A 72,089-nucleotide genomic window follows, 5' to 3' on the forward strand; every position below is an offset into this window, starting at 1 on the left:
CTGATCTGCCAGATAAAACTCCAGAAAATGAACGCTTTATCGTGATTGAAGCGTGGAAGCATTCTGATTTTTTATGCAAGAATTATATTCTTAGCGGACTGGATGATAATCTGTACGTATACAGTGGCGTGGAGACGTCAAAAGAATTATGGAATGCGCTTGAAAAGAAATATAAAACTGAAGATGCCGGGATGAAGAAATTCATTGCCGCAAAATTTTTGGACTACAAAATGGTAGATAGCAAGTCTGTTATTACCCAAGTTTAGGAATTGCAAGTGATTATTCATGATCTACTTGCTGAAGGTCTTGTCATCAATGAAGCATTCCAAGTAGCAGCAATAATTGAGAAGATGCCTCCGTTGTGGAAGGACTTCAAAAATTATTTGAAACACAAATCTACGGAGTGTCGTGCTCCGAAGAAAGACAAGAAAAGTGGTCAGTAAACATGGTAGTAAAGCATGATGATGTTGATAACTTGTTTGCCATGCTTTCTGAATGTAATTTGGTGGGAAATCCTAAACTGTGGTGGTTTGATTCAGGAGCCACTCGCCATGTTTGTGCAGTTAGAGAAGCTTTTGCTTCTTATGCTCCTGCTGGACCCGGAGAGACAGTTTATATGGGAAATGCTTCAACAGCAAAAGTTGAAGGATATGGGAAGATATTCCTAAAAATGACTTCTGGCAAGGTCATGACTTTGAACAATTTCCTTCATGAGAAAGAATTTAGTCTCTACTGGACTTCTTGTTAAGCACGGTTTTAAGTGCGTTTTTGTGTCCAACAAGGTTGTCATAAGTAAGAATGAAATATTTGTAGGAAAAGGTTACCTCACCGAGGGCCTTTTCAATCTAAATGTAATAGTTGTGGAAAACAATAATAATATTTCAGCTTCTTCTTACTTACTTGAGTCAAATGATTTATGGAATGTACGTTTGGGTCATGTCAATTATAAAACCTTGCGAAAAATGATTAACTTGGAAGTACTGCCTAAGTTTGAATGCGAAAAATCAAAATGTCAAACATGTGTGGAATCTAAGTATGTTAAAAATCCTTATAAGTCAGTTGAAAGGAATTCAAATCCTTTAGACTTAATTCACACAGATATTTGTGACATGAAGTCAATACCATCTCGCGGTGGAAAGAAGTATTTCATAACTTTTATTGACGATGGTACTCGATATTGCTATGTTTACTTACTGAATAGTAAAGATGAAGCAATAGACGCATTCAGGCAATACAAAAATGAAGTTGAAACGCAACTTAACAAGAAAGTAAAAATGATAAGAAGTGATAGGGGTGGTGAATATGAATCTCCTTTTGAAGAAATATGTTTAGAATATGGAATTATTCATCAAACAACAGCCCCTTACACGCCCCAATCTAATGGGATTGCGGAAAGAAAGAATCGCACATTAAAGGAGATGATGAATGCGTTGTTGATAAGTTCTGGTTTGCCACAGAACTTGTGGGGGGAAGCCATTCTTACGGCTAATCGAATATTAAATCGAGTGCCCCATAGCAAAACACAATCCATTCTATACGAAAAATGGAAAGGAAGGAAGCCCAACTTGAATTATTTTAAAGTGCGGGGATGTTTGGCAAAAGTGCAAGTTCCTAAACCCAAAAGGGTAAAGATAGGATCGAAAACATTGATTGTGTTTTCATAGGATATGCGACAAATAGTAAAGCATATCGATTTCTGGTTCATAAATCAGAAAATCCCGACATTCATAATAATACGGTTATAGAATCAGATAATGCTGAGTTCTTTGAAAATATATATCCGTATAAAAAAGGAATGTGAGTCGTTTGGTGAAGGATCTAAACGACCTCGGGAAGAAACAAAAGAAAGTATATGTAATCAGGAGGATCCAAGACGTAGTAAACGTCAAAGAACGTCTACTTCATTTGGACCAAATTTTGTTACTTTCTTATTGGAGAATGAGCCTCAAACATTTGAAGAAGATATGACTTCTTCCGAATCATTGTTTTGGAAAGAGGCAGTCAATAGTAAAATAGAATCCATATTGAACAACCATACATAGCAATTGGTTGATCTTCCTCCTGGAAATAAACCTTTGGGTTCTAAATGGATTTTTAAGAGAAAAATCAAAGATGACGGCACTATTGATAAATTCAAGGCAAGACTTGTAGTCAAAGGGTATAGAAAACGAGAAGGTCTAGACTACTTTGATACATACTCTCCAGTTACAAGAATTACGTCCATACGGATGTTAGTAGCATTAGCTGCAGTGTATGGTCTTGAAATTCATCAAATGGATGTTAAGACGGCCTTCTTAAATGGAGAGTTGGAGGAAGAAATTTACATGGAACAACCTGAAGGGTTTGTGGTTCCAGGTAAAGAAAAGAAGGTATGTAGACTTGTTAAGTCTCTTTACGGACTAAAACAAGCACCCAAACAATGGCATGCGAAATTTGACCAAACAATGTTGTCAAATGGTTTTAAGATAAATGAATGTGATAAATGTGTGTACATTAAAAATGTTCCAAATCACATAGTCATTGTTTGCCTATATGTGGATGATATGCTGATAATGAGTAATGACATTGCCAACATAAATGCTACTAAGCGTATGCTCAATAGCAAGTTTGATATGAAAGACTTGGGAGTTGCTGATTTAATTCTGGGAATTAAGATCCATAAGACTCCTCAAGGTCTGGCATTGTCACAATCTCATTATATTAAGACAGTACTTGAAAAATTCAAGCACTTGGGCTTTAAAGTTGCAAAGACTCCAATTGACGTGAATCTTGCATTAGCAAAGAATAAAGGCCAAAGCATATCACAATTGGATTATGCTCGTGTGTTGGGATGCTTAATGTATATCATGAATTGTACACGACCAGATATAGCTTGTGCTATAAGTAAACTGAGTCGATATACGAGCAATCCAGGCCAATCTCATTGGATGGCAATGAAACGAGTTTTGGGATATTTAGAACATACCCAGAACTTTGACTTGCACTACAGTAAATTCCCTGCGGTGATTGAGGGATACTGTGATGCATATTGAATCACCGGTTCAACTGATTCTAAGTCCACGAGTGGATATATATTCACTATTGGTGGAGGAGCGGTATCTTGGAAGTCATCCAAACAAACATGTATTGCCCGCTCTACAATGGAGGCTGAATTCATAGCCTTAGATAAAGCCGATGAAGAAGCTGAATGACTCCGAAATTTCTTGGAAGACATTCCATTTTGGCCCAAACCGTTGGCACCAATGTGCATACATTGTGATAGTCAAGCGGCAATTAGAAGGGCTGGGAGCGTTATATATAACGGTAAATCTCGTCATATACGACGAAGACATAAAACCGTTAGGCAATTACTCTCTAGAGAAATTATCACGATTGACTATGTAAAGTCAAGTGATAATGTGTCGGATCCACTTACAAAAGGCCTAACTAGAGAGGTAGTTGAGAAATCATTAAGGGGAATTGGGCTATGGCCGAGAACAAGTCATTGTGGCGGTAACTCTACCTAGAAGACTGGAGATCCCAAGATCTAGGTTCAAGGAGATAAAATAAAGTCATTAATGACGGTTCAACGTTGTCAAATAAAATTTTAGTCCGTTCTCGTGATGAGATAATGTTCAGTACCAAGGATAAATTATTAAGGCTTTTTAATGATTTTTAAATTTGATACAGGGTATATCAAATAGTGTATCTATAGGATGATACGTTTAGGAATCACCTATGTAAGTGTGAAGTGTTAGCCGCTTCAAGGAGAACTTTTTAAGGCCAGTTCTCTACGCACTTATGAAACCAGGCGGTGTTTATGGCTGAAACGAACACAACAATGAGAGCCAAAGACGGTTAAGGGTCGGTTGTGTGACTTATGGTTGTCTAGGTATAAAGTTCGACGGTTCAAAGATATCAAATCTACCGATTGACCGAGTATATCCAACATAAGTTCACTACGGAAAGTTCAAAGGGAAACCTACTTATCCAGATGCGATTAATCCTTGCTTGCAAATTACACAGTTTTTCCATGCATACTTCCGTGATATAGCCATTCCCCATTCATGTGGGGGATTGTTGAGGTTTTTGTTATTTAAGATGAAATAGTCTTAAAATGAGGGTGAATGGGAAATCGAGGGAAAATAAAAAATTTTGAGTAAAATTTTACGTTTCCCCCTCTTGACAATGAGACATTGTCCCATATTGAAAGAGGAAAAGATTTTTGGTGGGTATATATATAATTGCTCTTTTTGTAGCTCTTAAAGTGTTAAGAAGAAAGCAAGCCTCGCGCCGTCGTCGTCGTCGCTCGCTCGGCTCGGCTTCGGCTATGGATTTGGATTTGGATTTGGTCAAATGATCGATTGATTGATTAATTTTTTGGACCAAATTTATTTGTAATAGTAAATATTAACGTAAGATTATCCGCATTTGTAACAAATATTTTCCAATCCGGGTACGGATCCACCAGCTGCAATAGCAGCCGCCTAATGCTCTTCCCACCATGGCCAAGTGCTTGCTCCACAAACAAGCTAGTGCATGCTCCACCATGGAGGATGGAGGGTCGTTCATCTTCAAAGCTGGCTACTATATATATATATATGCAACAGCTATTGAAGAAAGACACGAACGAAAAACGAAAAACACCAACAAAACTGAAAAATGCTCTACTTTGGCTATACATTGCACTCCTTCCTCTTAGCATTTCCATACGATTTTTTGAGTTTCTACTCCTTTATTCTGCATTGTTTTAACTTCAAACAAAGCAACTGTAAGTGTGATTTGCTACAGAACTTTGTGTTCGCTGAAACACTGGGGTTTGAAGTACCGCTACACCAGTGTGTGATTCGTTCTATCCTGGGAGGAAATAATCCATTACCTTGGGTACTAGGAGGGGATTAAATTCCTTAAGGAAACACTGTGAATTCAGTGGGCTCGAATTAATTACTGTTTCATTACGATAACTTATATTTTGCAGAATTATTATTTACAAATACAACAATATTGGCGGGACTAACAAGAACCAAGATTAAGCACACCAAACAACCATTATCATCAACACCACACCAGGTGTTATTGCATATCACATTTTAATACACAATATAATATTAAAATGAAAAATAGTCAAAAGTTGAAAATTCTCTGTGAGCTATCAGTATCTTCAAATGAACTGGCTCGATCAAGAAGCCTTTGAATTCCATCAACCCTTTTCAATTTTGGCTTTTGTTCTTAGACTTGAACTCCACAAAGCCCTGAGCAATTTTTACCCCAAGATACATATATAGGCTTTCAACTCTTTTTTGGACAGCTATGCCTCGCTTTCATCACATACCTATTGACCCACAGAAGCCATGCCCTCGGTAACACCTGTTGTTAACTGCCATAAAATTATAGGGATAGAGCTAACCACTTCAAATCCAGTTTAGCTCCAGAAAAGAAAGCAAAGGCGATTCTTCTCCATTCTCATAATCTCAAGAATTTTCTAAGAAATGGCGCTATTAATTTCATGTATAACACATAATTGAAAAAGACAGAAAATCAAGAAATTTTCACACAATTATAAAGCTGCAGCGTATTGCCCATGATTCTAAACGTTGAGACTTCCCTCTTTTGCTCCTACCTATGTTTCTTTTCTCGTACTATTTCTTTTTAATGAATTAATAAGAAACCAAGTAAAGGTACATCTTATAATTGTATAGGGTAAAATATGTTCATATTTAATGCTCGCATAATAAGGCGTTACGTGGAGTCGAAGGCAGAATGCAATCAGGTCCGAAGGCAACAGTCTCGTTTGTCCCCGAAGGGAATGATGTTCATGAAAACGAGATAAATACCTTCCACCCGATAACATTTAATTGAGAATATTCTATAGCATTAAGTATGTAGTCTGTTACAAAGAATATGACATTCACTGCCTTCCGTTACATATTCTCCAATGCCCCCATAATTGTCATTTAAGAGGGGCTTGATCCTAGAACCTTGTTCCCTAGGTGCAACTATAAATAGTGAGCTGAATAACCATTGTAAAGGGAGAATTTTTTTGACAAACTTATAATATACACTCTTCAAAGCTCAATAATATTTTGTGTTTTTTCTTATTAATATTGTTATTGCTGCCTCCGGAAGCTCTGCTCCCGCGGAAATAGGATTTCAGCTATCTTACCTTGATTTCAACGTTAAGTGTTACATTCTTGTTTAATTTATTGATCATTTTTGGGATAAAATCGATTTACTTTTCTATAAACCACGTATAAATTTAACTATATCGTTTTACGGGTACAATAATAACCCTAAAAAAAATACATGCATACTATGAGTATTTGTTCCCACAAACAATGAAACAACAAACACTTATATCTCCACGGAAAAGTAAACAAAGGATATCAAAAGGTTGTATTTTAAGATTTCACACGATTAAGTGTTCCAAAGACATATCCATGTCTACAAATTTTTTTATCAATGATTATTTTTTCTATAAACCACGTATAAATTAATGATTATTTTTTAAATAGCTATATTATTTACCCGTAAAACGGTACAGTTAAATTTATACGTGATTTCTAGACAAGTGAATTAATTTGATCCTCAAAATAATAAAATAATCGAAACATTATGCAATACTTAGCCTTAGGATATAGATGAAACATCAGAAGTAACAATTCTGAGAACAGGTTTTTCGAGCACAACAACAATAAAATCCAAAAGTAAGAAGATAAGACTGTATTGAGTTTTGTATAGAATATAGCGTAAGTTTGCCAGAAAAATCATGTCCTCTACAATGACAATTGAGCTCACTATTTATAGCTATGAAGGAGGTCCTAAGATCGTGCCCTTCTTTAATGTCAATTATGAGGGGCATTGATGAAGATGTAACGATGAACATAAATGTCAAATTCCCTGTAACGGGTAATTGGTCCTAATGCCATTGAATATTCTCTATTAAATGCTACCAGGCGAAGAGCATTTATCACATCTTTATGAGCGTTATTCTTTCCGGTGACAAACGAAACAGTTGCCTTTGGTCATTGGCCATCCCCGGTCTTGGGTTACAGGTGTCCCTTTTTTGGACGGCCACGTGTCATAGCAAATTTTACCCTATACATATAGTCCCCCTGCTTTCCGGTGACATAACTTTATTTTACCGGGAAGTTGGTAGAAATACTATTTTGGCGGGAATTACTATAATTCCCTCTGAAGGCTTCTGACGGTTGATTAGATGCACGTCTCTCCGCATTTAATGCCCCGAACACGCATCATCCCATGATGCAGCACAACGTTTATCGATTATCGAGATAATCATGGCCATGAATTTAGCCGTCAAAACCTTTACTTATACGTATCAACTTTCTCCCTTATACTTCATAATTTTTCAAGCTTCCCTTATCTAACTTATATCTTGCTCTTCATCTTTTCTCTAATTCTCTTCAAACGAAAAACCTTCTCCTTCTTCCATACAATGGCTTTATCCTCAAAGCGTACTTATTTTTCAAAAGGCAAGAACATGGCCGAGGACTCTGCTCCTCCAACAGTGGACCCCATCATCCCTAGAATTCTTATTACCATAAAAGACTTCGAAGAGAAATTCCTTACTACTAATTCTCGTACATGGGCCGTCAATAGTTATCCTTCTTCCATATGTCTTTCTAGCATTCCTGCTGTGAAGGTAGACTGCCGCTGCCATGACTTGAAAATTTTTGCTTATGATCTACCGGAGTGAGTCACCCTACCCAATGTGGATTTTACATATTTTTACACGTATACCTTTACTCTGGGTGCGTTCTCTTTGAGCGGGGAGCTTGACTCCGCGATTGCGGAGTTTTGCCTTCGCTGCCAAGTGTGTTTGGCATAAGTAAGTCCTTCTGTGTGGAGGACGGTTGATTGCCTTCGGCGTTTGTGCCAGGAATATGGAGAGGAGCTAACCTTTGCTTATATGATGAATTTCTATTCTCCCAAAATCTTCCGCGGGGGAATGATAAACCTATGCAAGCGTGGCCACCATGCTCTATTGTCTAGCATAGATGATGACAACAACCGTGGGTGGATGGAACAGTTCGTTGCAGCTGCCACCAATGACATCATTCCGACAACGGTTCCATCCTTTTCGACCGCTTGGAACTATACTCGTAAGCTCTTTGTTTAGTATTTCCTTTTACTAAATATTTTTCTATAGTCGTACTGATCCTTTATCCTTCGTTTGTTTCAGTAACTCGTTGGATCCCACCGGTGATTGAAGGTTTGGACCGGTAGATACAAAAGATCTTGGACGTTACGACGTCCTAGACTCGCTTGTGGAAAGAACTGGCCCCTAAATACGGGTGGAAGGCGAAGAAAGATGGTAATTCAAGCTCACCTTGTTTTAATTTTTCATGTGAAGAACTTGATTGATCCCTTTTAACCTGTCTATGAAATTAGGTCTACCTGTGGGCTCTATTGCTGTTCCCGAGGAGGATGTCTTGGTTGATCCTGCTGATATAGCAAGGCTTCTTCATGAGGCGCTTACTCGAAGAGGTAACTCCGGGCTTGCTTCGGGAGCAAATGGATTCCCGGTCAGAAGAAAAACAACCAAAGAGAAAACGCTCCTCTGTAGCCGGGAAAAAGAATAAGAGGGAGAGGACTGATTCTCCTGAGCCATCTTAGGTAGTAATGGTGACTGACCCTGCTTCCGGGCCTTTCATAGACACCGTGACGATCGACGATGATGAAGAAGCTAGTGATGAGGGATCTTCTCTACATAGAAGACGACGATCCCCATCATCTCAACAGGATGCTTGACCTGTTGAGAGAGTTACACCAACTGAGGACGATGCCTCGTCACTTTGGGGAGAGTTTGATTTGGTATATAATGTCAACTCCCATTTTCGGGCCCCAATTACCGTGCCCGGTACTGCGGGGCTGAGTACCGGGTCCCTGCCGTCTTTGGTTGGCGAGCATCCAACAACTGGCACTACATTTGATGCGGTTTCTTCTCACTCTTTAACTTCATCAGCTTCATCTCCGTCTTCGCCACCACCACCAACTGCTACATCACTTCCATCTTCATCCACTCTTTTACCAGCAATTGCTACATCATCTCCACCAGCCGCACCTGAACATGAAGAAGGTGTTCCTCTTCCATAGTCCCCAATTCATGGGAATATGGGGCATAATTATGCTGCCCCTTTTGAAGATCCACAAAGGAGAAGGAATGTTACTCTTTCGGTCTCTACCGGATGCAATTTGCTATCCCGCCGGTGGAGCTTGCTAATTATCTAAAGACTTTGGCTTCAGAGAAAAACTGGGAAATGATTCAGGCACTCTCGGAAGAGTGTTTGTTGAACAACGCCATGCACAACGCCGAAGCGGTACATTCCTTTCTTCCTTTATTACTTTTTCTGTTTTTGGATGTGAACATATCCTGAATTTTACCCTTCTTACTTTGCAGGTCAACTTTCTTGCTTCCGAGGGCCTTCAGAGGTTGATTTGTGAAAATGAAGAGATTACCTTTGCACGGGATCAGCTTTTGGCAGAGCATGAGCAATATGTCGCTCGCTTTTCGAAACTGGAAGCCAAAGCTGCTGAGGCTTTTGTATTGGAAGCTCGTTTGCGGCAAAGTGAGTAAGAAGTGGTAACCCTTAGCCAAGAAATTGGCCTTCTGAGGGTTAGATTTGACGAAGCCAAGGCCAAATGGTTTGAAGTCCATAATGCCATTCTTGCTGCAACTGAACGTGAGGTTGCCTCCGTTGAAAGAGTGATCAATTTAGAGGCAGCCTTGAACTCCAAAATTGAAGAGCTTGCTGCTACTGGGGCGAAACACGCCTAGATGGAAGAGAAGTACAGGAAAACTATCGAGCATAATACGCTTTTTAGTTCAACTGTCCGCTTCCTTGATGTTAGCCTCAAATCTTGTGATGACCCAAAATGTCATCTTTAAATTTAATAATTAATTCTGTGTTCTAAGACCTCGAAAAGCACTATTTATCATTCCTTGACTTGCATGCGCAGTCCGTAAAATTTTTCAAAAAGTTTTTATGTGAAAATGGATTAAAATGTAAATTAGAGCTTTAAAACTCAACTGAGTTGACTTTGGTCAACATTTTGAGCAAACATATTTTGACAGTTCCGGTAGGTCCGTATCGTGATTTGGGACTTGGGCATATGCCCGGAATCAAATTCCTAGGTCCCTAGCCTGAGATATGGAATTTTGATGAAAAATTAAAAGTTTTAAAAACTTAAGTTTAAATAATGATCGGATGTCGAATTATGTGCAAACGACCCCGGAATAGAATTTTGATGATTCCAACAGCTCTGTATGGTGATTTTGGACTTAGGAGCGTGATCGAAATTTTATTTGGAAGTCCGTAGTGAAATTAGGCTTGAAATGGCTAAAATATGAATTTAAGTTTGGAAGTTTGACCGGGGAGTTGACTTTTTGATATCGGGGTCGGAATCCAGTTCCAAAACTTTTCATAGCTCCGTTATATCATTTATGACTTGTGTACAAAATTTGAGGTCAATCGGACTTGATTTGATAGGTTTCGACATCGAATGTAGAAATTGGAAATTCTTAAGTTTCATTAAGCTTGAATTGGGGTGTGTTTTGTGATTTTAATGTTGTTTGATGTGATTTGAGATTTCAAATAAGTTCGTATGATGTTTTAGGACTTGTTGGTGTATTTGGTTGAGGTCCCGATGGCATCGGGTGAGTTTCGGATAGTTAACGGATCAAGAATTGAAGCTGGGAGACTGCTGAAGTGAGTTTGCTGGTTTTTGGCTAATCTGGTTTTTTCCTTTATCTGTCAAAATCGGGGTCCATGACCGAGGGACATGATCGAGTCCCAGGATCGAGGGCCATGATCGATGTCCATAATCGAGTTCCATGATCGAGGTCCAGGATCGAGGTCCAGGATCGAGGTCAGGGATCGAAGGTAGCCTGGACAGATCTCTAAGTTATAAAACAGGGGACTTCGTCCCATTTGCCATTTTTGACGAATTGGAGCTTGAGGAGAGGCCATTTTGTTATATTTTGAAGAAAAAATATTAGGGGTAAGTGATTCTAACTCGGATTTGGTCAATATACACGAATATATCATTGTTTTCACCATTTAATTAGAGCTTTGAGATTGAAAGTTTGGGAAACTTTTAGAAATCTAATAGAAACAATTTTTTGAGATTTCGGTGTCGATTCGGAGTCGGATTTGAGTGAAACTATTATGGTTGGACTCGTAATTGTATGGGTTATCGGATATTGTGAGTTTCGCCGAATTTCGAGACGTGGGTCCTACGAGCAATTTTTGAGCTAATTTCGGATTTTATTGAAAAATATAGTATTTCCTTATGAAATTGATTCCTATAATTTTTGTTGACTGTATCGAATTAATTATGAATAGATTTGATCAATCAGAGTCGGAAAATCGAGGAAAAAGCATACTACTTGGTTAAATTGGAGTAAGTCGAGGTAAGTGACTTGTCTAACCTTGTGTGGGGGAAAATTCCCCTAGGATTGGTATTGAAGTGATAATTGTAATGTGTTGAAAGTCTTGTACACGAGGTGATGAGTGTGTACACGGGCTAAATGTGAAAGATTATGTTTTAAAATTGTGTAGATCATTGTTGCGCATTAATTAAATTATCTTATCTCGTTATATTCTTCATCATTTATCTGAGTTATATACTTTAAATTTGCTTGACATTTTTCTGCTAATTGTTTTACCTGTTTAGTTGGAACTTGATTTCTTTTATTCTGTGCATTATTTGAAGGTTGATTTTCTTTAAATTAAATATTATTAATATGAAGTATTTGACATTTTTAAATTTGGTATTGAAGTGACGTATTAAAGATTTTGAAATATTATTTTGCTGAATTATTTATTCCTGAATATTTTTGTAAGATTTTCGTACTCATTGTGATGGAGCCGTGAACTCTTTATTGTAAAAAAAATATTATTGACGATTTATTTTGGCATGAGCCGTGAGCTCTATATTGTGAAAAAATATTATTGTTGAATTATTTTTGAAAATTAAATTATTTGAGCACTTGAGGTGCAAACTATGATATATTATGATATTGATATGCATGCGGTGGTATAAGGTCTGGGTATTGAAACGCATGCGGTGAGATAAGGGTGGCTTGATACGCGTGGCTAGTAGGGGGAACTACTAGAAGTCATGTGGTGTGATAAGGATGACTAAAACGTGGGATGCTATTTCGGGAAAAATATTTTCTTTAAAATAAATTGTGAAGGATCCCTCGGTGAGATAAGAAAATGAGATATTTTGAATTTATTTATAACCTGGGACTACGAGGCGGTACCTCGGGAGTGCCCTTGTTGATAATGATTTATGGCCGTAGTTGCCTTTGATTTTGTTGTGATTTTTCTTAAAGTTGAAAATAAATTCTGTTTTGTTCCACGAGGTATTATTTGCCATTATTTGTGTAATTAAATAGTGACCTACTACTTGATTCATTTCCATTATCATTTTATTTTATTATATTGTGAAACATTTTACCATGCCATTTATTATTATTTTCCAGTAGGGTCTGACCTGATCTCGTCACTACTCTACCGAGGTTAGGCTTGGCACTTACTGGGTACCGCTGTGCTGTACTCATACTACGCTTCTGCACATCTTTTTGTGCAGATCCAGGTACTTCTTACCAGCCCAGACATCAGTGAGTACCTGTGCACGGAGACTTCGAGGTATATCTGCCAGCGTCCGCAGACTCCGGAGTCCCCTTCTATTATTGTTATGTTGCTTCCTTATTTTCTTAATCTCTGTTATATAGAGACATTGAGGATAAATTCTTAGAAGCTTGTGACTTATTTCTATCAGGTTTTGGGAGTTGTAATTAGGTAAAGTTTTAGATTTCTATTTTTATTCCGTATTAATAGGCTTACCTAGTCTTAGAGACTAGGTGCCATCACGACATCCTACAGAGGGAATTTGGGGCCGTGACAAGGTGTTATGAGTCACAAGCATGTTTAGTAGAGTCTTGCGGATCGGTACAGAGACCTCTGTACTTATCTTCAGGCGGCTATGAAACTGTTAGGAAAATATTTACTTCTTTGATTCCTTTTTGTGCGCAATTGTTGAACTCAAAGTTCTAAACCATTATCTTTCTATTCTCTCACAGATGGTGATGACACGCACAACTGGATCCAATGATCAGACACCCGCGCCCCCTGTTGGAGCCACAAGAGGCTGGGGTCGGGGCAGAGGCCGAGCTAGAGGCCGAGGAAGACCACGTGGTGGAGCCAGAGCACTTGTAAGAGCTGCTGCACCAGAGCCACTAGTAGCTCCAATTGGAGAGCAGGCACCTGAGACGCCTGTTACTACTCCTGCATTTCAGAAGACTCTTGCCCAGTTTTTGAGCATGTTTGGCACTCTAGCTCAGGCAGGGTTAATTCCACTTGCTCCTGCTACATCTCAGGCCGGGGGAGGAGCACAGACTCCTGCCGCCCGTACTCTAGAGCCACGGGCCTAAGTTGACCATGCCCCATAGGTTATACCAGTTGTCCCAGTTCGGCCTGAGATTAGGACAACAGTCTCAGACGGGGAGCAGGTCAGGCGCAAAAGGTACAAGAAGTGCCACCCTCCCACTTTCAGCGGTTTAGCTTCAGAAGATGCTCAGATTTTTCTAGAGGAATGTCACCTTATCCTTCATACTATGGGTATTGTGGATTCCAGTGGGGTTTCTTTCACGATATTCCAGTTTAGAGGAGCAGCCTACTAGTGGTGGCGGGCATATAAGTTGGATAGTCCCGCTGAGGCATCTTTACTCACTTGGATTCAATTTTCAGATATGTTCTTAAGGGAGTATGTTCCTCAGAGTCTTAGAGATGCATGGTGCTCAGAATTTGAGCAGTTGCACCAGGGTTCTATAACCGTTCCAGAATATGTGGTCCGATTCAGTGATTTGGCTAGGCATGCACCAACCTTAGTTGCTACTGTTCGAGAGCAGGTTCGCAGATTTATTGAGGGTCTCCACCCTAGTATCAGATACAGTATGGCCCGAGAGCTAGAGATGGACATCACATACCAATATGTGGTGTCAATTGCTAGGAGATTGGAAGGTGTGAGGCAGGAGAGGGAAGAGAGGGAAGCTAAGAGACCCCGAGATTCTGGCACGTATAATAATTCTCGTGCCCCAGTTGCAGCCTATCATGGTAGAGGTTATGTGAGTCGTCCTATTCATTCAGCACTTCTAGCTTCCAGTGGTATTCCGACTACTCCCAGACCTCAGGTTCCATATTATGCACCGCCAGTGTCTTCTATACCTCCTGTACGGGGTGCTTTCAGCGGGCAGTCTAGTCGATTAGGTCCGAGCCAGTCCCAGTAGCCACGTCCTCCGAGGGCTTATTTTGAGCGTGGTGACACTCGTCATATCATGAGGGATTTCCCCAGATTTAGGAGGGGTGCACCTCCACAGATTTCTAAGGCCTCACCCATTCCACAGGGCCCTCAGGTTTCTCAGGCCATGATTACTACACCAGTTGCCACTCCACCTGCATACCCAGCTAGAGGTGGAGGTTGGGCAGGTAGAGGTTTCCCTAGAGGGGGAGGCCAGGCCAGATATTATGCCATTCCTGCTATGACAGAGGCCGTTGCATCTGATTATGTTATCATAGGTATTATTCTGGTCTGTCAAGAGATGCATTAGTCTTATTTGATCCAAGCTCCACTTATTCTTATGTGTCATCTTATTTTGCCCCGTATTTGGGCGTATCACGTAATTTCTTGAGTTCTTCTGTTTATGTATCTACACCTGTGAGTGAATCTATTATTGCGGACCGTGTGTATCGGTCGTGTATTATTGTTTTCAGTGGGTTTGAGACCAGGGCTGATTTATTATTTCTCAGTATGGTGGATTTCGATATTATTTTGGGCATGGACTGGTTGTCGCCCTATCATGCTATTCTTGATTGTTACAACAAGACGGTGACGTTGGCTATGCCAGGTCTACCGCGACTAGAGTGGACAGGTACCTCGGATCATGTTCCTAGCAGGGTTTTTCATTTCTTAAAGCTCAACGAATGGTTGAGAAGGGGTGTGATGCGTATCTGGCCTATGTGAGAGATGTTAGTATTCATACTCGTACTGTGGAGTCAATTCCTGTAGTAAGAGGTTTCCTGATGTATTTCCAGCGGATCTTCTGGGTATGCCACCCAATAGGGATATTGACTTTGGCATTGATTTGTTACCAGGCACTCAGCCCATTTCTATTCCACCATATCGTATGGCCCCAGCAGAGTTGAAAGAATTAAAAGAACAGTTATAGGAATTACTTGATAAAGGCTTCATTCGGCCTAGTGTATCACCTTGGGGTGCTCCTGTCTTATTTGTGAAGAAGAAGGATGGCTCTATGCGGATGTGTATTGACTACCGCCAGCTGAACAAGGCTACAGTGAAGAATAGGTATCCATTGCCATGTATTGGTGACCTATTTGATCAGCTTCAGGGTGCCAGGGTGTTTTCTAAGATCGAATTGCGTTCAGGCTATCATCAGTTGAAGATTCGGGAGCCAGATATCCGAAAGACTGCTTTCAGTACTCGGTACGATCATTACGAGTTCCTTGTGATGTCTTTTGGGCTGACCAACGCCCCAGCAACATTTATGCACTTAATGAATAGTGTATTTTAGCCCTATCTTGATTCTTTCATCATTGTGGCTATTGACGACATTCTGGTGTATTCCCGGAGTCGGGCAGATCATGAACATCACCTAAGGACTGTGCCTCAAATTTTGAGAGAAAGGAAGTTATATGCCAAATTTTCAAAGTGTGAATTCTGACTTGATTCAGTGGGATTTTTGGGTCATATAGTTTTGTGCGAATGGATCAAGGTAGACCCGAAGAAGATTGAAGCAGTGCAGAGTTGGTCCAGACCATCCTCCGTTATGAAAATCCAGAGTTTCCTTGGTTTGGCAGGGTATTATCGCCTCTTTGTAGAGGGTTTCTATTCTATTGCTGCATCTATGACCAAATTGACCAAAAAGGGTGCTCCGTTCAGGTGGACCGAAGAATGTGAGGAGAGCTTCCAAAAGCTCAAGACAGCTCTGACTATAGCCCCAGTATTGGTATTACCTACAGGTTCAGTGTCTTATACTGTGTATTGTGACGCATCGTGTATTAGTCTCAGCGTAGTGTTGATGCAAGACGGTAGGGTGATTGCCTACGCGTACAGACCGTTAAAGGTACATGAGAAGAATTATCCCATCCACGACCTTAATTTAGCAGCTATTTTACATTCCTTGAAGATTTGGCGACATTATTTATACGGTGTCCATTGTGAGGTCTACGCCGATCACTGGACTCTACAACATCTATTTAAACAGAAGGATCTAAATTTGCGGCAGCGGAGATGGTTGGAGTTGCTTAAGGATTATGATATCACCATTCTCTATCATCCTGGGAAGGCCAATGTAGTGGCCGATGCCTTGAGTCATAAGGCGGAGAGTTTGGGCAGCTTAGCATATTTACCGGTAGCAGAGAGGCCTTTGGCCTTGGATATTCAGGCCTTGGCTAATCAGTTTGTCAGATTGGATATTTCCGAGCCGAGTCGAGTTTTGGATTATGTGGTTTCTCAGTCTTCTCTTTATTATTGTATCAAGGAGTGTCGGTATGATGACCCCCATCTGCTTGTCCTTAAGGACACAGTTCCGCACAGTGATGCCAAGGAAGTTGCAATTGGAGATGATGGTGTATTACGGATGCAGGGCAGGCTATGTGTGCCTAATGTAGATGGCTTGCGTGAATTGATTCTCTAGGAGGCTCATATTTTGCGGTACTCCATTCATCCGGGTGCCGCAAAGATATATTAGGACTTGAGGTAACATTACTGGTGGAGAAGGATGAAGAAAGACATAGTGAAATATGTAGCTCGGTGCCTAAATTGTCAGCAGGTGAAGTATGAGCATCAGCGTCCAGGTGGGCTTCTTCAAAAGTTAGAGATTCTAGAATGTAAATGGGAGTGGATCACTATGGATTTCGTTGTTGGGCTCCCACGGACTCAGAGGATGTTCGATGCAGTTTGGGTGATTATGGATAGATTGACCAAGTTAGCTCATTTCATTCCTGTGATTACTACTTACTCTTCAGAGCAGATGGCTCAGGTATATATTCGCGAGATTGACAGACTTCACGGTGTACCGGTATCTATCATCTCTGACTGGGGTACACGGTTTACCTTACAATTTTGGAGGGCTGTATAGCGATAGTTGGGTACTCATGTGGAGTTGAGTACAACATTTCACCCTTAGAAAGACGGGCAGTCCGAACGCACTATTCAGATACTGGAGGATATGCTCCGTGCGTGTGTGATAGATTTTGGGGGGTTCTTGGGATCAGTTCTTAGGACTTGCGAAGTTTTTTTACAACAACAGTTACCGGTCAAGCATTCAGATGGCTCCATATGAGGCCTTGTATGGTAGACAGTTCCGGTCCCTAGTGGGTTGGTTCAAACCGGGCGAGGCTAGGCTATTGGGTACACACTTGGTTCAGGATGCCTTGGAAAAGGTTAAGTTGATTCAGGATTGACTTCGTACAGCCCAATCTAGACAGAAAAGTTATGCAAATTGGAAGGTTCGTGATGTTGCATTCATGGTTGGTGAGCGGGTATTGCTCCGGGTTTCGCCTATGAAGGGTGTGATGAGGTTCAGGAAGAAGGGCAAGTTGAGCCCTAGGTATATTGAGCCTTTTCAGATTCTTGAGAGAGTTGGAGAGATGGCTTACAGACTTGCACAACCACCTAGTCTCTCTGCGGTTCATCGGGTATTCCATGTTTCCATGATTCAAAAATATCTCCGCGATCCGTCTCATGTGTTAGACTTCAGTTCGGTTCAGTTGGACAAGGATCTATCTTATTTTGAGGAACCGGTGGCTATTTTAGATAGGCAGGTTCGAAAGCTGAGGTCAAAGAGCATTGCTTCCGTGAAGGTTCAATGGAGGGGTCATCCGGTCGAAGAGGCAACTTGGGAGACCGAGCATGATATGCGCAACTGGTATCCACACTTATTCACCAACTCAGGTACTTTTTCTAACTCCGTTCGAGGACGAACGTTTGTTTTGGAGGTGGAGAATGTGATGACCCAAAATGTCATCTTTAAATTTAATAATTAATTCTGTGTTCTAAGACATCAAAAAATACTATTTATCATTTCTCGACTTGCGTGCACAGTCCGTAAAATTTTTCGAAAAGTTTTTATATGAAAAATAGATTAAAATGTGAATTAGAGCTTTAAAACTCAATTGAGTTGACTTTGGTCAACATTTTGAGCAAACAGACTCGGATTAGTGTTTTGACAGTTCCGGTAGGTCCGTATCGTGATTTGGGACTTGGGCGTATGCCCGGAATCAAATTCCTAGGTCCCTAGCCCGAGATATGAAATTTTGATGAAAAATTAAAAGTTTTAAAAGCTTAAGTTCAAATAGTGATCAAATGTCTAATTATGTGCAAACGACCTCGGAATAGAATTTTGATGATTCCAATAGCTCTGTATGGTGATTTTGGACTTAGGAGCGTGATCGAAATTTTATTTGGAAATCCGTAGTGAAATTAGGCTTGAAATGGCTAAAATAGGAATTTAAATTTGGAAGTTTGACCTAGGAGTTGACTTTTTTATATCGGGGTCGGAATCTGGTTCCAAAACTTTTCATAGCTCCGTTATATTATTTAATGACTTGTGTGCAAAATTTGATGTCAATCGGACTTGATTTGATAGGTTTCGACACCGAATGTAGAAATTGGAAATTCTTAAATTTCATTAAGCTTGAATTGGGGTGTGATTTGTGATTTTAGTGTTGCTTGATGTGATTTGAGGTTTCACATAAGTTCGTATGATGTTTTAGGACTTGTTGGTGTATTTGGTTGAGGTCCCGATAGCATCGGGTGACTTTCGGATAGTTAACGGATCAAGAATTGAAGCTGGGAGACTGCTGAAGTGAGTTTGCTGGTTTTTGGCTGATCTGGTTTTTTCCTTTATCTGTCAAAGTCGTGGTCCATGACTGAGGGACATGATCGAGCCCCAGGATCGAGGGCCATGATCGAGGTCCATGATCAAAGGCAGCCTGGACAGATCTGTAAGTTATAAAACATGGGACTTCGTCCCATTTGCCATTTTGACGAATTAGAGCTTGAAGAGAGGCAATTGTGATATATTTTCAAGGTAAAACATTGGGGTAAGTGATTCTAACTCGGATTCGGTCAATATACACGAATATATATCATTATTTTCACCATTTAATTAGTGTTTTAAGATTGAAATTTTGAGAGACCTTTAGAAATCTCATATAAACGAATTTTTGAGATTTCAGTATCGATTCAAAGTCGTATTTGAGTGAAACTGGTATGATTGGACTCGTAATTTAATGGGTTGTCGGACTTTGTGAGTTTTGCCGGATTTCGAGTCATGGGCCCCACAGGCGATTTTTGAGCTAATTTCGAATTTTATTGAAAAATATAGTATTTCCTTATGAAATTGATTCCTATAATTTTTGTTGACTACATAAAATTAATTATAACTAGATTCCAGTGAATCGGAGTCGAAAAATTAAGGAAAAAGCATAGTACTTGGTTAAATTGGAGCAAGTCAAGGTAAGTGACTTGTCTAACCTTCTGTGGGAGAAATTTTTCCTAGGATTGGTATTGAAGTGATAATTGTGATGTGTTGAAAGTCTTGTACACGAGGTGATGAGTGTGTACACGGGCTAAATGTGAAAGATTATATTTTTAAATTGTGTATATCACTGTAGCGCATTAATTAAATTATTTTATCTCGTTATATTCTTCATCATAGATCTGCGTTATATACTTTAAATTTGCTTGACCTTTTCCTGCTAATTATTTTACCTGTTTAGTTGGAACTTGGTTTCTTTTATGCTGTGCATTATTTGAAGGTTGATTTTTTTAAAATTAAATATTATTAATATGAAGTATTTGACATTTTTAAATTTGGTATTGAAGCAACGTATTAAAGATTTTGAAATATTATTTTACTGAATTATTTATTCCTGAATATTTTTGTAAGATTTTCGTACTCATTGTGATGGAGCCGTGAGCTCTTTATTGTGAAAATATATTATTGATGATTTATTTTGGCATGAGCCGTGAGCTCTTTATTGTGAAAAAATATTATTGTTGAATTATTTTGGCAAGTTAACTTATTTGAGCACTTGAGGTGCAAATTGTGATATTGATTTGCATGTGGTGGTATAAGGTCTGGGTATTGAAATGCATGCGGGTGAGATAAGGGTGGCTTGATACGCGTGGATAGTAGGGGGAACTATTAGAAGTCATGCGGTGTGATAAGGATGGCTAAAACGCGGGATGCTTTTTCGGGAAAAATATTTTCTTTAAAATAAATTGTGAAGGCTCCCGCGGTGAGAAAAGGAAATGAGATATTATGAATTTATTTATAACTTCGGACTACGAGGCGGTACCTCGAGAGTGACCTTGTTGATATTGATTTATGTCCGTAGTTGCCTTTGATTTTGTTGTGATTTTTCTTAATGTTGAAAAGAAATTCTGTTTTGTTCCACGAGGTATTATTTGCCATTATTTGTGTAATTAAATGGTGACCTACTACTTGATTCATTTCCATTGTCATTTTATTTTATTATATTGTGAAACATTTTACCATGCTATTTATTATTATTTTCCAGTAGGGCCTGACCTGACCTCGTCACTACTCTACCGAGGTTAGGCTTGGCACTTATTGGGTACCGCTATGGTGTACTCATACTACGCTTCTGCACTTCTTTTTGTGCAGATCCAGGTACTTCTTACCAGCCTAGGCATCAGTGAGTACCTGTACACAAAGACTTCGAGGTATATCTGCCAGCGTCCTCAGACTCCGGAGTCCCCTTCTATTATTGGTATGTTGCTTCCTTATTTTCTTAGACTCTCTTTTATAGAGACATTGAGGATAAATTCTTAGAAGCTTATGACTTATTTCTACCAGGGTTTGGGAGTTGTAATTATGTAAAGTTTTAGATTTTTATTTTTATTCTGCATTGATAGGCTTACCTAGTCTTAGAGACTAGGTGCCATCATGACATCCTACGGAGGGAATTTGGGGTCGTGACAAATCTGCTAGGTCCGCCAGGGAAAATTTTTCTGTCGAGGTAACCCAACTCAAAGAAGAGCTCAAGCGCTAAGCGGCTTCCCTCGTTGTTGAGAAAACTTATGCCATATACAGCATGAGGATAAAAACCTTGGAAGAGGCCAAAGCTGGTGTCATTATTTTGATGCCGAAATTCCAAAGGCCCGTGAGCTTGAGTTAGCTGGTAAAAGTGGACTCCCAGCGAGGTCTGATGCACCTAGTCCTTCTAGTTCCGATTCTGAGTTCTCAGGAGCTAAAAAGAAATCAGAGGATGATGATGCTGAAGGCCAAACTAGTGAAAATGTTGAGCCATCGGTGGGTCCGTCTACTTCTCCTGGGGGCGCGAATACTTCTCATCCTCCTGGTTCTGGAGATATTGTAGTTTAGCTTTTCTTTTTTATTTTCGATTCTTGTACCTGTGCCATTTTGACATGTTTTTGTAAATAAAAACATCTTTTACTCAAATATTGTTTGAGTCTTCTTTTTGTTTGAATATTCATGCAAGGCTGTAGTATTTGCATTTTCTTCCTTTTAAGAATTTTGCGCAAGCTTTTTTGCGTCTTATTATGTGAAGATTTGGGTGTATTCTCCCCAAAAGCATTTTTGGCTCTGGGCATCTGCCCTTTTGCGTGAGGACTTTGATAAGTATTTGCGCAAGTATACTTTTTGCGTCCTTTCATATACGACTTCAGGTGTATCTTTCCCTGAAGTCATTTTTATTCCGGGCATAAATTCTTCCGGAACCAACCATTTAACATGAGGGTTTTTATAAGAGAGGACCCTCTTATGTTTATGGTGCTCTTGAAGAGGACGTCTCCTATTCATTACGGCACTAGCATTTGAAGTACTTGTTTAACTTTCAAATGACAAAGTTAATTAATCGTTCTAACAAGAAACAAGATAAAAATAAAAGAATTTCATTTTATTCCTTCTATTTTCAAAAAGTATATAAGCATTTGCAATGCTGAAAAGAAATTGCCATTACTTGCGTCTTACTTGTACAACTTGTTTCTACGGGGCTGGTGGTCACGACCCAAAATCCCACCACAGGCGTCGTGATGACACCTAGTGTCAAAGACTAGGTAAGCCGATTTCCATTACATTTTTGAAGCCATTTTTTAAGTAATCAAAACTAACAACGGAAATAATTACAATACACAACCTCCCAAGACTGGTAGTACTGAGTCACGAACTCTAACTGAATATATAGAATGATCACGAGGACCGAATATACAATACTATTTGATTATAAATTAACAGTACAGTGAAATAAAAAGACTCCAAGGGACTGCGACGACCAAGCAGCTCTACCTTGAAACCTTACGATCCCGCTTTAACTCTGCTCAAGTCCGATATTTACAATACCTGGCTCTGCACAAAAATGTGCAGAAGTGTAGTATGAGTACGCCATGGTCGGTACCCAGTAAGTATCAAGACTAACCTCAATGGAGTAGAAATAAGGTACAGTCAAGACACTCACTAGTCTAATAACCTGTGCAATATAATATACAAAATAATATGAAACAAGTAACAATAGAGCAACATGAAACAACCAGTGATATGCACAGTAGACAACAAGAATACCATTAATATCACCCAACAATTAATAAGTACAATTACACCGAATTAAATCAAGTCCTTCAAGTAAATGTCTTTCACATATAATTCTTCTAAATAATTCACTTTCAAATATAATTTCCTCAAATAAACATCTTTCGAATATAAATTTCTTTCAATAAATATCTTCAAATATAATTTCCTTAAATAAATATCTTTCATATAATTCTTTTGAATAAAAATCCTTCCAAATAAATATTTTGAATATAAATCTTTCAACTAAAAGTCGCCATGTGACACCTCATTTCAAAATCATAAAAATATGGGTCTCAGCCCAGTTTTATATTTTTCGTAAACACGAGTCTCATCCCATTTTTCATATTTTCACGGCACCTCGTGCCCATAATTAAATTATCCTATTTCCCCGGCACCTCGTGCCCTCAATTCATAACTCAACTGCACGGACAACTCACGTGCCAATATCCTCAATGTATATAAGATCCACATGATCAATTTATTTTTGAATAAAGTAAGGTTAAAATCTTTAAATCAAGTAAGAAATCAATAAATGAATGAATTTATTTCAGAATCATTTGGGTGGAGAAAATAACATTTCAAATAAAATGAAACATTAGATCAACTACTGATTTGGATATAAAAATTTATTAAATTAAAATATATTATAATATTTTCTTTATTTAAAACAACTCAATCATCAAAACAAATACAACCCAAAAATACAAATCCTCAAAGTCTCGTACGAAAAAGTCGAGGTCAACAGAATACCTCAAGAAATACAAAACACTTAATATTAGGTGAAATAATACATCACGGAAAACACAAAAATTTACAAATTTCAAAAAAATTTAAAGTAACCAAAGGCAAGTGCAGCCATAGAGAATATCAACAAAAGGGCACTCCCGAGGTACCGTCTCGTAATCCCAACTCATAGATAAATTCAAAATATCTCATTTCCTTATATCACCGCGGGAGCCTTCACATTTAAATTTTAAAGAAAATATTTTTCTCGAAATAGCATCCCGCATTTTTAAGCCACCCTTATCACACCGCATGACTTCTAGTAGTTCCCCTATTAGCCACGCGTTTCAAGCCACCCTTATCTCACCGCATGTGTTTCAACACCCTGACCTTATATCACCGCATGACTTCTAGTAGTTCCCCTACTAGCCACACGTTTCAAGCCACCCTTATCTCTCCGCATGCATATCAATATCACAATATTTCACAAATCGCACCTCAAGTGCCCAAATATCACAGCATAATACAACTTGCACCTCAAGCGACCAAATATTACAACATTTCATAAATTGCACATCAAGTGCTCAAATCTTACAACTTATCACAGATTGCACATCAAATGCTCAAATCTTACAACATATCACAAATTGCACATCAAATGCTCAAATCTTACAACATATCATAAATTGCACATCAAGTGCCCAAATATTACAACTTGCCACAAAAATCGACAATACATTATTTTCCACAATAAGGAGCCCATGGCTCGACCCTAATATGCACAAAATCTTAACAAAATATCCGGGAGTGAACAACTCAACAAAATAATATTTCACCTAAATTCAAGCTGGCAATCACACCAAATCATCATATAAAACCAATTTCAACAAACAAGGATCTAGGCATGACAAATAGAGGATTTAATAAGAGCCAATAATTTCCAACTTAATACATAAGGGCATATAAGGATTTTAAATCAATGAAATCTGCACATATAAACCAAGTACGTACTCGTCACCTCGCGTACATGGTTTTCAATTACACAATTTGCACATAATACTCAATGCCTAAGAGGTATTTCCCCCACTCGAGGTTAAGCAACACCGTTACCTTTTTGAAGTTAGGTCGATCTTCCAAAATAGCCTTCTTGCTTGAATTGACCTCCGGACAACTCAAATCTATCCAAAATAATTGTATAACTCCATTAAAATTCGTCAGAAATAATTCCGGATAATAATACGTCGACTTAAAAATTTATTCCAAAAAGTCAATAAAAGTCAACACGGGACTCGCCTCTTGGAACCCGACATAATTTTTATGAAATACGAACACCCATTCCGATACGAGTTCAACCATACCAATTTTATCGAATTTCAATAAAAACTCGACTTCCAAATCTTAAATTTTTGTTTTTTGAAGATTTTACAAAAATCATGATTTTTCCTCCATTAAATCCGAATTAAATGATGGATTTAAAGACATAATCATGGAAATTAATCAAAACTAGGTAAGAATCACTTATCCCAAACACTCACGCAAGAATCTCTCCGAAAAGCGCCTTCTACCAAGCTCCAAATTTGATTTTGAGTTATGAACTCAAACCCCCGTTTTTGGGACTTTTAATTCTGTCCAGATAGGCCTACTTCGCGTTCGCGAAGCAAAAAATTGTGCTATCCAGATTCTTTGCATTCGCGATCCTCATCTCCTTCTTTTCGTTCGCGTCTTCTTCATCGCGTTCACGATGGGCAAATCCCAGCCGTCCAAAATCCTTCTTCGCGAACGTGTGACACCCTTCGCGTTCGCGAAGAGCGATACCACATATGAGTTCTAGCAGTTGCAAAACAAGGAGAAATGGTCTGAAACCATCCCGGAACTCAACCGAGCTCCCCGGGACCTCAACCAAACATACCATCAAGTCCCAAAACATCATACGAACTTAATCGAACCTTCAAATCACCTCAAACAACTCGAAAACCATGAGTCATACCCCAATTCAAGCCTAATGAACTTTGAAATTTCAAATTCTATATCTTGTGCCGAAACACATCAAATCAATTCGGAATGACTTCAACTTTTACACACAAGTCACATTCGATATTATGGACCTACTCCTACTTCCGGAATCGGATTCCGACCCCGATATCAAAAAGTCAACCCCCCGGTCAAACTTTTCAAAATTTTGAGTTTCGTATTTCCAGCTTAATTCCACTACGGACCTCTAAATAATTTTTCCGGACACGCTCCTAAGTCCAAAATCATCATACGGAGCTAACGAAATTGACAGAACTCCATTCCGGAGTCGTCTTCATACGATTTCGACTACAGTTAAAATCCTAAGACTTAAGCTTCCTTTTTAGGGACCAAGTGTCCCAAATCACTTTGAATTATCCGGTAACTGAATTCAACCATGCACGCAAGTCAATACACATATTAAGAAGCTGCTCAAGGCCTTATGCCGCCAGACGAGGCTTAAATTCTTAAAACGACAAGTCGGGTCGTTACATTCTCCGCCTCTTAAACAAACGTTCGTCCTCGAACGTGCTAATAATTATTCTGAGGTTACCGAATTGATAATTTTTACTTTTACACATATTCTCGGGGTTGGCCCCACGTTACTGCATTGGAGATAAGTCCAGCAACACCATCTCATTTGAGATTATTTCTTTTATCCATATTTGTGAACCTTAAGAACCATTTCTTACACTCCAAACATTTTCAGAAAGTCTGATTTTTTATCAACGCACGGTATTAGTCTCAACTGGCTGTAGCAACTCGTGCCTACGCACACATCAACTTTCTTGATAATGTTGAAGTACTTCAAAAGTTTTCTGGGGTGTTACATTCTTCCCCGTAGGATCATTCGTCCTCAAACACATAACATAATTTATCTCTTCTTTCATACATATCAATCTCCCAAATTTTTCTAACTCCCAAATTTTTCAAAAAATTTCGGCAGTCTCCCCTGTAAATGGGCCTGTCCACCTGCCAAAGTAACACCAAAATGACTCCTAACAACACATCCACAAGGTATATATTAATAACGCTGAGCTTAGTATTATAAGCATTGCATTATCATTATGATATCAGGACATGAAGTACATCATATGTATGCTCATCACCACATCTCAGGTCTTAAAAGCTGTTCATAATTAATTCCAGCATCATCAATTAATCTCATATTAACCAGTACCTCATTTCAATTTATTCACAATACTGATAACATAATGTGAGGCATGAAAACCTCATAACTATTTGCCTGATTTAACGAGTCACATTTAACGTCACCTGGGCACTCATCTTATAGGTTAAAACTCAATATTTGCAGCACGAAAATGGCTGGTTATACACATAAAATATACAAGAATTGTCAAATAAGCCTAACAGGCATGACTCCCTATTAATATTATTGTACAAATTAAATTTCACAATGGGAGAATTTTAAACTCATAGATATTTCACCACAAGGACCTCGTCCTTTTATAACTTTCATCGCGGCTTGCAGCCCGGTTTAAATATTTCACATCATATTAAAAAAATGCGAGGTTCTCGTCCTCAACTCCGAATCACAAGTATTCTGCACATTGTGCCAACTGAAATTTTAATTTCCTTTCTTTCTTCTTTTCAATAAATTTCGTAGACAGTTTTCACAACACATAATGAACCCTCATACCGGTAGGGCATATAATTCATAAAAATTGAAATCAATCATTCCGAAATACATTAAACCCACTGTAATGAATAATAAAATTACTTTTGACTTATAGCCCTCAATGGTGTACAAAAATAAAATGACAGACACGGGTTCACATCTTTAAATCTCCCAACATGGATAAACATATAAGTGGGTCACCAATTTACGAAGCTCACCCATAAGTGGAGCATAGTAGGAGGATTCACCTCAATATTCAAAATCGAATCAAATTAAGGAAAATATTCTTTTATAATAAAAATCAGGATCGTACCTGTAACAACACCATCTGGTGTATTGGCCTCAGCCAAATCATAGTGATTAAATCAACGGGTCGGGCCTCCACCTCTTAGGCGCCCACTACCCGGCTGCCCTCCACCTCTAGCTGGCTGTGCACGTGGAGTATCGACTGGAATAAAGCTTGTAGCTGGAGTGTTATGATGAAATCCACCCCTCCCAAGCCTGGGACAATCTCTAATGATATGCCTAGTATCACCACACTCATAACAACCCCTTTGAGGACGAGACTGTTCGTACTGAGTCTGTGCTAGATAACTGGAATAACCACTGTAAGAATCTCGTGTCGGTGGTGCACTGTAAACTCGAGCACTCCGAGTAATCTGATGTGCGGACTGAGCTGACCGACTGCTCGAGTCTCCGCGATAATGGGTTCTAGCTGAAGAGTAAAACCCACTGAACCCTCCAGATCTTCAAGACCCTTTGGCCTCCTTAGACTCCCTTTCCTCGCCTAAAACACCCTAAATCTTCCTTGCAATCTCCACTACTTAGTGAAACGGAGTATCAGTTTGCAATTCTCGAGCCATTCATATTTTAATATCATATTGGAGCCCTTTAATGAATCTGCGGACCCGATCCCTGATTGTAGGAACCAACATAGGTGCATGACGGGCTAGCTCACTGAACCTGATAGCATATTCTGACACTGTCATAGTGCCCTGACGCAACCGTTCAAACTCTGTGTGCCACTCATCTCTGAGAGTCTAGGGAACAAACTCTTTCAAGAACATTTCCGAAAATTGAGCCCAAGTTGGTGGTGCGGTATCGGCTGATCTTCCTTCTTCATAGATTTTCCACCACCGATACGCTGCGCCTGACAGTTGAACTGTTGTAAAGGCAACTCCGCTCACTCCCACAATACCCATGGTGCGGAGAATACAGTGATAATTTTCTAGAAATCCCTGGGCATCCTCTGTAGTTGTGCCACTGAAAGTTAGTGGATCATATTTCTTAAACCTTTCACGTCTCTTTTGTTCTTCTTCTGATGCCTCGGGCCTGACCTCAGGACGAACCGGAATAACAGGTTGTACCGGTACTATACCCGGAACCTAACCAACATGAACTTGCTGCTCTTGAGTTGTGATAGGAGTCTGAGCTACTCTCCCAATCTGCGGAATATTTGGTGTAACAGAGATCAATCCTGCCTGAGTTAATGTACCAAACATACTCAAGAATTGTGCTAAAGTCTCCTGAAGTCCGGGGGTAACAACAGGTGCTTCTGGTACCTGTCCCCTAACTGGAGCTACTGGCGGCTCATCAATTGTTGTTCTGACAGGTGCTCTAGTCGCAGCACGTGCCCTTCCTCGACCTCTACCTTGGCCCTGACCTCTTGCAGCCCTAGCAGTATGTGCGGATGTCTGCTCCGCTAATCAAGTAGCACGTGTCCTCAAATAAGCCTAACAGGCATGACTCCCTATTAATATTATTGTACAAATAAAATTTCACAAAGGGAGAATTTTAAACTCATAAATATTTCACCACAAGGACCTCATCCTTTTATAACTTCCATCGCGCATTACAGCCCGGTTTAAATATTTCACATCATATAAAAAAATGCGAGGATCTCGTCCTCAACTCCGAATCATAAGTATTTTGCACCTTGTGCCAACTAAAATTTCAATTTCCTTTCTTTCTTCTTTTCAATAAATTTCGTAGACAGTTTTCACAACACATAATGAACCCTCATACCGGTAGGGCATATAATTCATAAAAATTAGAATCAATTATTCCGAAACTTATTAAACCCACTGTAATGAATAATAAAATTACTTTTGGACTTATAGCCCTCAATGGTGTACAAAAATAAAATGACAGACACGGGTTCACATCTTTAAATATCCCAACAGGGATAAACATATAAGTGGGTCACCAATTTACGAAGCTCACCCATAAGTGGAGAATAATAGGAGGACTTACCTCAATATTCAAAACCGAATCAAATTAAGGAAAATATTCTTTTATAATAAAAATTAGGATCGTACATGTAACGACACCATCTGGTGTCTTGGCCTCAGCCAAATCATAGTGATTAAATCAACGGGTCGGGCCTCCACCTCTTAGGCGCCCACTACCCGCCTGCCCTCCACCTCTAGCTGACTGTGCACGTGGAGTATCGACTGGAATAACGCTTGTAGTTGGAGTGTTATGATGAAATCCACCCTTCCGAAGTCTGGGACAATCTCTAATGATATGCCTAGTATCAACACACTCAAAACAACCCCTCTAAGGTCGCGACTGCTCGTACTGAGTCTGTGCTGGATAACTGGAATAACCACTGTAACAATCTCGTGTCGGTGGTGCACTGTAAACTCGAACACTCCGAGTAATCTGATGTGCAGACTGAGCTGACTGATTGCTCGAGTCTCCGCTATAATGGGTTCTAGCTGAAGAGTAAAACCCACTGAACCCTCCAGATCTTCGAGATCTTTTGGCCTCCTTAGACTACCTTTCCTTGCCTAAAACACCCTCAATCTTCCTTGCAATCTCCACTACTTATTGAAACAGAGTATCAGTTTGCAATTCTCGAGCCATGCATATTTTAATATCATATTGGAGCCCCTCAATGAATCTGCGGACCCGATCCCTGATTGTAGGAACCAACATAGGTGCATGATGGGCTAGCTCACTGAACCTGATAGCATATTCTGACACTATCATAGTGCCCTGACGCAACCGTTCAAACTCTGTATGCCACTCATCTCTGAGAGTCTGGGGAACAAACTCTTTCAAGAACATTTCTGAAAATTGAGCCCAACTTGGTAGTGCGGCATCGGCTGATCTTCCTTCTTCATAGATTTTCCACCACCGATACGCTGCGCCTGACAGTTGTACTGTATTAAAGACAACTTCGCTCACTCCTACAATACCCATGGTGCGGAGAATATGGTGATAATTTTCCAGAAATCCTTGGGCATCCTCTATAGTTGTGCCACTGAAATTTAGTGGATCATATTTCTTAAACCTTTCAAGTCTCTTTTGTTCTTCTTCTGATGCCTCGGGCATGACCTCAGGCCGATTCAGAATAACAGGTTGTACCGGTACTATTCCCAGATCCTAATCCACGTGAACCTGCTGCTCTGGAGTTGTGACAGGAGTCTGAGCTATTCTCCCAATCTACGGAATATTTTGTGTAACAAAGATCAATCCCGCCTGAGTTAATGTACCAAACATACTCAAGAAATGTGCTAAAGTCTCCTGAAGTCCGGGGGTAACAACAGGTGCTTCTGTTACCTGTCCCCCAACTGGAGCTACTGGCGGCTCATCAACTGTTGTTCTGACAGGTGCTCTAGTCGCAACATGTGCCCTTCCTCGACCTCTACCTCAGCCTCTACCTTGGCCCCGGCCTCTTGCAGCCTTAGCAGTATGTGCGGATGTCTGCTCAGCTAATCCTATAGCACAGGCGTCCTGATGGCATCTAGTCCGACTTAAAAGACTCCAAGGGACTGCGACGACCAAACAACTTTACCTTGAATCCTTACGATCCCGCTTTAACTCTACTCAAATCCGATATTTCCAATACCTGGCTCTACACAAAAATGTGGAGAAGTGTAGTATGAGTATGCCACGGTCGGTACCCAGTAAGTATCAAGACTAACCTCAATGGAGTAGAGACGAGGTACAGTCAAGACACTCACTAGTCTAATAACCTGTGCAATATAATATATAAAATAATATGAAACAAATAACAATAGAGCAACATGAAACAACCAGTGATATGCACAACAGACAACAAGAATACCATTAATATCACCCAATAATTAATAAGTATAATTACACCCAATTAAATCAAGTCCTTCAAGTAAATGTCTTTCACATATAATTCTTCCAAATAATTCTCTTTCAAATATAATTTCCTCAAATAAATATCTTTCGAATATAAAATTCTTTCAATAAATATCTTCAAATATAATTTCCTTAAATAAATATCTTTCATATAATTCTTTTGAATAAAAATCCTTCCAAATAAATATTTTGAATATAATTCTTTCAATTAAAAGTCACTATGTGACACCTCATTTCAAAATCCTAAAAATACGGGTCTCAGCCCAGTTTCATATTTTTCGTAAACATGAGTCTCATCCCATTTTTCATGTTTCCACAGCACCTCGTTCCCATAATTAAATTAACCTATTTTCCCGGCACCTCATGCCCTCAGTTCATATCTCAACTGCACGGACAACTCACGTGCCAATATCCTCAATGTATATAAGATCCACATGATCAATTTATTTTTGAATAACGTAAGGTTAAAATCTTTAAATCAAGTAAAAAATCAATAAATGAATGAATTTATTTTAGAATCATTTGGGTGGAGAAAATAACATTTCAAATAAAATGAAACATCAGATCAACTACTGATTTGGATATAAAAATTTATTAAATTAAAACATATTAGAATATTTCTTTTATTTAAAACAACTCAATCATCAAAACAAATACAACCCAAAAATACAAATTCTCAAAGTCTCGTACGAAAAAGTCGAGGTCAACAGAATACCTTAAGAAATAAAACATTTAATATTAGGTGAAATAATACATCACGGAAAGCACAAAAAATTTACAAATTTCGAAAAAAATTAAAGTAACCAAAGGCAAGTGCAGCCATAGATAATATCAACAAAAGGGCACTCCCGAGGTACCGCCTCGTAGTCCCAACTCATAAATAAATTCAAAATATCTCATTTCCTTATATCACCGCTGGAGCCTTCACATTTAAATTTTAAAGAAATTATTTTTCCAGATATAGCATCCCGCTTTTTTAAGCCAGCCTTATCACACCACATGACTTCTAGTAGTTCCCCTACTAGCCATGCGTTTCAAGCCACCCTTATCTCACCGCATGCATTTCAACACCCTTACCTTATATCACCGCATGACTTCTAGTAGTTCCCCTACTAGCCACACGTTTCAAGCCACCCTTATCTCACCCCAGGCGTATCAGTATCACAATATTTCAAAAATAGCACCTCAAGTGCCCAAATATCACAGCATAATATAACTTGCACCTCAAGCGACCAAATATTACAACATTTCATAAATTGCACATCAAGTGCTCAAATCTTACAACTTATCACAGATTGTACATCAAATGCTCAAATCTTACAACATATCACAAATTGCACATCAAGTGCTTAAATCTTACAACATATCACAAATTGCACATCAAGTGCTCAAATCTTACAACATATCACAATTTTCACATCAAGTGCCCAAATATTACAACTTGCCACAGAAATCGACAATACATTATTTTTCACAATAAGGAGCCCATGGCTTGACCCTAATGTGCACAAAATCTTAACAAAATATCCGGGAGTGAACAACTCAACAAAATAATATTTCACATAAATTCAAGGTGGCAATCACACCAAATCATCATATAAAACCAATTTCAACAAACAAGGATCTAGGCATGACAAATAGAGGATTTAATAAGAGCCAATAATTTCCAACTTAATACATAAGGGCATATAAGGATTTTAAATCAATGAAATCTGCACATATAAACCAAGTACGTACTAGTCACCTCGCGTACATGGCTTTCAATTACACAATTTACACATAATACTCAATGCCTAAGGGGTATTTTCTCCACTCGAGGTTAAGCAAGACACTTACCTTTTTGAAGTTAGGCCGATATTCCAAAATAGCCTTCTTGCTTGAATTGACCTCCTGACAGCTCAAATCTATCCAAATTAATTGTATAATTCCATTAAAATGCGTCGGAAACAATTCCGGATAATAATACGTCGACTAAAAAATTTATTCCAAAAAGTCAACAAAAGTCAATGCGGGACTCGCCTCTCAGAACCCGACATAATTTTTATTAAATCCGAACACCCATTCCGATACGAGTTCAACCATACCAATTTTATCGAATTCCATTAAAAACTCGACTTCTAAATCTTAAATTTTCGTTTTTGGAAGATTTTACAAAAATCTTGATTTTTCCTCCACTAAATCCGAATTAAATGATAGATTCATTGACATATTCATGGAAATTAATCAAAACTGGATAAGAATCACTTACCCCAAACACCCACGCAAGAATCTCTCCAAAAATCGCCTTCTACCGAGCTCCAAATTTGATTTTGAGTTATGAACTCAAACCCCCATTTTTGGGACTTTTAATTCTGCCCTGATTGGCCTTCTTCGCGTTCGCGTTTGCGTTCGCGTTTGCGAAGCACAAAAATGTGTTGTCTAGATTCCATTCTTCGCATTCGCGATATCCTCATCGCGTTCGCGAAGCCTTCCGACCTCTGCCCTTCGCGTTCGCGAGACACGAGTCGGGTTCGCGAAGGCTTAATGCCAGGCAGGCCCACAATTCCCTTTCCTTTTCGCGTTCACGTCTGACCACCCGCGTTCGCGTAGGCTTTCCTCATCTCCTTCTTCGTGTTTGCGTCTTCTTCATCGCGTTCGCGATGGGCAAATCCCAGCCATCCAAAATCCTTCTTCGCGAACGCGTGAGACCCTTCGCGTTCGCGAAGAACAATACCAGATATCAGTTCCAGCAGTTGCAAAACAAGGAGAAATGGTCCGAAACCATCCCGGAACTCTCCCGAGCCACCCGGGACCTCAAACAAACATACCATCAAGTCCCAAAACATCATACGAACTTAGTCGAACCTTAAAATCACCTCAAACAACTCGAAAACCACGAGTCATACCCCAATTAATGCCTAATGAACTTTGAAATTTCAAATTCTATATCTTGTGCCGAAACACATCAAATCAATTCGGAATGACTTCAAATTTTGCACACAAGTCACATTCGACATTACGGACCTACTCCCACTTCCGGAATCGGATTCCGACCCCAATATCAAAATGTCAACCCCCCGATCAAATTTTCCAAAATTTTGAGTTTCGCCATTTCTCGCTTAATTCCACTATGGACTTCCAAATAATATTCCGGACACGATCCTAAGACCAAAATAATCATACGGAGCTAATGAAACCGACGGAACTCCATTCCGGAGTCGTCTACACACGATTCTGACTACGGTTAAAATCTTAAGACTTAAGCTTCCTTTTTAGGGACCAAGTGTTCCAAATCACTTTGAATCATCCGATAACTGAATTCAACCATGCATGCAAGTCAATACACATTATAAGAAGCTGCTCAAGGCCTTATGCTGCCGGACGAGGCTTTAATTCTTAAAATGACAAGTCAGGTCATTACATTCTCCACCTTTTAAACAAACGTTCGTCCTCGAACGTGCTAATAATTATTTTGAGGTTACCGAATTGATAATTTTTACTTTTACACATATTCTCACAGTTGGTCCCACGTTACTGCAATGGAAATAAGTCCGGCAACACCATCTCATTTGAGATTATTTCTTTTATCCATATTTGTGAACCTTAAGACCCATTTCTTACACTCCAAACATTTTCGGAAAGTCCGATTTTTCATCAACGCACGATATTAGTCTCAACTGGCTTTAGAAACTCGTGCCTACGCACACATCAACTTTCTTGATAGTGTTGAAGTACTTTAAAAGTTTTCTGGGGTGTTACATTCTACCCCGCTTAGGATCATTCGTCCCCAAACACATAACATAATTTATCTCTTCTTTCACAAATATCAATCTCCCATATTTTTCTAACTCCCAAATTTTTCAAAAGATTTCGGCAGAGTCTCCCCTGTAAATAGGCCTATCCACCTGCCAAAGTAACACCAAAACGACTCCTAACAACACATCCACAAGGTATATATTAGTAACACTGATATCAGTATTACAAGCATTGCATTATCATTATGATATCTGGACATGAAGTACATCATATGTATGCTCATCACCATATCTCAGGTCTTAAAAGCTGTTCATAATTAATTCCAGCATCATCAATTAATCTCATATTAACCAGTACCTCGTTTCAAATTTTTCACAACACTGACAACATAATGTGAGGCATGAAGACCTCATAACTATTTGCCCGATTTAACGAGTCACATTTAATGTCATCTGGGCACTCATCTTATAGGTTAAAACTCAATGTTTACAGCACGAAAATGGCTGAATATGCACATAAAATAAAAAAGAATTATCAAATAAGCCTAACAGGCATGACTCCCTATTAATATTATTGTACAAATTAAATTTCACAAAGGAAAAATTTTAAACTCATAAATATTTCACAACAAGGACCTCGTCCTTTTATAACTTCCATCGCGGCTTGCAGCCCGGTTTAAATATTTAACATCATATAAAAAAATGCGAGGATCTCGTCCTCAACTCCGAATCACAAGTATTTTGCACATTGTGCCAACTGAAATTTCAATTTTCTTTCTTTCTTCTTTTCAATAAATTTCGTAGACAGTTTTCACAACACATAATGAACCCTCATACCGGTAGGGCATATAATTCATAAAAATTGGAATCAATTATTCTGAAACACATTAAACCCACTGTAATGAATAATAAAAATTATTTTTGGACTTATAGCCCTCAATGGTGTACAAAATAAAATGACAGACACGGTTTCATATCTTTAAATCTCCCAACAGGGATAAACATATAAGTGGGTCACCAATTTACGAAGCTCACCCATAAGTGGAGCATAATAGGAGGACTCACCTCAATATTCAAAACCGAATCAAATTAAGGAAACTATTCTTTTATAATAAAAATCAGGATCGTACATGTAACGACACCATCTGGTGTATTGGCCTCAGCCAAATCATAGTGATTAAATCAACGGGTCGGGCCTCCACCTCTTAGGCGCCCACTATCTGCCTACCCTCCACCTCTAGCTGACTGTGCACGTAGAGTATCGACTGGAATAAAGCTTGTAGCTGGAGTGTTATGATGAAATCCACCCCTCCTAAGTCTGGGACAATCTCTAATGATATACCTAGTATCAACACACTCATAACAACCCCTCTGAGGCCGCGACTGCTCGTACTGAGTCTGTGCCGGATAACTGGAATAACCACTGTAAGAATCTCGTATCGGTGGTGCACTGTAAACTGGAGCACTCCGAGTAATCTGGTATGCGGACTGAGCTGACCGACTGCTCGAGTCTCCGCGATAATGGGTTCTAGCTGAAGAGTAAAACCCACTGAACCCTCCAGATCTTCGAGACCTTTTGGCATCCTTAGACTCCCTTTCCTCGCCTAAAACACCCTCAATCTTCCTTGCAATCTCCACTACTTGTTGAAATGGAGTATCAGTTTGCAATTCTAGAGCCATGCATATTTTAATATCATATTCAAGCCCCTTAATGAATCTGCGAAACCGATCCCTGATTGTAGGAACCAACATAGGTGCATGACGGGCTAGCTCACTGAACTTGATAGCATATTCTGACACTGTCATAGTGCCCTGACGTAACCGTTCAAACTCTGTGCGCCACTCATCTCTGAGAGTCTGGGGAACAAACTCTTTCAAGAACATTTCCGAAAATTGAGTCCACGTTGGTGGTGCGGCATCGAGTGATCTTCCTTCTTCATAGATTTTACACCACCGATACGCTGCGCCTAACAATTGAACTATAGTAAAGGCAACTCCGCTCACTCCCACAATACCCATGGTACGGAGAATCCAGTGATAATTTTCCAGAAATCCTTGGGCATCCTCTGTAGTTGTGCCACTGAAAGTTAGTGGATCATATTTCTTAAACCTTTCAAGTCTCTTTTGTTTTTCTTCTGATGCCTCGGGCCTGACCTCAGGCCGATACGGAATAACAGGTTGTACCGATACTATACCCGAAACCTGACCAACGTGAACCTGCTGCTCTGGAGTTGTGACAGGAGTCTGAGCTACTCTCCCACTTTGCGGAATATTTTGGTATAACAGAGATCAATCCCGCCTGGGTTAATGTACCAAACATACTCAAGAACTGTGCTAAAGTTTCCTGAAGTCCGGGGGTAACGACAGGTGCTTCTGGTACCTGTCCCCCAACTGGAGCTACTGGCGGCTCATCAACTGTTGTTCTGACATGTGCTCTAGTCGCAGCACGTGCCCTTCCTCGACCTCTACCTCGGCCTCTACCTTGGCCCCGGCCTCTTGCAGCCCTAGCAGTATGTGCGGATGTCTGCTCAGCTAATCTACTAGCACAAGCGTCGTGATGGCACCTAGTCTCAAAGACTAGGTAAGCATATTTCTAATACATTTTTGAAGCCATTTTTTTAAGTAATCAAAACTAACAGCTAAAATAATTACAATACACAACCTTCCAAGACTGGTAGTACTGAGTCACGAACTCTAACTGAATATATAGAATGATCAAGAGGACCGAATATACAATATTGTTTTATTACAAATTAGCAGTACAGTGAAATGAAAAGACTCCAAAGGAACGCGACGGCCAAGCAGCTTTACCTTGAATCCTTACGATCCCGCTTTAACTCTGCTCAAGTCCGATATTTCCAATACCTGGCTCTGCACAAAAATGTGCATAAGTGTAGTATGAGTACGCCACGGTCGGTACCCAGTAAGTATCAAGACTAACCTCAATGGTGTAGAGACGAGGTACAGTCAAGACACTCACTAGTCTAATAACCTGTGCAATATAATATACAAAATAATATGAAACAAATAACAATAGAGCAACATGAAACAACCAGTGATATGCACAGTAGACAACAAGAATACCATTAATATCACCCAATAATTAATAAGTACAATTACACCCAATTAAATCAAGTCCTTCAAGTAAATGTCTTTCACATATAATTCTTCCAAATAATTCTCTTTCAAATATAATTTCCTCAAATAACCATCTTTCGAATATAAAATTCTTTCAATAAATATCTTCAAATATAATTTCCTTAAAAAAATATCTTTCATATAATTCTTTTGAATAAAAATCCTTCCAAATAAATATTTTGAATATAATTCTTTCAATTAAAAGTCACCATGCGACACCTCATTTCAAAATCATAAAAATACGGGTCTCAGCTCAGTTTCATATTTTTCGTAAACACGCGTCTCATCCCATTTTTCATGTTTTTACGGCACCTCGTGCCCATAATTAAATTAACCTATTTCCCCGGCACCTCGTGCCCTCAATTCATATCTCAACTGCACGGACAACTCACGTGCCAATATCCTCAATGTATATAAGATCCACATGATCAATTTATTTTTGAATAAAGTAAGGTTAAAATCTTTAAATCAAGTAAGAAATCAATAAATGAATAAATTTATTTTAGAATCATTTGGGTGGAGAAAATAACATTTCAAATAAAATGAAACATCAGATCAACTACTGATTTGGATATAAAAATTTATTAAATTAAAACATATTAGAATATTTCCTTTATTTAAAACAACTCAATCATCAAAACAAATACAACCCAAAAATACAAATCCTCAAAGTCTTGTACGAAAAAGTCGAGGTCAAAACAATACCTCAAGAAATAAAAAATAATTAATATTAGGTGAAATAATACATCACGGAAAACATAAGAATTTACAAATTTCGAAAAAAATTAAAGTAACCAAAGGCAAGTGCAGCCATAGAGAATATCAACAAAAGGGCACTCCCGAGGTGCCGCCTCATAGTCCCAACTCATAAATAAATTTAAAATATCTCATTTTCTTATATCACCGCGGGAGCCTTCACATTTAAATTTTAAAGAAATCATTTTTCCCGAAATAGCATCCCACGTTTTTAAGCCACCCTTATCACACCGCATGACTTCTAGTAGTTCCCTTATTAGCCACGCATTTCAAGCCACCCTTATCTCATCGCATGTGTTTCAACACCCTGACCTTATATCATCGCATGACTTCTAGTAGTTCCCCTACTAGCCACACATTTCAAGCCACCCTTATCTCACCGCATGCGTATCAATATCACAATATTTCACAAATCGCACTTTTAGTGCCCAAATATCACAGCATAATACAAATTGCACCTCAAGTACCCAAATATTATAATATTTCATAAATTGCACATCAAGTTCTCAAATCTTACAACTTATCACAGATTGCACATCAAATGCTCAAATCATACAACATATCACAAATTGCACATCAAGTGCTCAAATCTTACAACATATCACAAATTGCACATCAAATGCTCAAATCTTACAACATATCACAAATTGCACATCAAGTGCTCAAATCTTACAACATATCACAAATTGCACATCAAGTTCCCAAATATTACAATTTGCCACAGAAATCGATAATACATTATTTTTCACAATAAAGAACTCATGGCTCGACCCTAATGTGCACAAAATCTTAACAAAATATTCGTGAGAGAACGACTCAACAAAATAATATTTCACATAAATTCAAGGTGGCAATCACACCAAATCATCATATAAAATTAATTTCAACAAACAAGGATCTAGGCATGACAAATAGAGGATTTAATAAGAGCCAATAATTTCCAACTTAATACATATGGGCGTATAAGGATTTTAAATCAATGAAATCTGCACATATAAACCAAGTACGCACTCGTCACCTCACGTACATGGTTTTTAATTATACAATTTGCACATAATACTCAATGCCTAAGGGGTATTTCCCCTCACTCGAGGTTAAGTAAGACACTTACCTTTTTGAAGTTAGGCCGATATTACAAAATAGCCTTCTTGCTTGAATTGACCTCCGGATAGTTCATATCTATCCAAATTAATTGTATAACTCCATTAAAATTCGTCGGAAGCAATTTCGGATAATAATACGTCGACTTAAAAATTGATTCCAAAAAGTCAACAAAGGTCAACGCGGGACTCGCCTCTCGGAACCCGACATAATTTTTATGAAATCCGAACACCCATTCCGATACGAGTTTAACCATACCAATTTTATCGAATTCCAATAAAAATTCGACTTCCAAATCTTAAATTTTTTTTTTGTAAGATTTTACAAAAATTTTGATTTTTCCTCCATTAAATCTGAATTAAATGATGGATTCAAAGACATAATCATGAAAATTAATCAAAACTGGATAAGAATCACATATCCCAAACACCCACGCAAGAATTTCTCCGAAAATCACCTTCTACCGAGCTCCAAATTTGATTTTGAGTTATAAAGTCAAACCCCCATTTTTTGGACTTTTAATTCTGCCCAGATAGGCCTTCTTCGCGTTCGCGACCATAGCTTTGCGTTCGCGAGACACGAGTCGCGTTCGCGAAGGCTTAACGCCAGGCAGGCCCCCAACTCCCTTTCCTCTTCGCGTTCGTGTAGGCTTTCCTTATCTCCTTCTTCGCGTTCGCGTCTTCCTCATCGCATTCGTGATGGGTAAATCCCAGCCATCCAAAATCCTTCTTCGCGAACGCGTGAGACCCTTCGCGTTCGCGAAGAACAATACCAGATATCAGTTCCAGCAGTTGCAAAACAAGGAGAAATGGTCTGAAACCATCCCGTAACTCACCCGAGCCCCCCGAGACCTCAACCAAACATACCATCAAGTCCCAAAACATCATACAAACTTAGTCGAACCTTCAAATCACCTCAAACAACTCGAAAACCACGAGTCATACCCCAATTCAAGCCTAATGAACTTTGAAATTTCAAATTCTATATCTTGAGCCGAAACAAATCAAATCAATTCGGAATGACTTTAAATTTTGCACACAAGTCACATTCAATATTACGGACTTACTCCCACTTCCAAAATCGAATTCCAATCCCGATATCAAAAAGTCAAACCCCGGTCAAACTTTTCAAAAATTTAAGTTTCGCCATTTCCAGCTTAATTCCACTACGGACCTCAAAATAATTTTTCGGACACGCTCCTAAGTCTAAAATTATCATACGGAGCTAACAGAACCGACGAAACTCCATTCCGGAGTTGGCTTCACACGGTTCTAACTACGGTTAAAATCCTAAGACTTAACCTTCCTTTTTAGGGACCAAGTGTCCCAAATCACTTTGAATCATCCGGTAACTGAATTCAACCACTCACACAAGTCAGTACACATAATAAGAAGCTTCTCAGGGCCTTATGCCGCCATATGAGGTTTAAATTCTTAGAACGACAAGTCATGGTCGTGCAGTTCGTTTTCCTGATGATGCAATTATACTTCCGTTTTTTCGTTTCCTAGTCAGCATGGCAGTCATTGTTGCCTTATCCTCATATCATTCCACCAAGTGTTCGAATGTGAAGAGTGCAAATTGGAACACTGGAAGTCTTATATCTTCAAAGATTCCACTAATGCATTGCTAGATAATCCTTAACTTGGTAACACACTTTAATTCCCCTTAGGAATTTGTGCTATCGAGCGAAGGACTATCTAACAAACCTCTAGTGGTTTGTGCTCGTGAACGACCAGGTAACCTTTGCTCAATAGAAAACTTAACTTCCAGGTGGGAATTTTCTATAGAGCAAAAGATTATCTAACCATCTCTGAGTGGATCCTTGCTTGAGTGCCTTGCTATTAAAAGTCTTATTGCTGCTGTCTTCATAGTATGCTTTCTATTGCTGCCTCGTTAAAAACCTTGTCAAAAAACCCAATTGGAAAAAAATTGAACGAAGAAAAAAAGAGTGTAGCACCTACTTTTTTATCGGATGATGTCCATCGACAACAATATCTTTTAAGGTGTGCCACATTCCAATTGCTGAGCAACGTTTTTGCATTTTGGTTTTCCAACTCGTATGAACCTTTCCCGGTGGTAGCTGAAACCCGGTAGGGGACTTCCCACGTTTGACCTAGCTTCCCCGTGTTGAGATCCCGTATGTTTTGAGTTACTTTCCTTAGGACCAATTTTCATACTTTTATATAATGGAGGTTGGCTCTTCAATTATAATACCGCTCCATTCTCTGCTTTTGAGCTACCATTCTTACATGTGCCAAGTCCTGCGTTCATCGAGCAGTTCCAAGTTGACTAACATTGCTTCATTGTTCGATTCTTCATCTGCCTAGAAATATCTCAAGGTGGGTTCCCCTACTTCCACCGCTCCATTCTCTACTTTTGAGCTACCATTCTTACATGCGCCAAGTACCTGCATTCATCGAGCAGCTCCAAGTTGACTAATATTGCTTCATTATTCAATTCTTTATCTGCCTGGAAATATCTCAAGGTGGGTTCCCCTACTTCCACCGGGTTTACAGCTTCTGCACCATACATAAGGGAAAAAATGGTTTCCCATGTGCTTGACTTGGCCATAGTTCGGTATAGAACTCTGGGTAATTCCTCGGGCTAGTTACCCTTTGATGCTTCCAATATTTTCTTGAGGTTTTGAATAATCACTTTGTTCGCCGATCCGCTTGACCATTTGCGCTTGGATGATAGGGTAAAGATGTGATCCTATTTATTTTTAAATCTTGGAAGAACTTTGTAATTTTTGCGCCGATAAACTATGGCCTAATGTTGCATGCTATTTCTTTTGGTATTATGAATCTGTAAATTATATTTTCCCACAAGAAATCCACCACTTCGCTTTTTTCGAGCTTCTGATAAGGACCTACTTCCACCCACTTAGAAAAATAGTCAGTCAAAATTAAAAGATATCTTACCTTTCCGGGAGCCGGTGGCAATGGTCAAACGATGTCCATCCCCCATTTCGTGAACGTCCAAGGAGACAGAACCGAATGTAAGAGTTCTGCCGGTTTATGCACCGGCACTTATCACATTTTCGTACGAAGTCTTTGGCGTCTTGTTCCATGCGGGGCCAATAATATCCTGCCCTTACCAATTTTAGTACTAAGGAATCTGCGCCCGAGTAGTTACCGCATATCCTTTCGTGAACCTCTCTCATGACATAGTTTTGTTCGGATGCCCTTAAGCATCGGTCCAGCGGGCCTTGAAAAGATTTTCTATACAATTGGCCTCTCTTGAAGCTATATCGTGCTGCTTTGGCGCACATCACCCGGGATAGTTTGGGGTCTGCAGGTAGCTTCCTGTGTTAGAGATAATCGATGATTTCATTCCTCCAATCACAGACCAAATTAGTTGAATTTACCTCATAGTAACCATTTTTATCCAGGACTGAGTTCATTAGTTGTACTACCATCCCGGACTCCAATCCCTTTATTTTCATCGATGATCTAAGGTTTTCTAATGCGTCTGCTTCTGCGTTATCTTCCCTTGGGATTTGAGTAATTGACCACTCCCGAAATCATACCAACAAAGCCTGAGCCTTTACCACGTACTATTGCATACGCTAATCTTTGGTCGCGAAGATCCCGTAGACCTGATTTACCACCAGTTGTGAGTCGCATTTGATTTCGATGACCTCAGAGTCAAGTCCCTAGGCCAATTCGAGCCCTGCAATCAAAGCTTCATACTCTGCTTCGTTGTTAGTTAAATGGGCCGTCCTGATGGCTTTCCTTAGGGTTTCCCCCAAAGAAGTGATTAAGATTATACCAAGCCCGGACCATTTTACGTTGGAAGCTTCGTCCATGAATAAGATCCAAACCCCTGATGTCAATTACGACACCATTACTGCCTTCTTGGTTGCCAGAGGAAATAATTCCGGACTGAAATCGGCCACGAAGTCAGCTAAGACTTACGACTTAATTGCAGTCCTTGGTTTATATTCTATGTCGAATTCACTCATTACAACGGCCCATTTGGCCAATTTACCCGAGAGCTAAGGTTTATAGAGGATGTTCTGCAAAGGGAAAGTAGTCACCATGACAATCGGGTGGCATTAGAAGTAGGGGCCTAGCTTCCGAATAAGGACTACGAGAGCTAAGGCTAGTTTTTCCAAATGTGGGTAACGAGTTTTTGCTTCCGTTAAAATTTTACTAACATAATAAATGGGTGATTGCATACCTTCATTCTCTTGGACTAAAACCGCACTTACCGCAACTTCCGACCGCGAGATAAACCAGCGACGTTTCACCTTCTTTTGGTTTTGAAAGCAATGGAGGACTTGACAAGTATTTATTTAAACCCCTCAAAACCTGTTGGCACTCCAGGGTCCATTCAAAATTATTTTTCTTTTTGAGCAGAGCGAAGAAACGATGACACTTTTCTGATGATTGGGAAATGAACTTGCTCAAAGCTTCCAATCTCTTCGTAAGCCTTTAGACTTCCTTCACGTTTGATAGTTGGTACGGGATTCTATGGCCTTGATCTGATCGGGGTTTACCTCAATTCCCCTTTACGATACAAGAAATCCCAAAAACGTACCAGAGTTGACCCTGAATGCGCATTTCTCGGGATTAAGTTTCATAATATGCTTCCTTCAGATGTCGAAAGTTTCTTACAGATGTTTAAGATGATCACCTGCATTTAAAGACTTAACAAGAATATCATCTATATAAACTTCCATAGTTTTTCCTATTTGATTTTCAAACATCTTGTTCATGAGCCGTTGATAAATGGCTCTGATATTTTTCAACTCGAAGGGCATCACACTGTAGCAATATATAATGAAATTCGTTATAAACGAGGTGTTTTCCTGATCCTCCGAGTTCATATTAATTTGGTTGTACCCGGAATAAGCATCGAGAAAACTCATTAACTCATGCCCGGCTGTGTCATCAATCATTTGAATCAAAGTTTGGCAGTAGGGATAAGTCTTTCGGGCACGTCATGTTAAGATATCTATAATCTACACACATGCGAAACTTATTATTATTCTTAGGAACTACTACTACATTGGCTAGCCAGTCTGGATATCTTACCTCTCGGATCAAACTGATATTAAGTAAGCGGGTTACCTCTTCTTTGACGAATTTATTCCTGGCTTCGGCAATTAGGCATTTCTTTTGTCTTACCGGAGGTATGCTGGGATCCAAGATTAACTTGTGTATGACTACCTCTGTTGGGATGCCTGTCATATCCTCATGCGACCATGCAAAATAATCAGCGTTAGATTTAAGAAATTTAATAAAGTCGGACCTGAGTTCCGGGTGCAGTCTTGTCCCCAAATGGAATTTCCTTTCTAGGAACTCTTCGAACAATGCCACTTGCTCCAGCTCTTCCGTTGTGAACTTCGTTGCATCGGTGTCTTCTGGAACTTGGAAATATCTCGGCACATGAAAATATTTCGATGCCTCTGCCCCCGGTCTAACTTCATCTAGTTAGGGAGTAGGTACCGGTACCTGTAATTGCTATGCCACATGTTCCTTTCCTTTTCTACTGGAGGCCGAAGTTGCATTCATCTCCCTTGCTACCGTTTGATCACCCCTCATTTGCTTAATTCCTTCGGGCGTTGGAAACTTCAACAATTGATGATACATTTATGGTACAACTTTCATCTTGTGTAACCATGGCCTTCCCAGATGATGTTGTATACCATATCACCATCTACTACTTTGAAAATAGTTGTTTTCATTACTCCTTCAGTGTTCGTGAGTAATAAAATTTCTTCCCGGGTTGTCACACTTGCGAGGGTGAATCCGGCGAGGAGCTTTGGCCGGAGTAATACTTATGGTGAGTTTAGCTTGCTCCAATACTCTCCATTGTATGATATTAGCTGAACTTCCTGGATCCACTAGAAAACGTTTAATCATAAAATCTAGAACATTTAAAAAAATTACCAGTGTGTCATTGTGTGGTAGCAATAATCCGTCTGCGTGTTCCCGAAGCTTTTTGCTATGCGTTATTGATACTTTCGTCTTTTTTGCTATTGAAAATGTTACCCCGTTAATCTCATTCCCTCCGAAGATCATGTTGATTGTTTGATGCGGGGGATCTTTTCCTTCTTTTGAGGGTTCCGCGTTGTCCCGGTTACGAATATAATTGTTCTTAGCTCAGTCACTCAAGAATTCTTTGAGGTGACCATTCTTAAATAATGTTGCCACTTCTTCCTGGAGGTGTCAACAGTCCCCTTTCCGGTGGCCATTCGTCCCATGGTTTTCACACCACAAATTGGGATCCCTCTAGCTGGGATTAGATCTTATTGATTTTGGGAACCGTGCTTCTTTGATGTTTCTCATGGCCAATACCAACTCCACTATATTGGCGTTGAAGTTGTATTCCGATAACTTGGGGTAAGAAGGATCCCGCAATCCTGACACTTCTTTATCATGCATTGATCGATTGTGCGGACCACGATCAGTCCTCCTTTCAACAGCAAACCTATCCGCTGTTCTGAAACCTTTACTGCGTCCTTTGGTCCATTCGTAGGGCAAAATTCGGCCCCTCGAAGTCCGTCTGTCCGTGTCATAATCATCCTTTGATTTTTCTCGTCCTTTGGTCGACGATGGAAAATCAACTAGATCATCTTCAATCCTTATTTTTAATTCGTACCGGGTGTGGACATCCGTCCAGGTCATTTCTTGAAACTCGAGTAGGTTTTCCTTCAATTTCAGGAAGCGTCTAAACTCCTGGGATTAAATCACTTGGTGAATGATTTAGCCGCGCATTCATCTGGGACAGCTAGGAGCAACATTCTCCCCATCTAGAATTGGGTAACGAACTCCCATAGCAGCTCGGATTCTCCTTGTGCAATCCTAAATATGTCAGCCTTTCGGTCCTGTACTTTTCTAGCCTTAGCATAAGCCTTGATGAAAGAATCCGCGAGCATTTCAAAGGAGTCTATGGAAAGCTCATGTAATAATGAATACCACGTCAAGGCTCCCCTCGTGAGGGTTTCTTCAAATTTCTTTAGCAACAAAGATTCAATTTCGTAAGGCGCTAAATCATTTCCCTTTACCGCCATTGTGTAGGTGATAATATGCTCCTGGGGGTCTGAAGTTCCGTCATACTTTCGCACTTCAGGCCTTTTGAACCGCTTCGGGATTAACTCTGGTGCCGCCCTTGGATTGTATGGCAACTGTGTATACTTTTTCGAGTCTGGACCTTTCAGCGCTGGTGGCGCGCCCGGGATCTGGTCCATGTGGGCATTCACTTCCCTTATAAACCGTAAAAATTTATTCTTGAAAGATCATTCTCGTTGTTGAGGCCGGATCCGTTCCCCCTGCCCAATGGGAGCCAATTTCACCCGTGGGAGTGTTGTTGTCGACCCTCTGCGTCGTTTGATTCGTGACCCCGGGAGGAATCAGATCTCATTTGTTTGCATTATTTGAAGCTCCTGACAGTGCATGATTCAACTCCATCATAACCTTATCCTATCGCGTGAGGTGACCTAGAATGAGCGCCTATTGTTCTTGCAAGACACTTACTGCGTCAACGACTTGTTCCTCATCAGCATCATCGGGAGTGGTCTCCCAAATATATCGAGGATATTTTCTGTCATGCACCGATGTAGCGTCATTTCCTTCATTATGAGTGAACTGATTGAGTCCTCGAAAAGAGGCTGATCCCCTCGAATCTCGGGGTTGTGCATGTCGTTAACTGTATTATCTGCCATTTCGTATGATTTTTTCTAAGACAAAATAATCAAAACACGTTAGTAAAAAAGGCAAGGATCAATTTAATTACACGGTTGCCTAGGCCCTATGGTGGGCGCCAAACTAGTTACCAATAAAACGGTACAGTTAAATTTATACGTGGTTTCTAGAAAAGTGAATTAATTTGATCGTGAAATAATAAAATAATCAAAAAATTATGCAATACTTAGCCTTAGGATATAGACGAAACAACATACGTAACAATTCCGGAAAAAGAATTTTCGGGCACAACAACAATGAAATCCAAAAGTAAGAAGATAAGATTGTATTGAGCTTTGTATACAATATAACATAAGTTTGCTAGAAAATTCGTGTCCTCTACAATGACAACTGAGCTCATTATAGCTATGAAGGAGGTCCTAGGATCGTTCCATTCTTTAATGTCAATTATGAGGGGTATTGATAAAGATGTAACGGTGAACATAAATCTCAAATTCCCTCTAACGAGTAATTGCTCCTAATGCCATGGAATATTCTCTATTAAATTCTACCGAGCGAAGAGCATTTATCACATCTTTATGAGCGTTATTTTTTCTGGTGACAAACGAAACAGTTGCCTTTGGTCTTTGGCCATCCCCGTCTTGGATTACAGGTGTCCCTTTTTTGGATGACCACGTGTTATAGCATATTTTACCCTATACATAATTATATCTATCTATTTAAATTTTGTTTTGTGCATGTAAAAGAGTAACAGAAGAGATCAAAGCACATATCAGTGTTAGAAATTAAAGCCGAAACAAGATAGTAACTAATAGTCAATAGCTTTAAGTTCATAGGAATTTAAAGTCAATATAGTAATTATCAAAGCTTTTTAGATAGAGGTGCCAAAAAAAAAAAGAATATAAGAGTTCAACCGTCAGGTCTCAGCAGAGATTAACGAAATGAGTTGAATACTACCATCACATTCCATCGTCCGAATTCAACTAAGGTGTTACGTGTTTCGATATAAACAAACTTTCTCAATACTGAAAGTTTTAGGTTCATCGCTTACATTTCTTTGGCATTTCTTTCCTGTTACCAAATGGTCATCAAAACAAACACAGTTAGAGAAAAATGTTGAATAAATCTAGAATAGGATAGGAATTAACTTTAAAGAAAATTCAGCATTTACTGCTGAACTTTGCAGCTACTGGAATGAAGAAAGACTAACAATAAGAAAAATTAAAGTGGAAGTAACTTTATGTACATTATTTACCCCAAAAATGAGTAACAATTAAATTTATACGCGATTTAAAGAATATGCGATTTAATTCGATACAACTAATTAAGAACAACAGGTAAATAGATTAAAGACAAAATAAATGATCAAACGAATCGCAATGTGATGACCAAGTCTAATCTTAGGTTGAACAGTGGAATTCGTCTTTGATTGGACCTTCGTGCAAGCTCGGTCGCGAATAAAGAAAAGAACAAATGAAGAACACTTTGAACAATAGCTAGAAGACAAAACTAATTTTTTTTTGCTTTGATTTGCGTGTCAAGTGTGTTGAAATGAAAGAAACCTTCCCCTTTATGTAGTAAAAAAATTTCAGTCATAGTACACGTCTAAATAGGGTAAAAATTATTTTTTTCCAGTAAATATCGATCGGCAGTTGATATTGGATGGGATTCGCGCCGTAATATCCGGTTGAGGCCGAACATTACGACCCCCTACTCGTCATGCATAACTGTTCTCCGCCTTTCCCAAGGTCCAGAAGCTATACATGGTCTGAATCCGTTATTCCACCGTGCCTAATCTCAGATACATCATTCATTCCTCACAGATTTCGATACGAGGGGCTTCTGGGCCTCCATTATAATTATGTCGAGCCGTGCTTCCCTTTTGTTTCTTCATCGGGGAATCGGAGAAAACTCTGCCCCCGATTTTACCCATACACAAATAGTCCCCTTATTTCCGAGAGAGTAGATTTATCGAAGCGAAGGAAAGCAATAAATTGACCCCAGTTCCTTCTTCCGTACACTACAACCGAGTTGACGGGTCAACAAACGTCCCATCAATCGCATCGTTCTGACTTCGGACACGTGTCAGCCGCCGGTTGACTCTCCCCGAATGGGAAAAGTCATGCATTGATTGCCCTTTCTATATAAAAGCTTCGACCCCTTTTTCACTTTTTTACTTTTCGATTGCAGAGCTCCTTGATTTATCCTTGAATTCTTCACTTATTTCTAACCCCTTCAAACCTTCATACATTGTTTTCTAGATCTTCTTATTGTCATCTTCCAATCTTCTTACTCCTTCAAATCTTCAAGTGTGACCTTTATACCTTTATCCTTATTTTCAAATCATCATCCTCATCTTCAAACCTTCATCTAAAATCTTCATATTTTCCAAGATCAGATGATGAAACTTCCAAATCTCTGCCTCAACAGACTATACCTTCACCTTCTAACCCGGCCACAAATGCCGAGGTGGCCGTTCCTGAAGTGACTCCGGAACCTCCTTTGGAGAGCTTCATAACCAGGGGCGGTTCCATTGAGAACGTCTTCAAAGCCGAGAATGTCTCCAGTCAGCAGGACCGAGGCGAAGGAGTATAGAGGTACATATACTCCGTTACTGAGGACACACTCCCCACAGTTCAGGAGGACTGCAACTGGGAGGGCAAGGAAGTGGTCATCTCCGGGCCCAATGAGGACATTACTACTCACGTGGAGGGGTATCTAAGTATTTACACTTACCCTTTCACGCTTGCCCTAGTGGAGCTTATAATCCTCAGCTTCTGTAAAAGGTACGAGGTTTGCCTTGGGAATATTCACCCATCGTTTTGAAGGATCGTAATCCTCTTCCGCCACTTCGTCAACAACACCAAGCACCTCAATTTACCCTCGACCACATGCTTTGTCTCTACAGTCCCTGGGTTTTCCGGGGGGTTGATCAAGCTCGTTCGTCGAGCAAGCAAGGATCAGTTCTCGAGCATCGATGAAGATCGAGATCGAGGTTGGCAGGGGAGATTCATTTGGGTGAAAATCGAAGATCTCATTTCCTCCGAATTTTTACCATTCCCTAAAAAGTGGAACTCGGCCCATAAATTTATTTCCTTCCTGAGTACTTGGTACATCCTTTGTCCTTTTTGTAATTTCCTGTGCCTATCGTTGTGCAACGGTTGCCCAAGTTCCCAACACAGTCCCCCACTTCAAGGACTGGATCGAGGGGATCTGCAAATAAATGTCGTATTTTGAGCGTGAATGGCGCAAGCTTTCAAAGGGCAAGTAGGATGCCCTTTCCCATGGTAAGTGTTCTTCCTGAACAAGTCTACTTTCATACTTGACCTTTGTTTCTACTAAGTTATTTTCTCTTTTATAGGTTTGCCCAAGACCACTGAGCTTTGGCCATTGGACGAGGATGAGGCCCCATCCTCACTTGTTGAACCCTCAGCTTCGGGACAGCTCGGAGCTGCTTCACAGAAGGAGAAAAAGAGGAAAAAGAGGAAATTCTTTGTCTCCTCGGACGCCGAGGTCAAGAAGAAGGGGGTAACTATCCAGGTCCAAAAAAGCAACAAGAAGAGTACCCCAAGCCAGGGTACCGGACCCCGACTCCCTCTTCCGACATAGGGATTACTTGAAGATGATGAACTAGAGTTCGTCGCTCATGGGTCCGAATTTTCTATTCTTACTTATTCTGAGACTTTGCTAAATACTTCAACTATTGAAATCAAGAAGTTACAATTGGTCAAATGATTTGAAAAGGATTAATTACAAGTCTCTTTCGAAATAGGCCTATTTCTCTGCTCATGGGTCGACCATTGACGAAGAAGAAAAGGCGAAAACTAGGGAAGGTGGCCGAGAGGCTGATTCCTCTTTAGCTAAAGAGCCAGAAGGAAAATTAGAGGCCACGGCCTCCCGAGAAACCATCCTTGCCCCGAAGGAAATAGCTGGTGTCATTGACATCGTGGGGTCATCGTCTCATATAGAGTTTATGTTCAATGAGGCTCAGGCCGACAAGAAGAAGTCAAACGAGACGGCACAGGGTGGAGACGAGGCCTTCGACATGTTTTTTGAGGGCGTGGGCATGGGCGCGTTTGAGGATTATTCCGGGTTTGGTCACCTAGAGATCCTGAAAAAGGACCTACCATCGGGGACAGGCGAGCCGAGCTTGAGCTCGAAACCGGTGAGACAGTTCCCTGCTCCGAGCATGATTCCAGACCATAGAAGAACGGTCGTGTTTACTATCCTGGCAGATACCTGGGTGCTATCTTCTCCGATGGGTATGACTAGCTACCTTCGGTGTCTGGTGACCGAAGAGGACTAGGCAAAGATGAACGAAGTAAGCACTTCAAGCTTCTTCAATGAAGCACAACATGCAATGAACCGGGTAAGTTTCTCCTTCATTGTTCCCTTTGAGCACTTTATTTAACTTCAGCATGTAATCATGATCTTATCATTTTGTTTCCGGCTTCGATGCTCCATCATGAAAGCTTCTAACTCGGATGAAAGTAAGCCAGCTCGAGTTCAAGCTCAAGGAGCAAGTTATGCAAAAGGACATTTACAAGGCCCTCAGAGAGCAAAAAGATGAGGCCCTCAAGGACTCCCTATCCTTTGAGCCGAGCTAGAGAAGCCTCAAAAAGAGGCTTATTCCGTCAAACAGGAGCATGCGGAACATGTTGAGAAGGTAAGGATTTTTGAGGTTAAAAACGAGAGGTTACGCGTAGTGACTAACGACGCAACCTCGCAGGTCCAAGAGAAGATAGACCTTATTAATCAGCTCCGGGCCGAGATGAACGAGCTCAAAACTTCGACCGAGACGCTGAGGAGCAGGATGGACCTTGATGGTAGTCTAAAATTACGAATTTTTGACTACTTTGGAGATATTATTTGCTACACTTTAATTGTGTTTGAGCTAAAATATAGATAATTTATGCTCATTACATATTTTCTGTTGTGTAGGTTGAGACTTCAGGCTAGGACGAGTGTTTTGGCGCTAAAGTGAATAAAAGAGAACTTCGAAGTTTGAGTAGAAGTTTGTGAGTTAAACCGGGATCGAGTTTGAGGTGCAAGGACTAAGTATACACATGAATGATGAAGTAAGAAAAAATGTCAAGGAATTAATTAAGGAGGACACGTGCCCCAACTTGAAGCACCTGGTGATTATGCAAGTTTAAACAAAAGCTAAAGTGCAATTCTACTATTTTTTGCAGTGTGTCTCACGTTGTGTCATCAAAATGCAAGAGTTAGGGAAGTCATTCTTTTTGTTAAGACTCTGAAATGTGCCATTAACGCGGCGTACTAGTGCAATACTTTGCCCAGTTAATCCTATTTCGGCTCACAGAAGGTATTTTAGCCCAAGTTCGCCCATACTCGGTATAAATACACTGTAAACAGATTTTTTGAAGGGGATTCAGCCTAGGAGATTTTTGTAGAGCTACCACGGCTTGAACACACAAGAATTCACCAATCTCTTGCCAACAATCGGTGTAATACGAGAGTTTGTTTCGTAAAATTATCTTTGATATTTTTTATATTCTTAAACTTATTTGTGATGACTTTCTCCATATCTATGGAGTAGTTCTTCCCTAAGGTTTTGACGGATATGATATTTTGAGTGTTGTTTTTAGATTTAACTCGAGTTTAATTGTTTGAACACATTTATGGAGTTTTGAATTGATTGCGAAATTATTCACCGGTTTATTTAATCGAAAGAGGAATATTTTGGTGATTATCTTTGCATTATTTGGTTTAGTTTAATTTAGTGATTCTTCTAAATAATCGAGAGAGTTTCTTGAATTATTGATTAAACCAAGTTAGGAGAATATTCGAGAGACGTTTTCCTAAAGACTAGTCCATTAACATTGTCACGATCCGAATTTTTCACCTTCAGACCGTGATGGCGCCTAACATTTCACTTGCAAGGCAAGCCAATATTAGAATAATATTAACCGTTTTTAAAATAATTTTTAAATTTATTAATAACAAGGAAGCAAATGCGGAAGTAATTTTAAAATAACCCATAATAATAACGGTGTCTAAATACCATCCCAAAATTGGTGTCACAAGTGCACGAGCTTCGAGAATAAATACAAATAAAGGTCTAAAAAAAATAAAGCTGTCTGGAAATAAACACACAGCTAAAGTACAATAGACGGGTACTTCAGAAATGCGAACGCCATGCAGTTATACCTCAAGTCTCCTCTGATAGCTGAAATCCGAGCAAATCTATGGTACGCCACTGGGACTAACTCCAAAATCTGCACAAGAAGTACAGAGTGTAGAATCAGTACAACCAACCCCATGTACTGGTAAGTGCTGAGCCTAACCTGGACGAAGTAGTGACGAGGCTAAGGCGGTTCACTTACATTAACCTGTACGCAATATTAGTAACAACAACAATAATAGAAACAAATCAGGTAATTCATTTATAATAATTGAAGGCAACTCAACAGTCATTACCAATTATCATTTCCATTAATTATGTTGCAGCGTGCAACCCGCTCTCACAATATATTCACATTCAATTCTGTTGCAGCGTGCAACCCGCTCTCACAATATATTCACATTCAAATATGTTGCGGCGTGTAACACGCTCCTCCAATATATTCATTTTAATCAAGTCTGTTATAAATTTATTTCAATCAGGTATATATATAGACTTTTTAATAAGTTTGTTGCGGCGTGCAACCCGATCCTCCAATATTCTGTTTCAATCAATTCTTATAGAAGCAATTTCCCCAATAAATATAACAATTAATATAAAATTATAAGACAACAAGTATACAATAATTATGATTTAATTATGAAACAAACAATGACAATTAACAATTGACTATAGGAATCAGGGAGAAAATAGGCAGTTTAATATTTGTTATGCTAAATGTCAAATAACAATTAAAACACATAATTCAAATAGCATGTAACAATTAATGCAGGAATTCAAGAATTTATATTTTGACAAGGAATAAGAGAGAAACAATTATTATGGTAATTAATTTATGATTAAAAATATTTTATGATTTTTCAAGTAAGTAGGCAAACAATTAATTTGACGACGTATAGATACTCGTCAACTCACGTATACGTCGTTTACATGCAATTCACATAACAAATAATTTAAGGGTTCTATTCCCTCAAGTCAAGGTTAATCCCGACACTTACCTCGCTTTGCAAATTCAAATTAATTATTCAACCACAACTTTTCCTTTTAAATTTGTATCCGAAAGCTTCAAATCTCTTCATAAACAATTCAATATATTCAATACTAATCATAGGAATTAATTCCATATGAATTTATAAATTTTTCGGATAAAAATCCAAAATTCATTAAAATATTCGGCAGTGGGACCCACATCTCAAATCCAGGAAAAAATCACAAAATCCGAACACCCGTTCCGATACGAGTTCAACCATACCAAATTTGTCCAATTTCGATATCAAATGGACCTTCAAATCTTAATTTTTCGTTTTTGGAAGATTTTATAAAAATCTGATTTTTCTTCTATAAATTCACGGATTCATGATATAAATGAGTATGAAATCATGAAACATAATCAATATAGGATAAGGAACACTTACCCCAAAACTCGCTTTACCCGAGCTCAAAAATGGGCAAGAATTGAAAATGGGTCGAAACCCCATTTCCAGAACTTAAGTTCTGTTTCTGGGATTTTTACCCTTCGCGAACGCAGTCAGTGCCTCACGTTCGTGAAGCACAATTATCTGCTGTCAAATTTTACTCTTCGCAAACGCGATGCATGCCTGGCTTGGCCTTCGCGAACGCGAGATGCCTTTCGCGAACGCGAAGACTAATTTTTCCTGGCCAGTCTCTTTCCCTTCGCGAACGCGAGGCTTCTATCGCGAAGGCGAAGATTTGAACCTCAAGCCTTCGCGAACGCGGTCACTATGGCGCGAACACGAAGCACAAAACGTGACAGCCTAATTTGCTCTTCGCGTTCGTGAGAGTACCTTCGCGAACGCGAAGAAGATCACACTAGAAGCCTGAAGTCTGCAGAAAACCAGATTTCCTAAGTCCGAAATCATCCCGTAGCCTATCCGAAACTCACCTGAGCCCTCGGGGCTCCAAACCAAACATGCACACAAGTTTTAAAACATCATACGAACTTTCTCGCCCGATCGAATCGCCAAAATAACACCTAGAACTACGAATCGGATACCAAATCAAAGGAAGTTTTCAAGAAAACTTTAAAACTTATATTTTTACAACCGGACATCCGAATCACGTCAAATCAACTCCGATTCTCGCCAAATTTTGCAGACAAGTCATAAATATTATAGTGGATATATACCGAGCTCCGGAACCAAAATAAGGACATGAGGTCAATAAATCCAACATCAGAAATTTTTTAGAAATCATTAAGCTTTCAAGCTTTTAATTTTTCATCAAAATTCCATAACTCGGGCTAGGGACCTCGGAATTCGATTTCGGGCATACGCCCAAGTCCCAAATCACGATATGGACCTACCGGAACTTTTAAAACACTGATCCAGGTCAGTTTGCTCAAAATATTGACCAGAGTCAACTTAGTTGAGTTTTAAAGGTCTATTTCGCATTTTAATCCATTTTTCACATAAAAACTTTCCGGAAAAATGAACGGACTGCGCACGTAGGTCGAGGAATGATAAATGATGCTTTTCTAGGTCTTAGAATACAGAATTACTTATTAAATTTAAAAATAACATTTTGGGTTATCACATTTTCCACCTCTAAAACAAACGTTCGTCCTCGAACGGAGTTAGAAAAAAGTACCTGAGTTGGGGAAAAGGTGTGGATATTTACTCCGCATATCCGACTCGGACTCCCAGGTAGATGCCTCTACCGGCTGACCTCTCCATTGCACCCGAACTGAAGGATAAATCTTAGACCTCAACTGTCGGACCTGCCGGGCTAGAATAGCCATCGGCTCCTCCTCGTAAGTCAAATCTTTGTCCAATTGGACTGAGCTGAAATCTAACACATGGGACGGATCAACATGATATTTCCGGAGTATAGACACATGGAACAACGGATGAACCGCTGATAAATTAGGTGGTAATGCAAGCCTGTAGGCTACTTCACCCACCCTTTCAAGAATTTCAAAGGGTCCGATATACCTAGGGCTCAACTTGCCCTTCTTTCCGAACCTCATTACACCTTTCATAGGTAAAACCCGGAGCAATATTCGTTCTCTAACCATGAATGAAATATCACGAACTTTACGGTCGACATAACTTTTTTGCCTAGACTGAGCTGTGCGAAGTCGATTCTGAATAATCTTGACCTTATCCAAGGCATCCTGTACCAAATCGGTACCCAACAACCGAGCCTCTCCCAGTTCAAACCAACCAACTGTTGATCGGCATTGCCTTCCATATAATGCCTCATATGGAGCCATCTGAATGCTCGACTGGTAGCTATTATTATAAGCAAACTCCGCAAGTGGTAAGAAATGGACCCAAGAACCTCCAAAATCTATAACACAAGCGCGAAGAATATCTTCCAATATCTGAATAGTGCGCTCTAACTGTCTGTCTGTCTGTGGATGAAATGTTGTACTCAACTCCACCCGCGTGCCTAACTCATGCTGTACAGCCCTCCAGAAATATGAGGTAAACTGTGTACCTCGATCTGAAATAATAGACATGGGCACACCGTGAAGGCGGACAATCTCACGAATGTAAATTTCAGCTAACCTTTCTGAAGAATAGGTAACTGCCACTGAGATGAAATGGGATGACTTGGTCAACCTGTCCACAATGACCCAAACTGCGTCAAATTTTCTCTGTGTCCGTGGGAGCCCAACAACAAAATCCATAGTGATACGCTCCCACTTCCACTCAGGAATTTCTAACTTCTGAAGCAAACCACCAGGTCTTTGATGCTCATACTTAACTTGCTGACAATTCAGACACCGAGCTACATGTGCAACTATATCCTTTTTCATTCTCCTCCACCAATAATGTTGCCGCAAATCTTGATACATTTTAGCAGTACCTGGATGAATAGAATGCCTGGAATTGTGTGCCTCTTCAAGAATTAATTCACGAAGACCATCCATATTAGGCACACAAATACGGCCCTGCATTCGCAGAACTCCATCTTCCCCCACAACAACCTGTTTGGCATCACCGTGTCCTTAAGGACAAGTAAATGAGGATCATCATTTTGCCTCTCTCTGATGCGCTCATATAAAGAAGACCGAGCGACTGTACAAGCTAGAACCCGACTGGGTTATGAAACATCTAACCTCACGAACTGATTAGCCAAAGTCTGAACATCTGAAGCTAATGGCCTCTCACCAACCAGAATATACGCAAGACTGCCCATACTCACAGCCTTTCTACTCAAAGCATCGGCCACCATATTGGCCTTTCGGGGGTGATACAAAATGGTGATATCATAGTATTTCAACAACTCCAACCATCTTCTCTGTCTCAAATTAAGATCTTTTTGTTTGAATAGATACTGAAGGCTACGATGATCAGTAAATACCTCACACGAGACACCGTATAGGTAGTGCCTCCAAATCTTCAGTGCATGAACAATGGCTGCCAATTCTAAGTCATGAACAAGATAATTCTTCTCGTGAACTTTCAACTGCCTCGACGCATATGCAATTACCTTACCATCTTGCATTAATACTGCACCAGGCCCAATGTGAGATGCGTCACAATATACCGTATACGATCCTGAGCCTATGGGTAATACCAATACTGGTGCCGTAGTTAAAGTGGTCTTGAGCTTCTGAAAGCTCAACGCACACTCGTCTGACCATCTGAATGGAACACCCTTCTGGGTTAGTCTGGTCAATGTGCTTGCTATAGATGAAAACCCTTCCACGAACCGACGATAATAACCTGTCAAACCCAGGAAACTCCGAATCTTTGTAACCGAAGTAGGTCTAGACCAATTCTGAACAGCCTTAATCTTCTTAGGATCTACCTTTATGCCTTCTGCCGATATAACATGTCCCAAAAAGGCAACTGAGTCTAACCAAAACTCACATTTTGAAAATTTGGTATATAACTGATTATTCTTCAAGGTGTGAAGCACACTTCGAAGATGTTGCTCATGCTCCTCTCGATTGCTGGATAAATCAAGATATCATCAATGAATACAACCACAAAAGAATCCAAATAAGGCTTGAACACCCGATTAATCAAATCCATAAATGCTGCTGGAGCATTTGTCAACCCAAATAACACCACTAGGAACTCGTAATGCCCATACTGAGTCCGAAAAGTTGTCTTAGGGACATCAGATGCCCTAATCTTCAACTGATGGTAACCAGATCTCAAGTCAATTTTCGAAAATACCTTGGCACCCTGAAGCTGATCAAATAAGTCATCGTTTCTTGGCAGCGGATATTTGGTTTTGATAGTGGCCTTGTTCAACTGCCGATAGTCTATACACATCCGCATCGAGCCATCTTTCTTCTTTACAAATAATACTGGTGCACCCCAGGGCGAGACATTGGGTCTAATGAATCCCTGATCAAGCAAGTCTTGTAACTGCTCTTTCAATTCTTTCAACTCTGGAGGGGCCATACGGTATGGTGGAATATAAATGGGTTGAGTGCCCGGAGCCAAATCAATACAGAAGTCAATATCTCTGTCGGGTGGCATCCCCGGCAGATCTGCAGGAAATACTTCTGAAAATTCACGAACAACTGGTACTGAGTCCATAGAAGGGACATCCGCACTGGGATCGCGAATATAAGTCAAATAGGCTAGACATCCTTTCTTTACCATACACCGAGCTTTCATATAAGAAATAACCCTGCTGGCAGAATGACCAGGAGTTCCTTTCCACTCTAATTGAGGTAACCCCGGCATAGCTAGGGTCACTGTCTTGGCATGACAGTCCAATATAGCATTATAAGGAGACAACCAATCCATACCCAAGATGACATCAAAATATACCATATCAAGAAGTAGAAGATCCACACTAGTTTCAAGATTACCAATAGTAACCACACACGAACGGTGGACATGATCTACTACCACAGAATCTCCCACCGGTGTAGATACACACACAGAAGCACTCAGAGAATCACAAGGCACAACCAAATATGAAGCAAAATTGGAGGACACATAGGAATAAGTAGATCCTGGATCAAATAGAACTGAAGCATCTCTATGGCAAACTGGAATAATACCTATGATCATAGCATCAGATGACTCAGCCTCAGGCCTAGCTGGAAAAGCATAAAACCGGGGCTGTGCCCCTCCACTTTGAACTGCATCTCTGGGATGGCCTCTAACTGGCTGGCCTCCACCTCTAACGGTCTGAACTCCACCTCTAATGGCCTGACCTCCACCTCGAACTACCTGACCCCTTCCTCTAGGTGGCTAAGCAGGCGGTGAAGCAACCGATGCCGGTATGATGCACGAGAATCTTGCCGAGATCTGTTACTCACCAATCTAGGGCAATATCTCCTGATGTGACCAATGTTCCCACACTCATAACACCTATCCTGATGCCATGGCTGCTGAAGCTGAAGATGACCTAGATGGGCCGGATAACCACTGTAGTAACTCTGAAGTGGTGGTGCACTGATAGAAGCTGAATGTGCACTGAATACTAGCTGCCCAGAGTAAGACATAATAGGATCGTGACTCCCTGAAGCACTGGGAGATACAAGAAGTGCTGAATGAAACGGTCTGGAAGGAGGACCCCTACCAAAATTACCCCGGCCTCCAGACGAGGCACCACTTTAACCACCGAACTGACGAGGCCTCTTATCGGACCTCTTCCCTCTTTTCTTGTACAAGAACCATTTCGATCCTCCTTGCGACATTAGCAGCCGTCTGAAAAGAAATCTCACTTCTAGTCTCCTTGGCCATCTAAAGTCCGATAGGGTGAGTGAGTCCCTCAATGAACCTCCTCACTCTCTCTCCCTCCGTAAGTAGTAAAAGGAGAGCATGATGGGCCAAATCCACAAAACGAGACTCATATTGAGTAACAGTCATACTGCCATACTGTAGACGCTCGAATTGCTTGCGGAATACCTCTCTTAGTGTGATAGGCAGGAACTTCTCCAAAAACAGCTGAGAGAACTGCTCCCAGGTAAGTGCAGGCGATCTGACTGGTCGGGTCAATATGTAATCTCTCCACCACCTCTTGGCGGAACCCGTCCTTTGGAATACAGCAAAATCAACCCCATTGGTCTCAACTATACCCATGTTCCGCAGCACCTCATCGCAGCGTTCAAGATAATCATGTGGGTCCTCAGAAGGTGTACCACTAAAGTGAACTGGAAAGAGCTTAGTGAACTTATCCGGTCTCAATAAGGCCTTAAAAGACATGGCAGGCCTATCACCGGTCTGTGCCGCAATAACTGGCTGAACTACCCCAACTGGCGGGGCTGCTGGAGCCTGATTCTGGGGAGCCATCTGCTCTGGAGCGGGAGTAGTGGGAGTTTGTGCTCCTCCCCCAGCCTGTGAGATGGCTGCTACCACTGGAAATGTACCATTCTGGGCCACACCCTCCATAAGACTCACCAATCGGACTAGAGCATCCTGAAGCACTGGAGTGGCTATGAATCCTTCAGGGACCTGAACTGGTCTAACTGATACATTCTGAACTGGGACCTCCTCCTGAAGGTCTATCTGGGTTCTTCAACAGGTGCAACTGCTCGAGCTCTGGACTGAGCTCTACCTCGGTCTCTGCCTCGGCCTCTAGCACGACCTCGGCCTCGACCTCTACCCCTGGCCATAGTTGCCACCGGGGGTTCTGGTCCCTGTCCATCGGTAGAGGTATTACGTGTTCTCACCATCTGCGAGAGAATAAGAGTAGAATGGTTCAATCATCGATGATAGAATAAAATTGCACGATAGAGTAAGAAATGAGAGATATTGTTCCTAAACTTCATAGCCTCTGAGAGATAAGTACAGACGTCTCCGTACCGATCCTTTAGACTCTACTAAGCTTGCTCGTGACTCGTGAGATATATGTAACCTAGTGCTCTGATACCAACTGTCACGACCCAAATTTTCCACCTTCGGACCGTGATGGCGCTTAACATTTCACTTGCTAGGCAAGCCAATTTTAGAATAATATTAACCATTTTTAAAACAATTTTTAAATTTATTAATAAAAAGGAAGCAAATGCGGAAGCAATTTTTAAATAACCCATAATAATAACGGTGTCTAAATACCATCCCAGAATTGGTGTCATAAGTACACGAGCTTCTAGAATAAATACAAATAAAGGTCTGAATAAAATAAAGCTGTCTGGAAATAAACACACAGCTAAAGTATAATAGACGGGGACTTTAGAACTGCGAACGCCATGCAGTTATACCTCAAGTCTCCTCTGATAGCTGAAATCCGAGAAAGTCTATGGTAAGCTGCTGGGACCTCTGCACAAGAAGTGCAGAGTATAGAATCAGTACAACCGACCCCATGTACTGGTAAGTGCTGAGCCTAACCTGGACGAAGTAGTGACGAGGCTAAGGCGGTTCACTTACATTAACCTATACGCAATATTAGTAACAACAATAATAATAGAAATAAATCAGGTAATTCATTTATAATAATTGAAGGCAACTCAGCAGTCATAACCAATTATCATTTCCATTAATTCTGTTGCAGCATGCAACCCGCTCTCACAATATATTCACATTCAATTCTGTTGCAGCGTGCAACCCGCTCTCACAATATATTCACATTCAATTCTGTTGCGGCGTGCAACACGCTCCTCCAATATATTCATTTTAATCAAGTCTCTCATATATTTATTTCAATCAAGTATATATATATATATAGACTTGTTAATAAGTCTGTTGCGGCATGCAACCCGATCCTCCAATATTAACTTTTCATAAGTCTGTTGCGGCGTGCAACCCGATCCTCCAATATTAACTTTTCATAAGTTTGTTGCGGCGTGCAACCCGATCCTCCAATATTCCGTTTCAATCAATTCTTATAGAAGAAATTTCCCCAATAAATGCAACAATTAATATAAAATTATAAGACAACAAGTATACAATAATTATGATTTAATTATGAAACAAACAATGACAATTAACAATTGACTATAGAAATCAGGGAGAAAATAGGGAGTTTAATATTAGATATGCTAAATGTCAAATAAAAATTAAAACACATAATTCAAATAGTATGTAACAATTAATGCAGGAATTCAAGAATTTATATTTTGACAAGGAATAAGAGAGAAATAATTATTATGGTAATTAATTTATGATTAAAAATATTTTATGATTTTTCAAGTAAGCAGGCAAACAATTAATTTGACGACGTATAGACACTCGTCACCTCGCCTATACATCGTTTACATGCAATTCACATAACAAATAATTGAAGGGTTCTATTGCCTCAAGTCAAGGTTAACCCCGACACTTACCTCGCTTTGCAAATTCAAATCAATTATTCAACCACAACTTTTTCTTTTAAATTTGCCTTCAAAAGCTTCAAATCTATTCACAAATAATTCAATATATTCAATACTAATCATAGGAATTAATTCCATATGAATTAATAAATTTTTCGGATAAAAATCCAAAATTCATTAAAATATTCGGCAGTGGGACCCATATCTCAAATCCAGGAAAAACTCACAAAATTCGAACACCCGTTCCGATACGAGTTCAACCATACCAAATTTGTCCAATTCCGATATCAAATGGACCTTCAAATCATAAATTTTCGTTTTTGGAAGATTTTATAAAAATCTGATTTTTCTTCCATGAATTCACGGATTCATGATATAAATGAGTATTAAATCATAAAATATAATCAATATAGGATAAGGAACACTTATCCCAATGTTTTCCCGTGAAAATCGCCCAACAATCGCCTTATCCGAGCTCAAAAATGGGAAAGAATTGAAAATGGGTCGAAACCCCATTTCCAGAACTTACGTTCTATTTCTGGGATTTTTACCCTTCGCAAACGCGGTCAGTGCCTCGCGTTCGCGAAGCACAATTATGTGCTGTCAAATTTTACTCTTCGCGAACGCGATGTATGCCTGGCTTGGCCTTCGTGAACGCGAAGGCTAATTTTTCCTGGCCAGTCTCTTTCCCTTCGCGAACATGAGGCTTCTATCGCGAAGGCGAAGATTTGAACCTCAAGCCTTCGCGAACGCGGTCACTATGGCGTGAACGCGAAGCACAAAATGTGCCAGCCCAATTTGCTCTTCGCGTTCGCGAGAGTACCTTTGCGAACGCGAAAAAGAATACGCTAGAAGCCTGAAGTCTGCAGAAAACCAGATTTCCTAAGTCCTAAATCATCCCGTAGCCTATCCGAAACTCACCCGAGCCCTCGGGGCTCCAAACCAAACATGCACACAATTTCTAAAACATCATATGAACTTGCTCGCCCGATCGAATTGCCAAAATAATACCTAGAACTACGAATCAGATACCAAATCAAAGGAAGTTTTCAAGAAAACTTTAAAACTTATATTTTTACAACCGGACGTCCGAATCACGTCAAATCAACTCCGATTCTTGCCAAATTCGGCAGACAAGTCATAAATATTATAATGGACCTATACGAGCTCCGAAACTAAAATACGGACCCGAGGTCAATAAATCCAACATCAGTAAGTTCTTAGAAATCATTAAGCTTTCAAGCTTTTAAGTTTTCATCAAAATTCCATAACTCGGGCTAGGGATATCAGAATTCGATTCTGGGCACACGTCCAAGTCCCAAATCACGATACGGACCTACTAAAATTTTTAAAATACTAATCCGAGTCCGTTTGCTCAAAATGTTGACCAAAGTCAACTTAGTTGAGTTTTAAAGCTCTATTTCCCATTTTAATTCATTTTTCATTTAAACACTTTCCGAAAAATTGTACGGACTACGCACGTAAGTTGATGAATGATAAATGGTGCTTTTCAAGGTCATAGAACATAGAATTACTTATTAAATTTAAAGATAACATTTTGGATCATCACAAACATATTCTTGCATTTCTTCACAGTGCTTCATATTGGTTTATTTTGTAGAGTTCAGATTTAATCGGGAGAGGAATCTTAACCTTACGTTTAAGTTAATCATCGAGTGAATTCGTGAGAATTATTAGAATATTAGAAATGAATTTAAACAGAGCTAGATCCCGAATAGCTATCTTACACCTATCATATCGCAACCTTAATCCTCATATTGCTTACAACTTGTTAGTTCAACTCTCCTTCTCTATGATCAGGTCTAATTATTAGTAATCTTAATTTAGTAGTTAATTATAGTAGTAATCACTCAAAATCAACTCTTGGTCATCCTGAATAGCATTAAGCTAGAAATTACTTGAGCATTATTTAAATCTAATCCCCGTGGAGACGATAATTAAACTATACTATCTTTGGCTAGCGAGAATCAATATCGCATTGTGATGTGCGCTCGTCAAACCTTATGGCCTCGAAAAAGGAGGCTAAAAAAGAGGAGTTTGCATCGGTCAAGGACTAGCTCCGGTGGCAAAGGATAAGGCCGATAACTGGTCTCGGCTAAATGACGAACTCCAGACACAATTGGATTCAGCCGTCTCGGAATGGGACGTCCTCATCCGGGAATATACTGCGCTGAAGTCCAAGTTAGAGAAAACCTCGATTGATTCTTCCGAGGTCAAAGAAATGCTGGCCCAGTATAAAATTGATGTAGAGATAGCCGAGGCCCGTTTAATAACGAAGGACGAGTATGTAAAGCGGTTGTCCCGGAGGGATATCCTCAAAGAGATTCACGTCCGGTAATTTGATATGTCTGCCGAGATTAAAGAAGCCAAGAGGCTTGAGACCGAGGCAAAAGAGCTTTACGATCCCGAAGGTCCAAAAGGTTCCGGTTTCGAGTCAAGCTCCTGTGAAGATTAGGCGGAGATGCCTTGTCTCCTTTTTGTTTCCTTTTGTATATTTTCTTTTTTATTTATTTTGAGGCCGTTTTATCGTGCCTTTGTAAATACTTTTTAGAATATATATATATATATATATATATATATATATATATATATATATATATATATATATTTGTAATCTTTTAGTATCTATTTGTAATTTTTTATTTATGGATCGTCCTTAATACTTTAGCTTAGAACTAGACGTAATCTAGTGCATCCGTTCCCCGGAAGCCCGAATGAGGCCCGATTTCAATGGTAGCTCCAAGTTGTTCATGGTTTCGAAATTTTGATAAAGAAAAATGAAGGCCTTTAAGACACTTGATCATTTTAGTCATACACGACGGTGTTCTGCCGAGGTTAACCTTTTATTAGGTTTTAGTCATACGTAAGGGCCTTACTTTCTGAGTACGGACTTCAGACGTCTCCGAGCCATTTTAGTTTGGCCGTAGCCTTTCATGTTCGGGCCCTGCCTAATAGGCTCAGTGCCTCTAGGATTCGATAGCCTGGGCCATCTGATTTTTTATCGGATGAAAGTTCCTGAGTCGGGGTAGCCCGTGGACTTTAGGATTTAAGATACATTGTCTGTTCTAAGTAATTCAATGGATACATCAATGGTGCAAAATGCGTAGTGATAAAGTATAAAGAAAGCAAAGATTTCTTTCGTTGTTTTATATCTAGAGTACATAATCGGAGGAGTACAAGCCTTGTGCCATGGAAAGAGTGGGCTACATGGATACAGTTTGTTTGACCATTTGACCCTTTCAATGAATCCTAACTACCAAGCCTTGGCTTTTAATATAAAGTGACAGCACCTTCTAAAGATCCTAACCTAGGGGGTAATGGCCCCCAGTATTTGAGGCCGAACTTATGAAAGATTGAATACTGTTGGTTCAGTGGAGGTGATCAGCAACTCCGGCTTTAGGCTGGCCTTCGAAACTACGGTAGCAAGTTTTACTATTGCCTCGTTAAAAACCTTGCCATAAAACCCACTTTGGGAAAAAAACCGATTTAATAGGAAAAGAGTACAACTCGTTCTTTCGTACCTAATAGTCATTTTCCCTCGACCGAGTACCTGCACAAGTTAGTCCATGATATAAAGAATTTTAAAAAGGGAATTGTGCTTGTACCTTAGCAGTAGAAGTGCTTTAAGTGTGCTACGTTCTAATTGTTAGGTAGTTGTACACTGTTTCCCGACTCGGGTTTATATGTAACTTTCTCCGTTGTTCCAGCAACTCTATACGGTCCTTCCCAATTCGGGTCTAGTTTCCCGTCATTCGGGTTCCTGGTGTGTAGCTTTACTTTCCGCCAGTTTCGGTCGACACAAACCAACTTTCTTTTTCTTTTGGGGTAATAATAAAGCAAAAGAAAAAAATAAGAAGAAAGAAAAGAAAAATAAACATGAGTCAATTTCTTCATTTATGCAAGCAGAAAATCACATTGAGCAATTAATTCACGCATTAAGGCTAAAGTGTTTCCTAGAATTTGTGGGAGCCTCTCATTACCGGAGGTATACCTAAATCGCAGATGTTTGACAAATATTTAGACTTGACACATTTAGATCCAAAGCAAATTTATTTTCATTGATAATTTGGACTGATATGAGTGGGAACAAATATTACATCACTGTTTCATAAAACTGCATGGGCTTGGACAACTGCCCTTTTAGAAAGTAAAAGAAACTGGGAATAAAGGTACAAAGTGGAAAGAGGGGGGAAATCATCCAACTCTAATAACCATCCCTTGAGTCGTTTTCCATCTCCTCTTTTTCTTCTGGCACTTCTTCCGGATCATCCTCCGGGTCTTCTTCAAACTCCTCCTTGTCATCGTTAAACTCTAACTCCTCCTCCGGATCTTCTTCTGGCTCTGTGCTAGATTCAATTTAGATGCACTCCACTACCCGATCATTGTCTTCAGCAGGTGGCAACATATGATCAATAGATCCTGGGACCATTTGACGGTGCATCAAGGTAGTCACAAGGTAATGTGGCAGGATCTCATGGTAAATTTGCAAAGCAACCACTGCATCCTCTAACCAGGTTATACCCTCTCTGCTTGGCCGGGCCAGCTCGTCTTCCTCGTTGATCCAGACATAATACTCAGTAGTCCACCATGAGTTTTGACCTATTGGCATTATGACCAGGCCGTTCCACTCTTCTTGGAGCCTTCTTATCCTAGGGATTGAAATTTGTATGTTGTACTCATCCTCGTATAGCGCTGTACTTGTCTACAGAGGCACATCTTGGATCATCCTGAACTGTATGAGAACCCATAATAAGGTTGAATACCTTCAAGTCCGATCAGCTCAATGAAGTATTTCTGAGGAGTCCTTAAGATTGCTCTTCCACCTAACCATGATAGCTTCCAGTTGATCCATTCTCCACACAGATTGGTCAGCATTTCCCTCCACTCTTCTTGCCCATGTGGGGAGATCCAATGTCCCATCCTCTCGTTGTGGCTGCAGATCATGTTGCTGATGCCTACAAAGTAGTCGATGGTGGGCTCTCGCTTGAAGAAATATTCAATAGCCCAGATCTGACAAATCATACCCTCGGGCATATACGGACAAATCCCTCACCATCTTAGCTAGCACCATTGGTACCAAAGTAGCTTGAAGGTTGCCACTGAAGGTCACCAGAACCACTGGTAATAAGTTGATATTGATTCGACCAACTCTCTGTGGGAAGACCAAAAGTCCTAACAACGCCAATGAAAAGGTGATAGGCCTGAGACTCTCCCATATCGCTTGGTCACATTGAAACTCTCCCAAATACCACTCGTAGCTTTCACGATGTCCAAATTTGTCGAACAACTGGTCAAGGCTCACCCATCCGTCCTCGATATTTCTGAGACCCCTACTGTTGGCCAGGCCCATAAAATCCAAGAGCCGGTAATCGGGTATAGTAACTGGAAATATCGCCTTCCTTTTGTTGAACGACAACTCCATGAAACTAGTGACTTCCTCTAATGTCGGTACTAACTCACAGTTGGCAAACTTGAACACCACCTTAGCTGGATCCCAAAATTCTATCAATAGGCGAGTGAGCACTTTGTCTACTCGAATGATCAACAAAGCGGTTAGTTTCCCCAGGTTTGTCCGAAGCTCATCTACGTGTTCCCTGTGGCTGTTCTTCCACCACTGCTTCAACTTATGTGCGCTCCCGTTACCATGTTAATCTCAGGGATGTGTTGGTTGATTTCCATTTTCTGAGGTGGATAAAAGAAACGTGTTTGGTAAGTGTTTGCTTTGGATCTTTAAGTGTCTTATTATATTTGTTTGTCTTTCCACAGAAGTCATGTCGTTGGGTGCATGACCCATTGACATTAAGGTGGCTTCCCTAATTGTGTGTCGATGCCAAGGACTGACTCACCTAAGGTTTATATAGTATGCTCTATTTTTGCTAGAGTATAATGTTTCCTACTTTTGAGTTGGACTGAAGGCTGCGAGAAGTTATACCAGTTGACCTGACAAAGTCATTCTCTGAAACTAGAGAGTTTTGAAAAGAAGGTTTGGAGAAGTGTAAAAGACAACCCTCACGTGCCATTGTGTGTGATAGTGTACGGCCAAGACTCGATATGAAGAAATGTGATGACAATGTATATAAAGCACTAACAGTAGTGTAACAAAAATAAGCATAATAATAAGCATAAAGACCAAATAAGGCAGGTAAGAAGGTAACTGCAATTTTAACTACAATTAAGGCAATGTACAAATAAATCTAAATACCAAATTTATTCTAAGTCTGCTAAGGTTAGAACCTAAGTAGGGTTTCCCCAACAGATTCGCCATGTTGTTGCACCTTATTTTGCACTAGTCAAAACAAGATTCAACTTGTGGTTTCTTTGTTGTTAATAAAAGAGAGTTGCCACCTAATATTTATTAAAGGTATACTAGGGTACCTATTTAATTACTAAGTCATATTCTTTATTGGTCTGCTAACCGGTGAGATTATGGGTAAGGGTTCTTATTCATCTAAGGGGAAGGTGTTAGGCACTCCTTAAAATCTACCTGAGGTATCTCCATAGAACTTAGACTAGATTTGGGATCAACTATTTATACTATGCCTTAACTAGTATTCTAAAGATATGACTTACCGTATATTAGGACATAACTCTTACAAAGGGAGGGTGTAATTTAAAAGGATATGAATTATAGAGGGAAATAATGTTAGTGCATGTGTACTTGAAAAGAGTTTTTGAAAGAGATATAGGATGTTTGTATTTAATAAAAGCATGTGAAAATGGAGAACTAAATTAAAACACGTGTTCCCAAAGCAAAGAGGTGCATATTGTTCTAATAGGGATAAAGGGTATGGAAGTAGGCCTAAGACGTACCTTGGTCCTTTAGACTTGAAGAAAAATCATTTTCTGAAAATCCTTTTGGGCGACATCCCTTCATGTTTTCGAAATGACTTGATTCTCTTTGAAAGTGGGGCTGCCATTCTCTTACAAAGATTTGGACTTCAAAATCATTTAAGAAAAGGGTGAGCGATAACGTAGTAATGATATAAATAATTATAATTCGTGAACGGGAGATTAGTTACTAACTAATTCTTTTTTTAGTCCTATGTTATTTAAGACTTGCCTAAATTTATATGACATAGGATATAATTTAAATCATTCAATCCAATACATACTGTTGTATACATGTGAGATAGAATAACAACAAAGATACAGCAAAGTGCGACAAAGCAGTAAACTAAGGTAAAGAAGCAGTAAATAATAAAGCAGTTTATAGGAAGAGGATTGGAATCTGGTATTTGGGCCTCAAGGAGGCAGGCCTAGCAGATAATAGGGACGGCTACAACTGACTTCATATTTATAGAAAATACGGCAATGCTGGACTTGGGCCTGAGTTCCTTAAGAATTCAGCAAGCCCAAACAATTGTATATGTTCAAAAAACGACGAGGTCATTAGATACATATTCTGCATGTTCAATCATGCATGAAACACATAAACAAATGATTGGAGAAAAATATAACAAATTTTAATACTCAAATACCATGAGAACTTATACTAAGGTGGTGATTATACATGGAAAGTAATTTACACTAAAAACCTTTCATTGTCATTAAACACTAATCCCAAAGAGAACAACAAATGTTAATGGATTAAGGGCTAAGGAGAGAGTTTTACTCAAGGTGGATGCCCCCTTTGAATCTCCCGATACTTCAAAGTTCCCAAGGGTCTCAAGGCCCAGGGCAATGCTTGTGCTGGGGAGAGTAGCCCAACATAGAGTTAAACTCTACTCCCAAATACCCTTAACCACTAACAAATCATTTTTACCTATGGGTTTAAGTGCCAATGAGGCTTTTTTAATGTAAACCAACTACCATGATACCCCTACCACAGAAGTATACTATCTCCTGGAAGAATAATATAAGGACACAAGAATAGTTTCGTTTTTATAACTTCATTTCCAGTACTGAAGGAACTCATATCAAACAAGTCTGAAAGTCAGATTTTAAACACATATAGGGGGAGGAGGAAGAAACATTATAGTATTACTGTTAAGGATCTAAACACTTAGGATCACATCTAAAGGATAGGCAAATAACACACATTTCAGATATGCAGCAACCTAGAAATATAGATACCACTGACTTGGCAGACTAATTATAGAATGGTTAGCTTAGGCCTTACCACCAACAAAATTTGAGTTCATTCCGGGTTGATTTGATATGTTTAGGTGCGAGTTTTGGAAGCTGAAAGTTCAAATTTTATTTAAGTTTGAATTGAGATATGATTCATCATTTCAATGTTGTTATGTGTGATTTGAGGCCTCGAGTAGGTACGTTTATGTTATGGGACTTGTTGGTATATTTTGACGGGCTCTCGAGGGGCTCAGGTGAGTTATGAACGTGGTTCGGACCATTTTTATCTCTTGTTGCACTGCTGAAGATTTCTGGTGCTGGTGTAGCCCCATCTGTGGAGTCTTGGTCTCATAAGAGACTTCGCAGGTCCGGGATGTCCATCCCATAAGCAAGATAAGTCTGGGTGAGGAAGATCGCATAAGCGAAGATTTAGGCGCATGTGCGGATGCGCATGTGTAGTTGGATGGAGCGCAGAAGCGAGGTCTTGCGCAGGAGCGGATGATGGCTCGCACCTGGATTGGGGTAAGTATTTCCACTTGTTTTTTGTTATAGTTCGTGAATCTATCCTTGTTTTTGGCATTTGGTTGATGATTTCAAAAATGATGTTTGGGGGATTTTGTCTAAAGTTTCATAGAGTGAACTTTTGAGTTTTTAACATCGATTTAGAGTCGGATATGAGTGAAACTAGTATGGTTGGACTCGTAATTGAATGGGTTGTCGGATTTTGTGATGTTTCATCGGCTTCCAAGGTACGAGCTTGGGTTTGACATTTTGGTTGACTTTGGGCTTTTGATTAAATATTCGACATTTATCATTTGGAAATGTTTCCTTAGGCATTATTTGATATATTTGAGTTGCTTTTGGTTAGTTTTGATCCGTTCGGAGGTCGGTATGCGCAGGATGGCATTTTGGAGTATCGTTTGGCTTGCTCGGTATTGGATTTGGCTTGTTCAAGGTAAGTAATACTTCTAAACTTGGTGCTAAGGGTATGAACCCCTAAATATATGTGTTTGGTGTTGAGGTGACGCACATGCTAGGTGACGGGCGTGTGGGCGTGCACCGTATGAATTATGACTTGATTGATTCTGTAGTACTGTGTAGTTATATAATATTGTTTTCATCCATGAAATCTCTACGTGC

General features: G+C 39.8%; 2 protein-coding genes across 2 annotated transcripts; both read right to left on the bottom strand.

Moving 5' to 3' along the window:
• Positions 1 to 29,798: 29,798 nt before the first annotated feature.
• On the bottom strand, positions 29,799 to 30,359 carry LOC138892128 (uncharacterized). Its single transcript, XM_070175824.1, has 2 exons — positions 29,984 to 30,359; positions 29,799 to 29,845 (listed from the first exon to the last, which is right to left on the bottom strand). Exons 1-2 carry the CDS (start codon positions 30,357 to 30,359, stop codon positions 29,799 to 29,801), a joined length of 423 nt encoding a protein of 140 aa, XP_070031925.1.
• A 16,269-nt stretch (positions 30,360 to 46,628) lies between these two features.
• LOC138892129 (uncharacterized) lies at positions 46,629 to 47,066 on the bottom strand. The gene has a single exon (XM_070175825.1). It carries the CDS (start codon positions 47,064 to 47,066, stop codon positions 46,629 to 46,631), a length of 438 nt encoding a protein of 145 aa, XP_070031926.1.
• Between the last annotated feature and the right edge of the window lie 25,023 nt (positions 47,067 to 72,089).

The sequence above is a fragment of the Nicotiana tomentosiformis genome, chromosome 5, assembly GCF_000390325.3.
Source record: "Nicotiana tomentosiformis chromosome 5, ASM39032v3, whole genome shotgun sequence".
Classification (NCBI taxonomy): Eukaryota; Viridiplantae; Streptophyta; class Magnoliopsida; order Solanales; family Solanaceae; genus Nicotiana; species Nicotiana tomentosiformis.

What these genes read in the sequence shown, in the direction of transcription:
- LOC138892129 (XM_070175825.1), bottom strand. Translation starts at nt 47,066, where the DNA reads ATGGACCAGATCCCGGGCGCGCCACCAGCGCTGAAAGGTCCAGACTCG.
- LOC138892128 (XM_070175824.1), bottom strand. Translation starts at nt 30,359, where the DNA reads ATGCCCGAGGCATCAGAAGAAGAACAAAAGAGACTTGAAAGGTTTAAG. An exon ending in AGAATATGCTATCAGGTTCA is followed by an intron (nt 29,846 to 29,983) that starts GTGAGCTAGCCC and finishes TTCAATAAGTAG; the next exon opens with TGGAGATTGCAAGGAAGATT.